The 72,089-nt window shown below is 31.5% G+C and overlaps 3 protein-coding genes across 3 annotated transcripts; 2 read left to right on the top strand and 1 right to left on the bottom strand.

Annotated features, from left to right (window-relative positions):
* The first annotated feature begins 4,675 nt into the window (after positions 1–4,675).
* LOC145556340 (NDR1/HIN1-like protein 13) lies at positions 4,676–5,954 on the top strand. Its single transcript, XM_081617993.1, has one exon. It carries the CDS (start codon positions 4,980–4,982, stop codon positions 5,820–5,822), a length of 843 nt encoding a protein of 280 aa, XP_081474119.1. The 5' UTR covers positions 4,676–4,979; the 3' UTR covers positions 5,823–5,954.
* An 18,121-nt stretch (positions 5,955–24,075) lies between these two features.
* On the top strand, positions 24,076–25,032 carry LOC145555378 (uncharacterized). Its single transcript, XM_081617123.1, has one exon. The coding sequence runs from the start codon at positions 24,076–24,078 to the stop codon at positions 25,030–25,032; it is 957 nt and encodes a 318-aa protein (XP_081473249.1).
* Positions 25,033–45,660: 20,628 nt separating this feature from the next.
* LOC145555377 (LOB domain-containing protein 3-like) lies at positions 45,661–46,703 on the bottom strand. The gene is made up of 2 exons (XM_081617122.1): positions 46,144–46,703; positions 45,661–45,736 (listed from the first exon to the last, which is right to left on the bottom strand). Exons 1-2 carry the CDS (start codon positions 46,701–46,703, stop codon positions 45,661–45,663), a joined length of 636 nt encoding a protein of 211 aa, XP_081473248.1.
* Positions 46,704–72,089: the final 25,386 nt, after the last annotated feature.

Here is a 72,089-nt window from a genome sequence, read left to right as displayed (position 1 = left end):
TTACTATATATGAAGTACTTAAATCCAAATATAACATTATGATAGAAAACAATCATTCTTCATAAAAAATTTACTAGCTACCATAAACCTAAAGATATGATTCACTGTATTATATCAATATTGATTAGCAAATCATAACCTAATAACATAAATATTCCTAAATAAAATATTCACCAACTATATCAATCTTATTAGCAAATCATATCCTACCATAAATATCAGGTATGTATATGATTCACTGAATTATATCAATATTAATGAACAAATCATATCCTAACATAAATAATCTTACAGCTATTATTTTCCTAATATTAGTATGACAAAAATTTCATACAAACATAATTTTTTCAAAAAAAATTACATATCATTTATTTACTTACCCCATTCTGTTTTTAGTTGACATACTTTGACTTTTGACACTATTATATTTACAAAAACTTTAATTAAACCGGCTTTTGTGATTTATATATGTTATTTTATTATTATTATTTTTTGGTTTATAAGCTATAATAAAACATACTTCGTAGTAATATATTTTTATTTCTAATATCGAAAAATATAGTATTGCAGACTTTTATTTAAACTGTCTCAATGGCCGTGCTCGCTTATATAGAAACTTATATATATTATTTCCTACCTGGAGAAATCTTTTCTATAAATCAACTTTTTATAATTTTTACATGTTAATATTAATCGTTAATATTATATGTCCCAAACGTAAGAAAGGGGGAAATACTAGCTAGCACCCTCTTGCAAATCGTAATGGTAGCAAAAGAAAAGGTTATGGTCACTTTTTTACCTTCAAGACAGGACGACAATTCTAAAACATGTTAAAGTAAAATTAATGCATGGGACAAAGAAATATGTAGGTCCAAAAATCTTAACATTTGCGGTATGAGGTAGTACGCACAATCATGGATGACGCATATAATTTTTTGTGGAAATTCATGAACTTAACCACAAAACAAAATAAAATCAACCTTAGCATGGATCATGAACAGACACTACCTCTGATCAGTTTCTGACATTTATATGATCCACACTCGACAGTAGTACATGATGCTACTATATATTTGTATCCCACTCGCTTTGATTTGCATGATTTTATTGTTTTATTAATTATTAGTTCGTTGGTTGATAAAATTAGGTTTGCAAATATAAGTTGCCTAAACAAAATTTTGAATTTCAAAGTTTATGTTTTATTTTCTATTGAAAGTGTTTAATGTATCCTATAATCTAAGGGGCCGTTTGGTTGGGGTTAATAATCAAAGGGAATCGGAATGAACTGATATCATTCCCTTTGTTGTTGTTTGTTTGTCACTTTTTTGATTCTCTTTACCCATTTTTATTTTTGAGTTCACCCATTTTTAGTCTACATTGATTCCCCACCCCCCTAGACTTTCCCATTCCCTTTCCCTAGCCACCATACCCACCACCGTATACTTGCCGGAAGTTGCCCAACCACCTCGCCGCTGACCCAGTCCCATCGCCAGAGCCCGTCGCGCTTCCCCCCACATCTCGCCGGAGACCGCGCACCTCCCCCACCTCTCCCCTCAAAAATACCTCCTCTCCCCGGAAAATCGTCCACCACCCACGCAACAACCCTAGAAACACTATCCCTCCTCCGAAAAACGTCGGCCGACTAGCCCGCTAGGGTTTTGAGGAAATGGGGAAGGTCGGCCGACGTTTTTCGGGAGAGAGATAGTGTTTCTAGGGTTGTTGCGTGGGTGGTGGACAATTTTCCGGGATTTTTGCGTGGGTAGTGGACGATTTTCCGGGGAGGGGAGGGACGGCGAGGGGAGGGGGAGGTGCGCCGAGGGATGAAGATTCCCGTCGAGGTTGTGGCTGGGTGGTGGGGTGGCTCGTGGTGGCTGGAAAAGTGAAGAAAGGGGGTTGTGCGGTGGTGGTGGTGATTCCCTTTGTTTTTTGAAAACAAACAACATACTAGTTGGAAAGGGTTTCATTCCATTCTCCTACATTCCCTTTGTTCATTCCATTCCGATTCCCCTAGGCGAACCAAACGACCCCTAAGTATATAGTTTTAGAATTAGGGTATGTTCTCTTCAGTTTAAGTTCAGTTCAGTTCAATTCAATTCTTAATTTCCTTCTCTCATAAACAATTCATTTTAGTTTAGCTACAATTAGTTCAGTTCAGTACTTAGTCGTCATTTACAAAAGTCATTATCAGTTAGGTAGCTTATATGAGTCTTGATTGTACCTGTTAGTTGATGAGAAGGAGATTTGGATCGAATAACTTACAAGTTCGATCAAGTCACTAAAATTTGTCTTAAACTAATTGGTAGCAGAAGAGTAACTAGCCCCGCCCTAGAATTATATGAGAATTGTGGTTTGTTTCTCTTCATTCCTAAATGCACTACTATTATAGAGCACTTCCACTGATCGACTCACATATGAGTATTAATTACAACAAATTTACTAACAATTTGTTGGAGTTTTCTACTTCTTATGTAAATTACGACTTTTTTTATATACTCTGTAAGTAACCAATATAGAAAACATAATGTAAAGGACGTTTTTAGTAGTCATTGGCTTGGGAGTTGAATTAGTCTACGTCGAAGATGACTGCCCTCATCCACTATGGAGATAGCAATAATCGAACCCACTTACTTAGAGTACACTAAGCTAATTATCTCATTGCCTAAACAAAGCTAAATTAACGTCCTTAATCCATAACTAAAAAAGGTTGTCTTATGTTGTACGCCATTACATTACTATGTAAATGCTAATCTTATGTATTTAAGAAATTAACAATGAGAGCTAAGATTTGTAATTTGGAGTCCAAGAATAGGACGTACACTTTCTAGCTGTAAAATTTAATGGAGTTTCCTCAATTAACACCAATAAGAACAAGTTTGCTCGTGAATTGTGATATATTACCAACCAATGGACCTACTATGCTTAATTTTCTATGCATGCAACTCAAACGTACAAAAATGTAATATAAGTAGGTCAAGATATCATCAAGTATAGTACTTATGTTTGGAAGTACAGTGAATGCCTTTTGAAATATGTTAGCTAGCTAGTGAGTACAACCTTGTAATGGTACATACTCAATCAAGTTTGCATGCATAGAGTGCAATCGTTTGATAGGTCACATTCGATATAGGAAGATCGATAAGCTAGATGATTAGCCTGTCTTGACTTATTTGATCCGCAGTAATAATTGTTAGTATGTTATTATATATGTAATTTATTTTCTAGCTATTAATAAATGTGACGTTGATTTTATTTTTATTTTTTACAAATAACTATTTCGGGAATTAAAGGATAAGCATGAAGTGTTATTTGTCGTTGTTAGCAAACAGACCATTGAGCTATGGAAATGCATCATTGTTAGCAAACGAATGTACTAGAGGAGAAAATTATTGGCATTGACGTTGAGAGTAGAGACGAAAGTGGTGGCGGCATTACGCTAACTAGGAACCAAGGAGCCATCTTGTGGGGTGTACTTTGGTTTGGAAGGTAGAGTGTTTTTTCTTTTTAAAAGAAAATTAATTAATAAAATTATTATGCTTTGGATTTTTTGGAATAATTGACATTTTATGGCTCTAAAATTTTGAATGTATGCGTATTCTCCTAGAAATTGTGATATACACCCGGGTTTACGGTGCATCTAAGGATATTATTTGCTCATTTTGATGATTATGACTCATTTAATTATCAAATGAGCAAACAAATATCTTTGGATGTAGTGGGTTTATTGTACACCCAGGTGTATATAACAACCTCTCTTTTGTATTCTCCGGCTCTCATTCCTCTTTCTTGTGTTTGATTTGAGTTAAAATTACATCCATATATTTTCGGAAAGGAAAGACCCAAAACTAATTCTAAAGAAGAGAGTCAATATAGATCTTGGCTAATTCCTAGGAAACGTAAATATAGTCCATGAATATAGAACAATGATAATTTTATCTTGTTTAATTGTTTTGACTGAAATATCATATTACTTTCGACATATCCTTGTAATTGATGTATTTTCAAAGACAAGTTTGTAAGAAATGAGAAAATTAAACTCTTAAATACCTTATCAAGTGTTAATCAGGATGACCAACAAGAACTTACCTCATAATTATGTATAGTAATCTCAATTTTTCATCTAATATCGAATAGATAATTTATTTTGTAAAGAAGGGTAGATAGTCGGAGGTAATAAAATAGCTCAAATGAGAAGCACACCCAATTGAAAAAAGTCTTGGAGAGTTGGAGATATGGGAATATGGCGAAAACTCGGTAGGTTAAAAGTCAAATTAAACTCATTTTCAAACCCCCTTTTCATATATAAGTGTGTCAAATAATCAATTCTCATCCTCATCATACAAGAAAACTCACTTACTACTACTACTATTACTAAACTTGTAGTAGTAGTTGCTATCCAGCCATGTTGAAAACCCACCCACCAACTAATCTATGCACTACTAAATTAAAATTCAAGCACCTAGTATTATTATAATAATCTATACTTACCCAAATCTCATTAATTATCCCCTCAACCATTTTCCAATGATGAGTGTTTTATAAGCTTAATTATTCTCAAACTATGTTTTTTCACTAGGTCAATTTTCACATTATTAATCCCCTTTTTTTTTTATTTTTTTTTATATCATATAGTTGTTGGTATAAGAAAATAATGTAACACCTATAATTATCAATTTATCATCAAACCTCCCCCCACACCATTTCTTTGTCTCCACACCTCTAATATCATAAAAAACACCCTCTCTCTCTTTCTCTCTCTCCACCCAAAGTTAACATTTTCTAGAGAGAGAAAATTGTTCTAGAGAGAGAAATAAAACTACCCTCATAAGCTAGTAAGTGCAAGGAAGCCAACTTTGGAAGAGATTCCCTACTTCCATTAATCAATCCATTCTCCCCCACTTTCATACACCATTCTTTTCTTCACTTCTCTCTTTTCTTTTCCCTTCCTCTCTATCGAATCGGAACCTCTCACATAATTCAAAATGACTGATAGAGTCTACCCCGCCGCGAAGCCAAACCCGCCACCCGCAGCAATGAACGGAGGTGGCGGGGGAGTCAACGGGACCGCCGCAAACGGAGTTGGACCGGCTAAAACCGGTCAACTCTACAACCCGAACCGCCCTCGCCCAGTCGGCTACCGCCCACCTCAAAACCGCCGGTCAAGACGGTCATGCTCGTGCCGAAAATGCTGCTGCCTTACATTCATATACACACTCATTGCCATATTAACACTCCTATTAATCGCGGCAATCGCCGCGTGCATCTTCTACGTGTTGTACCACCCGAAACATCCAACCTTTTCGGTGTCCACAATCCGAATCTCCAAATTCAATCTCAGCTCGGCCGATCCAACCGGATTCTACCACCTCAACTCCCGCCTCGACTTCACCCTCACCGCCAAAAACCCCAACAAGAAGAAGATCACCTTCGTGTACGACCCCATGTCGGTGGAATTCTCCGGCGCCGGCGTCGACGCCGGCAACGCCACTCTCCCGGCGTTCACCCACGTCAACGGTAACACCACCATACTCAAAGCAACCATCTTAAGCGACCCGACCCGAGATCTAGACTCGGATACGGTTAAACCGCTCAAATCCGATCTAACCAAAAAGAGTGGATTTCCAATAACAGCTGAGTTGAATACAATGGTACAAGTTCAAATGGGAAAAATCAAGACTAAGAAGATTGGAATCAGAGTTATTTGTGATGGGATTAAGGGATTTCAACCGAAAAATGCGACGTCGAAAACACCGACACCTGGAACGACGTCGGATGCTAAATGTAAGGTTGATCTTCGAATTAAGATCTGGAAATTTACTTTTTGATTATTTTTTTAATTTTTTTTTTTTGGGTTGATGATATGACTTTTGTTGTTTGTTTACAGTACTACTACAATTTTTTTTACATATATTTTTATTTTTATATAAATGGGGTTTAAAAGTTTCGATCTTTATAAATCTGGGCTTGTAAACTTTTTTTTTTTTTTTTGTTGATTTGATTTTAGTTCATTTGTTTTCTGCCCAAAATGGGTTGAGGAAATTTGAAAAAAAAAAAAAAGTGAAATTGAGAAAATTTGTGACTAGCAAATTTTTAGAATTATACAGTAATGAAAATTGATTAATAATATAATAGTACTCCGTAGTATAATTCTTTTTTTATTTTATTTTCCGCTTTATGTTGGAGGTGGCAATTTTTTATTTTTATTGTACGACCAGCTGTATACTTGTATTATTTGTTTTTTAGGAAATTTACGCGGTTTGATGTAGTTCTAAAATTAAAAATTCATCAAAAAATAAACATGATATATCGAGAATTAATTTCTATTATACAATCAAGTGTATTTTTAAGGAAATACGTCCTCTTTAATTAATATTGTTTCGAAAATATGAAGTGAGCATAAAAATGTGCGAGGTATACCCGAGTGCAGACGTTATATCCAAAGTGTAGACGTGTAGTAGAGTGGACGTATTGATATGCGGTTGATGTCGCTATATGGTCCAACTGTTTGTTGTAATATTATTACAATGTCACGGTCACAGAATTATTTTTGATAAATACAATTTATGTGGATTTTTGTAGAATGAAAATTCCTTGTATTACGGATCAATTTTCTTATAAATTCGTCAGAGTGAGTTGTTAATTGGTCCAATCGGAAATTAATTAGACTGGTAGTCAACGTTGTTAATTGGCTGATGATGTTGGTGTGAGGATATATTAATTCGTGTAGCAATGATTTTGAACTTGTTTTTGAGTCAACATCATTTGATTGCTGGTATAACTACGAGTTCAATTATACACACAATTAATTCATGCTTCTATTCCATTGAAGTATTGCACCCACAAAATAAAAATAAAGTCAGTTAAGTGGTTAGATAATACGAAGTATGAGAACGGAGTACAAAGTACAGCGTACTCTGTAATTACTTTGTACGAGAAGCATATACATTCAAAATGTACTATATTAATTTACATCAATTAAGTGAAGTGGTATTTTTTTTTAATTATATGCTCAATATATTAATTTGGAGTAATTATTTTAGAATAATGAAGTAATAGTTATGCAAATATATGTGGATAAAAAAAACAACAATAACAATAACATAGGATTGACAAGGACTTTATTGGTGAATAATATTGCTAGTTGAACTGTAGTGGAGCATCAATCTTGAAACGTGTCAGAATTATGCGATTAAGGTATGCAAACAAATCAAATTTGTTTGTTCATAATGTAGATGGACAAACATTAATTCAATTTGTAAATTAACCTAATAACTTGAATATCTTTATATATGACTCGTATTTGGTCCTGTAAGCTCATCCTTTTTCATTTATGTATGACCCGTATGGCTATATTTGGTCTTATAAGCTCTTTTGCATTAATTTATGGTGCTTTATACATGAACCAAGAACGAAGATTTGAAAACTCTTTGATCTTAAATTGATAATAAGACATATTATTGCTCGTAGGTAATACAAACATTATCCTTATTTTCTTTTAACTTTAATAAATAATTTTCGGATGAATCAAGTACACTCTGCAATTCGATTTTACTAATTTCTAATTACACTTTAGATATGATCATCAAATACAAGTACATGACTAACATGAGTAAAAACTTGAAACACAAAAGCTAGGGAATCATTTGTGGTAGGATAGTGGAGAATTAATGATGTAAGATGAAGAGTGATTATCTACTCCATTTCACTAACCATGAATCCATGATGATTAAAAGTAGATTAAAGAAATAATAAAAGGCTACTATAAAGTAATAGTAGTAGTTAGCATAGGGTTCTGAAATCAAAGGGAGCATCATGCAAGTTTGTGATGAGAGAAGGACACGAAATACGGATGTACTATCAATTTTAGTATAATGTTGAAAATTAAATTAAAATAATGAGGTGAACTATACTGGAAGTTTCTTTTCTTTTATAGTCAGAAAAATGATTATGAAAGTGAATGACGTTACCTATAATTTTCAATTTTTCTGGTAAGTACAAATATTGAAGGAGTTATTATACTTCCCAACACTTCAAACTCCCAAGTTTGCTCTAAATGTTATATGTCGGCTGGGTTGTTGGTGTTACGTTTTTGTCGGTGCGCCATTAGAGGGTTCAAATATGACCATTTTGTGTTAGGTTTGGGCTGCCACTTATCTAGTTCGATTCGAGTCACGCGTACGGCTCATTATATTCAGGTAAATGGGTTGAGTATATTCTATTCGTATGATTTGAATCGATCTGACCTATGCTTTGCTCTAATTAATATGAGTATTTTAGAATTTACGAGGCACAATACCCAAAGCCTAATATAACTGGTTATGATACATGAATGAAATCGAATCATTCTATGGTATTTCAAGGTTAGGTGTTGAAAACTCAAGTGATGATAGAGGAGGTTTCTTGGGATCATATAATGTATGTCATACGGAATCACATACAACCACTAGTTGGTCACATAAATGTCAGCTGACCACCATGGGGGTATGTGGGAAGGCCCTCAATCTTTTTCCTATCCTGGTCGTGAAAAGTCGAAAATTGTTCAAATTAATGGTTATCGCACTTTTGGATCAATTTCGTGAAATATTTTCAAAATTAAAAGTGAATAGAATTGGATATCTCCCGGATCATAAAAGTTGGTTTGAAACCATAATGGACCTATCTATAGGTTTATAATGTCCTGAAATTTGATATTTTGGTTCAATTATATAACTATATTTTCAAAATTTATTGCATCGGTAGTCAAAAGCTACCGGAGATAGTTTCAATCATCAATTACATTATACATCCTACTATCCTAGAGTCATATTAATTATTAAGGTGTTGAAAATCCTTCATTGGGTTATAAATCCATTATCACCCATTTATTTACAAAATTTTTGTAAGCAATCATAATTTATTGAATATTCCATAGCCACACTATACTTTCTATACAAAGCAAGTAAGCAACTGCCCTGGCTAGTATGTATCAGACTATCTGTGTATTGACCTCAAAGAAGCTGTAGTCAAACAATCATTAAGTCAAATTTGACTTTTAAATCCAATATTGCACACCATGACACATTAACCAATTTTTATGCCTACAGTTGTTATCACAATTTTCAAAATTATACAAACAGAATCAAATTAAATTAACTGAAACTAAAACCAAGAACAATTTTTAAATGGGTTTAAAAGCCAAAGCATGAAATCAAACAATAAAGACAAAATATCACATCCTTTTCAAAACAATACCTATGTCATTTAAAAGAAAAAAAAATTAATCTCAACAATATTTCCTCCGTCCTAATATACAATCTTCATATATATTTGCATATATATTAAATACTCGTATATATGTATACTTAATATATCTGTATACTCTTATCATAATGTATTAATTGTGTATATTTTGAGACGAAAGCAGTACAATAACGATAATATGAAAGTGTGAATTTCAATTAAATAGTGTACAACCGGATGAAACAAGAATCTATCTCTAGTGTTTAATACCAATATCACAAAGAGATATAAATGAGGTATGAACAAATAACATTTTCTAACAAAAAAAATGGTACGGTGGTTTGGGTGAAAGTGTGAAGAGCAATGAAATTAAATTCAAGTGCACGTGGTTTGGGTGATGTTAATATTTGGTCATATTTTGTTTTGTAAAGTATGGGCAGTTGGAATTTTGTCAGGCTGTTGATTGCTGAGTCTTGAGGATCGATCTCCTTTACGCCGAAAGATGCTGCAAAAGATTTCATATCATTTGTTTGTATTAAATTTACACCATTTTCTTCCTACTTATTTTTACCACGGGATCTTCTATGCCTTGCCTTCGTGTGTCCGCCATCTCTTATTATATGTCTCTCTTATCCTACTCCCCACGCCTTCATTCTTACTCACTCATGTGGTGTGACTCGATATCCGGCATGTAGTGGTCGCAACTTACATGTGGGTTTCTTGGATCCGAAGACCAAATGCTATCAAGGCTTGTTCGGATAAAGATAGCTATTAGCTATGGTAGTAGTGATCAGAGCATTCACCACAATGAGCAAAAAAAAAAAAAAAAAAAAAAAAAAGAGCTACATCAGTGAGCATTTGGAAATTAGCTCATGAGCAAAAAAAAGTATGAATTGTAAACCATAAATGATGTGTTTAAGGTGGGTCAAAAAAGAATGGTGAGGAAATTTCTTTTTTTATCATTGGTGGGATAAAAATAAGACCACCAAAATGCCCACAAGCAAGAGGAGTGAAAGTGGGGGTAGAGATAGAATGAGGAAGTGAAAAAATGCTCATTGTGGTGAATACTCTTAGCTATGAAAATAAATATTAAAAGGACTAATTAGTGGTTTGAATAAGTCAAACCACTAAAAGCTACTCCAAAGCTATTGTTGATTTCGCCTTATAGCTTGTGAGCCTTGTGAGTTCTTGAGAGATCAACATTAGCTTGAACATGAATAATGTAGTACTCGGCTCAGTTCGGCTCCTTACCGTGACATTGCCACATTGGTTAAGGGGCTCTGATCGTTGTTGTTGCCGACATAATCCAGAGGCGAGGACATTTTGGTTGCTTCCGTAGTCTAGGCTGGGCTGATCTCTGTCATTTTAATGAATTTAGATAGCAATTAATAGTGTTATTGATTAATATCAAACATTAGAACACTTTCTTCTAAACAAAGTCTAAAATGAATAATAGAAAATTTTAACAAGACTATTACAAAATTTGGCAATCTTCATACAAAGATTTAACTTTTAAATTAATCATCAGAATAAACCAATAGGCACATGTTGGGCTAAAATATAACAACGAATGAAAAAGCAATTGAAATTATTAGGAGGATACAACCATTAAAATTAATGTAGATTTTTCAAAGTAAATGCATAATGGTTATTTTAATATAATTTTGACTAGTTAATTCTCGTGATGAAAAAAAAAAACTTACATTCAGGTAATTCACTGATTTGATGTTATAAGGCTTAATAGACGAAGCCTTAATTTTGGTTTTCTTCCTAAAATTTGGCGTTTCCTTGAATTGATATACATTGTGGTATAATTTACTCGTGAAAGTAATGAAATTTTATGAATTGAAATCGACAAGGAATAAGAAAATGAGATTTGTGTTTTCAATAAAGAATAAGATTTATCAAATTAAAAATGATAATGGTGAATTGTTAAAAAGAGATTTTAGTATGTTGGAAGAGAGAAGGTAGTATTTGAATAACGAAGGTGGAAGATATTAGTGATTTTATTTCGGAGTGGCCGAGAAATATATGAATTCGTCAATCTTGTTGTAATATGAATTCGTCAAGTTTGATGTAGTATTTATAATGTAAATGAGTGAAGGGACAAAACAGTCATGGACGACTTCAATTATCATTTTTAAGGCATTTTCACATTTACTTAATTTTAGTTTAGTTTAGTTCAGCTCCATCAGTCAGTTCAGTTCAGTTTAGTTCAATTCAGTTCAACTCCAATTAGTTCAGTTCAATTCAGTAAATGTGAGCAGACCCTTAATTGGATTATTCGACCTTTGACATGACATCATATCAAGAATTAACATGACAAAAAAAATTCAAGGCTTCAATCTTATATATTCCTCTTTTATGGTTACTAGATTACCCCATGCAATGCACATATTTTAAATAATTATAATGACAATATAATTATATAAAAAAAATATATAAAATATAATGAATCGATTCACCATGTATTAAAATGAAATACATAAAAATAAAAACATGTGTATTTAAATATTTAATACTTAAAATGTACAAGGAAATTTATTTTATAATTTATATGAAATATAAAGTAAAAGTTATAATTTAGATACAAACCCTATTTGAGAAAGTAATTTTTAAGGGAAGTTTTTTTAATAATACATTGTCAAGTGTTCCCTTAGTTTCACTTTCAGTATCATGTAATGGATTGGTCCATTATTGGTTAATTATTGCCTAGTAAATCATACAAATCTCTTTGATTTGGATCAGATAATACATTTAATCTCTTTGATTTGGATCAGATAATACATTTAATCTCTTTGATTTGGATCAAATAATACGTACAAGTATTCTTTTGGTAATGTAGATTATTGTAGATACATATCACACACTTTTATGATCATGCTCTTTAGTAAATAGGAAATTGGTTATTTCTTGCCATCTATGTAAAGATTTCCTTAGCATTGTCATAAATCAGTAAGATATTGTTACTAAAGTATTAAAATAAAAGTGATAGAGCCCTTTTAATATTTGGGCCTAAACAGACGTACTCAGCCCAAGATGTATGGACTATCAAGCAAACTAATTAGTAATTACCCACCCAAACTCTTGAGGCAAAAGGCCCAAGATGTTTGTTTGCATTTTTTTTTCTATGTATAGCAATATAGAGAACCAAGGCATTGATACAAATGTACGTGAATCACGTGTCTTGAGTATCACCACTCTACCCCTCTTAAAAAAATGAATGTACTAAAGTAAAACATCAAAATGATAGTTTGCAATAACACTACTTGTATGTAAAAGCTACGACCTAGAGAATTCATAAACAAATCTGTAGAAACATATCAGAATTTGCTAATCTTGTACGAGTTTGAATCTTCAGATGAAGTTGAACGTCTTCTCTTTGGCTCTGGTTCACATGATTCAAATACGAATTTGTACTTGAGGTTTTTTTTTTCTTAAATTAAATCTGAATTTATAAAAGTGAATGTACAAGAGAACCTACATTACGTACTAAGATAGGCAATTTGATTGACAACATTTCGAATTAAGATCATAACAGCTTTCCTTGTACTATTATGATCTTAAATTTTTTTTAAAAAAGTGAACAATACATTTTCTTTAGTATGTATAATTTGATCATAACTACTGGAAAAGAACATCTAGGAAGTAGAAATTTGCGCATGAATTTGAAGCATGTAAACATAGGTTGCAATGAAATCATTGTATGAGAATGAATGTACCAATGTTTGTACTCTATGAAGAAATTTGATCATTGGCAACTACAATAATTAAGGTGCATAAGGTTCAATGAGATTGATTATTAGTCAAAATAAAAGCCAATCTTTTGCAAAATAAATAGACTAATACAAACCTTATATAGAGGCATGCATATTTTAATTTTGAACAGAAAAACAATCAGAGTTGTATTTGCAGGAAAGTGGTGCAGCAATAATACTCCCACTCCCACTCACTTTGATGTCATTGCAAATCACTTTGATGCTGCTTTCTTTAATACTAGTTGTCCTTAAATAATTATAGCGACCCTGAGCCTTTAACCCAAAATGTGACACATTTTTATCCCATAAATCACGAGAGATGGAGTCCACAGTCTTGTTCTCAACTCGCGCATCATCCTCATTGATGTTCATATGAAATTTCAATTGGCCTATGCCTTGGCCTTGAACAAAGGGTTCGAGTGTGGTCGAGGAGAGAAACCCGAACCCATCCCCAGAGTGGCGATACTCTAGTGACACAAGCGTAGAGTCAAAATAAAGTAGGTATCCAATAGTGTTGTTAATTGTAAGGGTAACGTAAAAATCAGCTGTTACATGTTTATCAGTATTACTTAGTTTAATGTCTAGAGAATCCACCTCAAACTTTAGAACGGGGCGAACTGATGAGGTGTATTGAGTGAGCGCCACTGCACCCGCCAAAAGAATTATCATTATTTGTGATATTTGGTGACAAATTTTTGGTGGGGACATAAGAATGGTGAGAGAAAAATTCATTGGGTGGCGTGGAAGAAGATGTGTGCTCCTAAAGCTTGTGGTGGCCTTGGGTTTCGTGACTTAGAAGTTGTTTAATGTTGCATTGTTGGGTAAACAGGCATGACGCCTTATTCAACATCTGGAGAGTTTGGTTGCAAAAATTCTCAAGGCAAGATACTTCTCGAATGACTCTTATTTAGATTCGGACATTGGGACGAATCCAAGCTACACATGGCGAGGCATTTGGGGGTAAAGTGGGCGATAAATAGGGACATTCGTTGGAGAGTGGGGGATGGTTTATCTCGCCTAGAGGGAGTGTGGCCGAAGATATGAAGGCATGTGATTTGATTCATCTAACCACCGCTTCGTGGAATGTTGATATGTTAAATGCTTTGTTCCTTCCGTTCGAGAGGGACCGAATTTTGAGCATTCCATTAAGATGTCGTTTGCCGGACGATACGATCTATTGGGAACTTGAGAAGCATGGGGATTATTTGGTACGGTCTACATACCGTGCGATTTTTGGTGATGTTGATGCAGGTGAAATTGCGTCGGCCTCTAGTGGTATGAATGTTTGGGGCAAGCTCTGGCATGCTAATACTCTACCAAAAGTTAAGATTTTCTTTTGGCGTGCTTGTTATGGAGCTCTTCCTACTATGGTGGGGTTAAAGAGGAGGGTGGAGAGCATGAATCCCGTGTGTAGTATATGTGGTGTGGTAGATGAAACAGAGCTTCATTGTCTTCGAGATTGTGTGAAGCGCGGCTGATCTGGGAAGAGAGTGAGATGAACGATAGCTTGGATGGTGTGTTCAGGAACTTTGGGGATATGGCATTGACTAAGTCGGACTGCCTACCAAGTAAGGAGCATGGCCTTTTCATGACTACTTGTTGGGCTATTTGGACAGCACGTAATAAGTGGCTTTTCGAGGGAGAAGCTTGCGATCCTTGTGGCTCTATGAGCTCTGTGCGAAAGCTTATGGCTGAATTGCAAAAAGAGGAAGATGGGGCGTCTAGTGGGAGGTCTGCTGGTCGAAAAAAGTGGCAGGCACCTGTGGGTAGGACGCTTAAAGTTAATGTTGATGCTGGCACTTGGGAGGGCTTGGGATCGAGTATGGGTGATGTTGTTCAACGTGCTGATGGTACGGCTTATGCTGCTATAATAGGTATGGTGGAGGACCGATGGGCGCCTGATGTTGCGGAGCTCTTTGGGTTGAAGTTTGCGATGTAGCTGGGGTATAATGATGTGGTCATGGAGAGGGATTGCCTTGGATTGATTAATGCAATTAAGTCACGAGAGAGAGGGAGTAGTTCTTTTCACCTTGTTTTAGATAATATCTATCATGTTAGTAGTTTTGTTGCTTCTATTAGTTGGAGTTTTGTGAGGAGGGAGGGTAATAAGGTAGCCCATTAGCTTGCTCATTGTATGCCTTGGGCTATAAGTGAACGGGTTTGGTTTTCGAACTTTCCCGATTGTATTGCTTCTTTGCTAAATTCTGACCTCCCGAGTAATGATAATTAGTTGCCTCTTTGGGGCTTCCTTTCAAAAAAAAAAAAAAAAAAAAAAAAAAAGGATAATGCTATACATAGCCCTAAGGGCTATATATAAGCATTAAATACACTCTTGAAAATTGTATAAAATTAGGAATTCATTACAAAACACATGCGCAAATCAGTGTAATTAGTGTTTATATTTTCATGATTGCCTAACTTTTTACGATTTTCTAATGTAAATTTAATGCTTATATATAGCCCTAAGGGCTATGTATAGCATTTTCCATAAAAAAGGGTAATGCTATATATTTCATACCCAGACTTCAGACTCTATCACATCAGCTTTCCACTAACTTTAAAATACTTTTATATTATTCAGATTCATACAAGACTTTCTCCAAATTTACACATTATGTCATTATCCCAAGACTCACTGCAAACTCACTTAATCCTCTTCAAAATATATATATATATTTTTTTGTAAAATATCTTTTATTATTTTTATTAAAATTATTGTAAACTTTTGGCTGGTGAGGTGGCTAATTTTCATTGGCATTGCAAAGTCTTGACATGGGTTTGGATTTTTCAAACTCCATGTAAGACTCACATGAATCTTAGATGAGTTTATTGCGAGAGCCTCGAGTAACACTCATATTGAGACTTTTCTCAAAACTTGCGATAAACTTACCCTAAGTATAGGATTATCCTCTAATAAAAAATGGGTGTGTTTTGAATGTGGCTTACCACACAGTGTGACCATATTAGTTTATAGGGGTAATTTTTAATTATATGTATGGTAACCTCATTTATATATATATATATATATATATATATATATATATATATATATATATATATATATATATATATATATATATATATATATAGGGGAGGGATCCGGTAAGAACTCCTCCTTATATATGAACCCTTTCTTATGTAAGAACACTACCTTATGTTCTAAACTTTTTCCTATGTTCTAAATTTTTTTTTGCTTATGTTCTAAAGTTTTTCCTATACTTAAAAATTTTTCTACTTATGTTCCAAATTTTTTCCAATGTTCTAAATTATTTTTTAGATTATGTTTTAAATTTGTTCCTATGTTCTAAATTATTTTTTCAGCTTATGTTCTAAATTGTTTTTCTTATGTTCTAACTTTTTTGTTTGCTTATGTTCTAAATTTTTGCTATCTTCTAAATTATTTTTCTTATGTTCTAAAATTTTCTGCTTATTTTCTAAATTTTTTCTGCTTATGTTCTAAAATTTTACCTATGTTCTAAATTTTTTTTATGTTCTAAATTTCTTTTATATGTTCTAAAAACGAATTTCTCAAAATAAAAAATTGCCATTACTAATGGATCATTTTAGATTGTTAGATTAAAAGTAATAAAGGGTTGAGATTGGTTCTTATATAAGATTGGGTTCTTATATAGAGTAGGGTTCTTACATGAGCCTTCCCCTCTCTCTCTCTCTCTCTCTATATATATATATATATATATATATATATATATATATATATAATAATAATAATAATAATAACCTCAGTTTTTCGTAAGAGTAACCTCTTGTTGTAGGTCCACAAAAGTAATTCAAATTCATTATATGAGTGAAGTCAAGTAATTTAGAAATGAGTAACCATATTCGTTCATTCGAGTAATCTTTATTTGTTTGTTTAAAAAATAAAAGAAAAATTCTACTTATTTAAGAGAGTAACCCCTTTTCTCATTTAAGTAACCTACATACGTTATGGTAACCTCATATGTCAATAGGAGGGTTAGTCCCTTAACCTTATAAAGTGTTTGACTCTCTCTTCTTAAACTAATATGGGACACTTACATGTGGTGATACTTGGGAGGTCTATTTTTCAATAGGTTGTTTCAAACTTTGAATAATCTAATGTGATGGTATCCCCTCACATTAGATTATATTACATTACATGTTGAATATATTATTACCCGTAGTTTTCGTGTTTGAAAATATTACATGTTGAATAATTTTCTCGGTATTGGAATTTATTTTGATGATAAAGAATTTAATTTGTACTCCACCGATAAAACAGAGGGAGTAGTAAAAATTGGTATAATATTAACAAAAAACTACGATAAATATCTAATCCGTACAATATGAAATAAACAAAATTTAATTTATACAATATAAAAAACTAAAAGTATTTTAATATGGAGTAATACTTATTACTACGTAGCTGCAATATATAAACCACTACATACTACACTATCAATACAAATACGAGAATCTAAAACTCTCTCTTTTACCTCACTCTTGATCATATCAATTGTTGGACAATGTATTGATTCAAATAATATTTTTTTATGTATTTTTTTCCAATATTACGATTGAATAATATTTACATTAAAATTGTATAAAAATTATTCATGAATTAACAAATTACGTGAATACATATACAATTGAATAATAGTATTAAAAATAAAAATAAATCGGTCAAATGTTATTACTGACATTGTTCATGAGCCGGTAATTTTTGACGTTTTAATTTTATTATTATTTTTATTTTTGATTTTATTATATATTCTAAATCCGAATGATTTATTTATTTACTAATTTATTTTTTTGCAGGCCGATCTGACTAAGAGAGTTGTTGGTGGTCTTTGTGCATTCTTCTTCGTTGTGTGCTTCTTTAACTTGAAGTTATGCAGAGGGTTTTTTTAGTTATTTTTTGTCATTTATGTAAAATCAGTCAAAATTTTCCCTAAACTGTAGTTTATGCAATTCTCCCTACACCCCCTCCAAAACTACGACGTTTTTCCTTCGTTATGTTTTGCATGTTTTTTTTCCTTCTTTACTACGGACTACTAATTTGCAGAGTAGTATAAATTGCTTCATTTTCTCTCCTTTTTTTAAGTGATTTTATTTTCTCTCTCCTATATTTTTTCTATTGTCTTTCAATATTCTCTCTTCTTCCTTGAGTTTCTGGCTTAATTGTTGTTGTTTTTTTTTTGTTTTTTATATCAAGATTGTGAGTAATTCATAATTTTAATGACAATTTAATCAATTGATTTTGTTTTTTGATTTTTAATTATGATGATACTCTGTTTTTCTATTGCAATCGTTCTATTTTGATTTCATAGTTTTCATTGTAATGATTTTAAATTGATGATCCTTATTACTTAAATTCAATTAATTCAACAAGCAAACTACAAATCTAATAGAAGCAATAGCAAGCAAATAGCACATGAATAGTTTAGAGAATATAAACCAAAATACCTTAATTTTGTTTGGGATTTGCACAAATATTTTCACGATGATGATTTTTAATTTCTAATGTTGCAGTGTGGTGGCGTTGGCAACGACGGCAATTATTGTGGCTGAAGTTGCATAGACAAAACATTTACATATCAAAGGATTGATGAGGAGGAGATTTGGAGATGAGTAAAGCTCCAACCACCATGCATATATATTATATATATGTTCATCTTGTGACCTTGAAAATGAACCTATGTAGCTTTGTAAATGTACAAATAACACATGTCTCTTAAAATGATCTTATTCATTATAAATCTATAAGTACCTTTTATACGATGAAAGTATATTTATTACAATGCATGCATATAAAGTATTCATCCAAAAAAAAAAAAAAAAAAAAAAGAATGATAGTAGACTATCTAGAGCATATACTATCGTGTTTTTGGATTTATATAATAAGAGATATGGCAACATTACCATTGGCGATTCCAGTATGGGTTCAGCGGGTTCAGCTGAACCCATACTGGACTTCTGAAAATTCTACAAAGTCTGAAAAATAAAAAGGATATAATACCAATTAATGCGGTGTTATTTCTGATTAAGGTTTTGTTGGATCAGTGGTTAAAGGCACGCGTGAAAGACTTGCTTTTTACACAATTGACGCAGGATCAAACCTTCTCCCTGACCATTTTTTTATAAAATATCTTGTTGCATTTGCTACCTGGCTGATGAGTTGGCCAGTAAACCAAATTCATTTCAAGGGAATTGAGTTTACTTGTCATTTATTATTATTATTTATTACTTTGTAAATTGTAATTTCCCTATATAACTCCATTCACATAAATATTTTAGCGAGTCTTATTCACTTGTTTACTTAGTCATTTATGATTCATTGGATTATATATAATATTAGTTGCAAATTTGCATGAATGACAAGCTGTTGCCTCGAATTATAGTTGTAACTTGTAATTGGTCACTAATTGTTTTGTTTAATTTTATTTGATCTGCTTCATTTTTGTCAATGTATAAATCTAATATAACCATTAGTATATTTAATTTAATTCGAAATAAGTAAAAATTATAACTAATAGATATTGTGATAAGACTTATTAAGACGAGGTTTTTTTTAAAAAAAAAGACTTATTAAAACGATTTAAACAAAAACCTACGTGGCTATGCTTTAACTTACATATAAATCACAAAAGGTGATCAAAGGTGAATGTGATTAGTGAAAAAGTTAAATATGTGAAATAAGAAACAACAAAGGAAGTACATTATTTTACGCTCGAAAACTCCGAACCCATAACAAAGAATTCCTAGAATCGCCACTGAACATTACATCAAAGAAACTAGCTAGGCGGTCATTGTGCTACATATTAAAACACTACTCTTTATAATAGCGTGCTTGTTGAGTGATTGGTCATATCATATGACCACTTATTAAAAAAAAAAAGAGATGAATATTATAATTTATAAAAGTTCATATGATTTTATAGAGATGAACATTTATCTCTTTTAGAAAATGAGCATATTGATTTATCTAAATGAACATTTATAAATGTAATGATCATGTATTAGAATGAAAATGAACCTTTTTCAATATAAATATATACATAGATAAAAGTGAGAATAATGTTAAAATCGCCATAAAGTATTGATACATGATTATTTATATATATGAATAATCATGTCTTAATATAATATATGATTATTCATTTTGTAAATAATCATGTATTAATATAACACATGATTATTCATTTTATCAATATGTGAATAATAATTAAGTATCTTTGCAATGATGAGTATTGATTAGAATGAAATGATCATGTATTGGAATGTCAATGAGCATTTATATGAAATTATACATGAATAAAAGTAGGAGAATTTTGAAATAGCCGTGTAGTGCCATTTTAGGACACCCTAAACTCTTAACGGTTAGTTTATATAGGTTCTACTTCACCGACTTTCCATATAAGTGATTTAATATACAGAAGAATTTTCCTTATAGTATTCAACCTTGCTCCCATAAATAATGTTCAATTCAGTACATATATATATATATATATATATATATATATATATATATATATATATATATATATATATATATATATATATATATATATATATATATATATATATATATATATATATATATATATATATATATAATATAGTTTTCTTGAACATCAATTACTTTGTCAAACAAACAAGAATAAATCTTTGTATACATGTATCTTCTTCTTTATTTTTTTTTAATTTTTTTTATATTGTCAAACAAACAAGAATAAATCTTTGTATACATGTATCTTCTTCTTTATTTTTTTTTTTTTTATATATTATTTAAAAACCCTCCTTTTTTTATCTATACTATTTGATCTTTCTTTATGTATCCAAATGAAAATGATTACCTATTGATACAAAAATGAAGATATAATTTTTTTGTTACGAATTGGGTTTTGAACATCTTTTCCTAAGATTTGATACAACATTCTTGGGGTCTATGATTTACGATAAATTTTCACTACTACAAAAAAGGCCTTAGAGAACTGTTAGAATATGCTTTATAGATCGCCTCAGGGGCGTTCTTCTGCTAAGCAATGTATAAAGTATAGAGAACGGGTCGTTTAGGCGTTTTGTAAGAAAATGAATGTATCAATGTTTGAACTCTATGAAGAAGAAAAACAAACGGATGAAATAGCCAATAATAATTAAGCTGCATAAGGTTAAATTAGACACTACAAGAAATTTGATCATTGGCAACTACAATAATTAAGGTGCAAAAGGTTCAATGAGATCGATTATTAGTCAAAATAACAAAATAAAAGCCAATCTTTTGCAAAATAAATAGACTAATACAAACCTTATATAGAAGCATGCATATTTTTATTTTGAACGTAAAAACAATCAGAGTTGCATTTGCAGGAAAGTGGTGCAGCAATCATACTCCCATTCCCACTCTCGGATAAAAACATAAGATTGATGTCATTGCAAATCACTTTGATGCTGCATTCTTCAATACCAGCTTCTATCAAATAATTATAGCGACCCTGAGCTATTAACCCAAAGTGTAACACATTTTTATCCCATAAATCACGAGAGATGGAGTCCACAGTCTTGTTCTCAACTCGCGCATCATCCTCATTGATGTTCATATGAAATTTCAATTGGCCTATGCCTTGGCCTTGAACAAAGGGTTCGAGTGTGGTCGAGGAGAGAAACCCGAACCTATCCCCAGAGTGGCGATACTCTAGTGACACAAGCGTAGAGTCAAAATAAAGTAGGTATCCAATAGTGTTGTTAAATGTAAGGTTAACGTCAAAATCAACTGTTACGCGTTTATCAACATTACTTAATTTCATGTCTAGAGAATCCACCTCAAACTTTAGAACGGGGAGAGGTGAGTCGGAGACAATAATGAACGCCACTGCACCCGCCACAATAATTATGTATACAAACACACTAAACCATCCACATTTGTTGTTTCTGCAATGGTCACAAATGCCCCAAAACCATCTCATCGATGGCCAACCAAATGCTGAATAATCTTCTTCGCCTTTGTTTCTTTCGAGTAATTTTACCAAATTCATCATCCTAATTGTAAGAGTTCAACAAACAATTAATTAATTAAACACCCACAAAATAATTAATCAAGGAAACACGAAAATACAAAACCAAAATATTTAATTCAATGAAATTATGAATCAAAAATTAAAAAACTTGAAGCCTTGCTGATATATGAGGATTCGAATATCCAATTTAGGATATCAATTTCTAATATTTGAATAATTGTTCTCCGTAGTTGATATTAAAATAACCCTAAAGTTGAACAACAAATCAATAATCCAACATTGTCTAAAAAATAAAATTCAATAATCCAACGAACAATCTATATGTTACCTGAAACGGTGACACTCTGGACACTCGTGTGGCGGTGTGGGTGCGCGTCAGCGTGGGGTTGGCGGTGATTCACAAACAAAATGAGAGTTTTGGAGAATTTGATAGAGGAGGAAAGAGAAAATTTAATAGCTTTTTTTTTTTTTTTAAAAAAAAAAAAATCTTATAAGTAAATAAAAAAGGGTAATGCTATAGATTATCATAATAAGGTGAAAGAAAAATGCTCCCTTGAAAGAAAGGGGTTTTTCTCTCTACTAGGTAGGGTTTGGGGGGCGACTGGGGGTTGTTTCTGTGGCTTTTTTGGGCGTTTTCCGATCATGGCTGATGATATTATTGCTCGATATGCGAATCTTAATCTTGAAGAAGAGGGTGGGGGAGTAGTAGACCTTGGTGCTGTGAATTCTCAACCCTTCACCGATAAATTTCACCTTATGCTGATTGGAAGATTGGTGACTGAAAGACCGTATAATGTCGAAGCCTTCAAAAACACTATGACGAAAGTTTGGGCGTTATTAGGAAAAATTGATTATTAGGGTGCATGGACCGAATCTTTATGCCTTTCAATTCTTCCATTGGAGGAATAAGGAGAAGGTGTTGAAGGGGAGCCCATGGTGTTTTGATATTATGCTTATTGTTCTTAAGGAAGTGGAAGGAGACGAACAACCTGAACAATTTTCTTTGCTGCATTCTCTCTTTTAGGTTCGTATAAAGCACTTGCCTTTCAATTGTCGTTCGAATGAGGATGTAACCGAATTAGTGATGAATTGGGGAGATGTAATGGAGATAGAAGAGGATGTCCTTGGGTTGGATCGTTTCCGCCGTGTTAGGGTTATGATTAATGTGACGAAGCCTCTTTGAAGGTTTCAGAAAATTAGAGATAAGAGTGGAAAGGAAGTTTTTGTGGAATTTGCTTATGAAAGACTTCCGTTTTTCTGCTTTGCGTGCGGAGTGATTGGTCACTTAGGGCGAGATTGTTGTATGGTGTCGGAGGAAAGCAAGAAATCAAAATTGGGGTGGGGGAGTTGGTTGAAAGCTTCTCCTAGGAAGGGAAGGGCTCGAGACAAGAAGAGATTGATGCTGTATTATCTTCTCACAAGCAACTTTTTGTAACTAAGGAGGTGGAGACTCCTCTGATTGAGAAGGAGGAGGAAGAAGAGGCTATTATTCTTCATAATAACCATGGTAAAGATACGAATGAGGAGGGGGATACTGAATGTGTTGGTGATCATAGTGCGACTGGGAAGAAGGGTGGGGTGGTAGTGAAGGAGTGGTCAATAGCTGATGGAGAGCAGCAGCTTTTGAGTGGGACTGGTGGTGAAGTGGAGGGGGATACTCTGTTATGGCAGAGTGAGAGTGGGGGGAAGGGAAGCCTTTCTTCTGTTCTGGTCAGTGCTGATTCGGGTAAGGTAGGGAGTGGGGTGGTGCGTCCTAGTGGGAGAGAAGGAGGGGAAACTGAGCTATGAGGGGGTGACATAAGGAGGATAAGAAAATTTGTGAGGAAAAAAGGGTCGGGTGAGGTACCGATGGATGTTGAGGAGCATAGAGTGTTGGGGAAAAGGGACAGAAAAGAGGAGGAAATAAATTTGGAGAGTGTGTGTTCGAAGAAGATGATGGTTGATGTTACTAATTTTTCTGGATTGCGGGAGGCGGAGACTGTCGATGAACAGTCCCGCCAAGCTCAATGAGTATTTTAAGTATTAACTGTAGGGGGTTGGGCAATACCCCTGCAGTTAATAATCTCCGGAACTTAGTACGGAGTGAGGCCCCGTCTCTAGTTTTCTTAATGGAGACGAAACTGAGTAGTGGAGAAATGACTAAAATTCGTGCCAAATTTGCGGGTTATGATGGTTTAGCAGTTGATAGTTGTGGAAGTTCGGGTGGTGTTGGCTTGTTGTGGGCGAAGGATATTGAGATTGAGCTTCGTTCGATGTCTATTCACCATATTGATGTGTTTGTGAAGAAATGGTTGGGGAATGCCCCTTGGCATTTCACTGGCTTTTATGGGTGGCCCGAGGTGCATAACAGACATTTGTCTTGGGATTTGTTGACGAGTCTTGCTATGGAGTGTAGTATGGCTTGGATGTGTATGGGAGATTTTAATGAAATTTCGCATGAATCGGAGAAGAAGGGTAGTCGTGATCGTGCACTTTGGCAAATGGAAAATTTTCGAGATGCGGTTGATAGGAGTAATCTTTTTGATTTGCCTTTCTCGGGATACGAGTTTACTTATGATAATGGCCAATGGGGGGAGGACAACATTCAATGTCATCTTGATCGAGCCCTTGTTTTGCAAAGTTGGAGGGATTTGTTCCCGAGTGCGATGCTCATTCATCTTGAGCGTGAGTGGAGTGATCATGCTCCATTGAAATTAGTTCTTGGTCTTGATGGCAGTGAGGTGCGTAGGAAGAGCAGGTTGTTTCGGTTCGAACAGGGGTGGACGGAGAATGCGGGGTGTGAGGGCATGGTTGATCATGCTTGGGCTGTTGGAGGCTTGATGGAGAGTAAATTGGCTTCTTGTGCTATGGAATTAGCAGCTTGGAGTGACAAGGAGTTTGGCCACATTTTTAAAGAGATAAGAAAGAGGAGAAAAAGACTTGGTGTTTTGAATAAAGGAGGAAGGTCAGAGAGCCGTGTGAAGGAGAGAAGGAAGGTGGTGAAGGAGATTACTAATTTGCTTCACCATGAGGAGTTATATTGGAAGCAGAGATCTAGAGCTTTGTGGCTAGAATCAAGGGACTGAAATTCGAATTATTTCCACCGGAAAACGTCCCACCGAAAGCAAAAAAATAAAATATCATGTTTGATAGCTGATGATGGCGTGGTTCATAAGGAGGAAGAGGACATTGAGAGAGTGGCTGTGAGTTATTTTCGAAATTTGTTCAATTCTTCATATCCGGAAAATTTTGAAGCTGCTTTGGCAGGGATCGAGAGGAGGGTCACGGATGAGATGAACAATATTTTGAGTGCAAATTATACAGTTGATGAAGTGCTTGGCGCTCTTAAGAAAATGCATCCGCTGAAGGCTCCGGGGCCAGATGGTATGTGTCCCTTATTTTCAGACTTATTGGCATATTGTGGGCCCTGCTGTGTCTAATCTGGTTCTTGGTATTTTAAATGGTGATCATATTCCGGAGTCTATAAATAAATCCTTTATTGTTCTGATTCCGAAGAAACAAGCTCCGGACAAAATGGTTGATTTTAGACCAATTAGTTTGTGTAATGTGGTGTACAAACTGATTACCAAAATTCTTGCTAATCGTCTGAAAGTTTTTTTGTCGGAGATTACCTCGATTAATCAGAGTGCTTTTACCCCGGGAAGGCTCATTACTGATAATATTTTGGTGGCTTTTGAAGTTTTCCATCATATGAAAAATTCTAGTAGTTTGGAGGGTTTTATGGCTCTAAAACTTGATATGGCTAAAGCTTATGACAGAATAGAGTGGGATTTTCTGAGAGCGGTTATGACAAAATTGGGACTAGCAGATTGTTGGGTTGATCGTGTTATGCATTGTGTTTCGACGGTCTCTTTTTCTATCTTGATAAATGGAGCACCTTCAGGGGAGTTTATTCCTACTAAGGGTATTCGGCAAGGTGATCCATTATCCCCGTATCTGTTTATCTTATGTGCTGAGGCTTTGTCGGGTTTGCTAAATAGAGAAGTGGAGGGAGGGAGACTGACAGGTGTTAGAGTGGCTCAAGGGGCGCCTTCGATCTCTCATTTACTTTTTGCAGATGATAGCATTATTTTTTCGAAGGCAAAGGAGGAAGAGGTTGATACTATAGGTGAGGTCCTTCGGGTTTATGAGGAAGCTTCGGGCCAAATGGTTAACTTAGGGAAAACGACGGTCTCTTTTAGTAAGGGGGTTGATGTTACTAGAAGGGGAGTGTTGGGGGTGAATGTGGTAGATATTCATAATAAATATTTGGGGCTCCCTACGGTTATTGGTAGGTCAAAGAAGGTGTTGACGAAGGGTATTCGAGAAAAGATTTGGAAAAGACTACAAGGGTGGAAGGGGGGATTTCTTTCTAAAGCGGGTCGGAAGGTGTTGATTAAGGCAGTGGCCCAATCTATCCCAACCTATGCGATGAGTGTGTTTAAATTCCCGTCTTCTTTTTGTGACGAATTGCGATATTTGGTGGCAAATTTTTGGTGGGGGCATAAGAATGGTGAGAGAAAAATTCATTGGGTGGCGTGGAAGAAGATGTGTGCTCCTAAAGCTTGTGGTGGCCTTGGGTTTCGTGATTTGAAGTTGTTTAATGTTGCATTGTTGGGTAAACAGGCATGGCGCCTCATTCAACATCCGGAGAGTTTGGTTGCAAAAATTCTCAAGGCAAGATACTTCCCGAATGGCTCTTATTTAGATTCGGACATTGGGACGAATCCAAGCTACACATGGCGAGGCATTTGGGGGTAAAGTGGGTGATAAATAGGGGCATTCTTTGGAGAGTGGGGGATGTTTTATCTATCCTGATATAGAACAAGCCGTGGATACCTAGAACACAATCGAGAATGGTTATCTCGCCTAGAGGGAGTGTGGCCGAAGATATGAAGGCATGTGATTTGATTCATCTAACCACCGCTTCGTGGAATGTCGATATGTTAAATGCTTTGTTCCTTCCGTTCAAGAGGGACCGAATTTTGAGCATTCCATTAAGATGCCGTTTTCCGGACGATACGATCTGTTGGGAACTTGAGAAGCATGGGGATTATTTGGTACGGTCTACATACCGTGCGATTTTTGGTGATGTTGATGCAGGTGAAATTGCGTCGGCCTCTAGTGGTATGAATGTTTGGGGCAAGCTCTAGCATGCTAATACTCTACCAAAAGTTAAGATTTTCTTTTGGCGTGCTTGTTATGGAGCTCTTCCTACTATGGTAGGGTTAAAGAGGAGGGTGGAGAGCATGAATCCCGTGTGTAGTATATGTGGTGTGGTAGATGAAACAGAGCTTCATTGTCTTCGAGATTGTGTGATAGATATCTTGGATGGTGTGTTCACGAACTTTGGGGATGGCATTGACTAAGCCGGACTGCCTACCAAGTAAGTAGCATGGCCTTTTCATGACTACTTGTTGGGCTATTTGGACAGCACGTAATAAGTGGCTTTTCGAGGGAGAAGCTTGCGATCCTTGTGGCTCTATGAGCTATGTGCGAAAGCTTATGGCTGAATTGCAAAAAGAGGAAGATGGGGCGTCTAGTGGGAGGTCTGCTGGTCGAAAAAAGTGGCAGGCACCCGTGGGTAAGACGCTTAAAGTTAATGTTGATGCTGGCACTTGGGAGGGCTTGGGATCGAGTATGGGTGATGTTGTTCAACGTGCTGATGGTACGGCTTATACTGCTATAATAGGTATGGTGGAGGACCGATGGGCGCCTGATGTTGCGGAGGCCAAAGCTATGATCTTTGGGTTGAAGTTTGCGATGTAGCTGGGGTATAATGATGTGGTCATGGAGAGTGATTGCCTTGGATTGATTAATGCAATTAAGTTACGAGAGAGAGGGAGTAGTTCTTTTCACCTTGTTTGAGATGATATCTATCATGTTAGTAGTTTTGTTGCTTCTATTAGTTGGAGTTTTGTGAGGAGGGAGGGTAATAAGGTAGACCATTAGCTTGCTCATTGTATGCCTTGGGCTATAAGTGAACGGGTTTGGTTTTCGAACTTTCCCGATTGTATTGCTTATTTGCTAAATTTTGACCTCCCGAGTAATGATAATTAGTTGCCTCTTTGGGGCTTCCTTTTAAAAAAAAAAAAAAAAAAAGGATAATGCTATACATAGCCCTAAGGGCTATATATAAGCATTAAATACACTCTTGAAAATTGTATAAAATTAGGAATTCATTACAAAAACATGCGCAAATCAGTGTAATTAGTGTTTATATTTTCATGATTTCCTAACTTTTTACGATTTTCTAGTGTAAATTTAATGCTTATATATATCCCTAAGGGCTATGTATAGCATTTTCCATAAAAAAAGGGTAATGCTATATATTTCATACCCAGACTTCAGACTCTATCACATCAGCTTTCCACTAACTTTAAAATACTTTTATATTATTCAGATTCATACAAGACTTTCTCCAAATTTATGCATTATGTCATTATCCCAAGACTCACTGCAAACTCACTTAATCCTCTTCAATATATATATATATATATATATATATATATATATATATATATATATATATATATATATATTGTAAAATATCTTTTATTATTTATATTAAAATTATTGTAAACTTTTGGTTGGTTAGGTGGCTAATTTTCATTGGCCTTGCAAAGTCTTGACATGGGTTTGGATTTTTCAAACTCCATGTAAGACTCACATGAATCTTAGATGAGTTTATTGCAAGAATCTTGAGTAACACTCATGTTGAGACTTTTCTCAAAACTTGCTATAAACTTACCCTAAGTATAGGATTATCCTCTAAAAAAAATGGGTGAGTATTGAATGTGGCTGACCACACAATGTGACCATATTAGTTTATAGGGGTAATCTTTAATTATATGTATGGTAACCTCATATATATATATTATAATATATATATATAAAATATATACCTTACAAAAGTAATTCAGATTCATTATATGAGTGAAGTCAAGTAATTTAGAAATGAGTAATCATATTTGTTCATTCGAGTAACCTTTATTCGTTTGTTTAAAAAATAAAAGAATAATTCTACTAATCTAAGAGAGTAACCCCTTTTCTCATTTAAGTAACCTACATACGTTATGGTAACCCCATATGACAATAGGAGAGTTGGTCCCTTAATCTAATAAAGTGTTTGACTCTCTCTTCTTAAACTAATGTGGGACACTTACTTGTTGTAATACTTAGGAGGTCTATTTTTCAATTGGTTGTTTCAAACTTTGAATAATCTAATGTGATGGTATCCCCTCACATTAGATTATATTACATTACATGTTGAATATATTACCCGTGGTTTTCGTGTTTGAAAATATTACATGTTGAATAATTTTCTCGGTATTAGAATTTATTTTGACGATAAAGAATTTAATTTGTACTCCCACCGATAAAATAGAGGGAGTACAATAAAAAATCTATTCCGTATAATATGAAAATAAAGAAAATTTAATCCGTACAATATAAAAAATTAAAAGTATTTTAATATTGAGTAATACTTATTAATACGTAGCTGCAATATATAAACCACTACATTACTACACTATTAATACAAATACGAGAATCTAAAATTCTATCTTCTATCTCACTCTTGATCATATCAATTGTTGGACAGTGTATTGATTCAAATAATATTTTTTATATACTTTTTTCCAATATTACAACTGAATAATATTTACATTAAAATTGTTTAAAAATTATTCATAAATTAACAAATTACGTGAATACATATACTATTGAATAATAGTATTAAAAATAAAAATAAACCGGTTAAATGTTATTGAAGCAATGTTTGCATTAATACATAATATTATAAGGAAATAAATTAAATATTTGCTCTGAAAATAAGTTATGTTATGTGGTTTTATCTACCTTTGTATTTAAATTGATAAGTAGATTTTTAATTAATTTTCGTATCATTATTCTTTTTTTCCCAATATTTATTAGCATAATGATCTCAATCTATCCATAATATTATATTAGACAACTGATTATTATTTCAGACACTTCAATTAATTAATCTTGTAATATATAAATACATACTAACTCTCGATCTATTGTTTTTATCAAATTAAGTAGTGCAATTATGTCAAAATAAATGATTACAACGTAAGAAATAATGTTTAAAAAAAATCAATTTTACTATTCAACAATAACAAAAAATTTAAGTTGGCATGTTAAAATCAAATAATTAAGGGTTAAAATCAAATAATATAGGGTTAAAAAATAACAAATGCAATAATAAAATAATTATAAGTTACTAATAAATATAGCATTTTGCCAAACTATATAAATAAAAAATTTATAGTATTATATGATTATAAAATATTTATAATAAAACATAAATTTTTTTATGCTTTGTTTAATTCTTGTAAAGACATTTTAATTGATATCCTTACTAATAGACTAGTATGATATCATTTCAAAAAATAAAATAATTATATAAAACCAAATATTATTAATGTAAGGACTAACGATTTAAGTATTTAAAAATTACTTCAACCACCATATATCAACAACAAAACTTAAATTAAAGGGCTAAAATCAAGCAGTGAAGATAAGGGTTTAAATTAAATAGTGGAGAGATACATTATTCAGGGATAGAGGCCGAGAGTATTGTTGTTAATTTGATGTTAAAATAATACATCACATTTAAATTTCAATGTGTTTTATTTACCTGATTTTTTTGCACATATTTGAATTTAAGTGATGAACTTATTTGAATTTATTAAAATTCATTTTAGTTGTCATTTGTACTCTGGTTATCCTAATTATCAAACCTTATTTTACTTGAATTTAATTTATTTGAACTTAATTGAAATTATTAGACTTGAAATATGTGAAAATAAGGTGAACAAAACATGCCCTTAGAGTTTGTTCTCTTTACCTATGTGTATCTAAATTGAATTTATAAAACCTTGTTGAACTTTAATTCAGACTCGATTGAACTTATTAGATATTATTCAACTTATTTAAACTTTTGGACTTAATTCATTGGACCTTATCATAACTTTTAGAGTTGATTGGAAATTATTATATGTTGTAATTATCTTTTGGAGAGTTATTTTCATTACGTATACACCTATTTATGTCTTAGAATAATCGACAAGTTCAAACTTTACGCACGTGCCGATATGTTAATTTGACCCTATTTTTAAATTATGAAATTTACATAAAAAAATTTTACCAACAAACTTTATATTATATTCATACCTATCTAAAAACATATTTTATGTCTTTGTTAAAAAAAAAATACATATGTTAGTTTTTAATTATGTTACTAAACAAAATATAATCAAAGTTAATATGTGAATAGTGAAAAAAAGTCAAGTGTGTCAATTATTCTGAGACGGATGGAGTGCAAAATGAATATTGTAATACTAAATCAAACAGCTATGTAGTATAATGGTACCATTAATATAATATATATATAATATATTTTTTTTAAAAAATAGTTTTGATATAATTACATTAGACATGATTAATATTGAACTTATTGGAACCTATTAGACCCTGTTGAACATATTGGACTTTATTAAATTGAACATAACTTATCCGAACTTTTAATATTTAAATTTTTCTTATTAGGTGTAGAGAACTTGACCTTAATCAAGTAAAACTTACCAACATAGTGCATAATATCATTTTTCCTCAATATCTTCAATAAAACAATTTTGGTAAATCATAAATTATGACACACGGATATAATCTTTTAGTAAGGCTCTATCCTCTTTACCTTATTTTTGCTGAAATGAAATTATTTAAAATACAATGGGTTATTTTTCCCGAACTTTGAAATTATTTTTACTAATTGTCAATAAAATTATTCTTTAAAATTATGATTTTAATTGAACTGAAACTTATTTTTATTGAACTGAACTTAATTTATTTTTATTATTAAATTGAAGTTAATTTATTTTTGCTAAATTGCACTTAACTTATTTTTGATAAATTGAACTTAATTTATTTTTACTGAACTATATGCTTTAACATGTATAGAATATGACTTAAATCAATAATAAATTACGGCATCAATTAACTATTACTAAACAAAATATTGCTGACATTATTGACTCCTAAATTATCATACGTGTCATTCTCACATTAAAAATTTTTCCTTTCATTTCTATCTGTCATGTCATCAATTATTAATTTTGTTTAATCTACAGTTTCTACACTATATAATTTTCAAACAAAAAATAATTGTCACTTATATATATATATGTATAATGCATGATAATAATATTATTTAAATCGTGCAACGCACAAGTCTAATCTAGTATAACTATAATTGTTATAAGAAAATCACAAATAGGTTTTTGTTTTTGAAAACCGAACTTTTTTCTCCTAAAATAGCGGAGAACTCGCAAAACAATTAGGAAATTGAAAAACTAAAGAGAATGGAAACAATTATAAAGAACTTGTATGATTTAATTATATTTGTTTTGTAGCCGGTCGTAGAGGTCCGGGAGGGCGTAGAGGTCCGCGATGGCCTAAAGGTATGAGCGGTCTTTGAGATCCGACCGATCCTAAGGGTTCGACCGGGGCTGAGGGTCCACTCGGTCCTCCAAGTTTAATCGGTTCACTCGGTTAGCCTGATCCGTCCACTCCGCCCGTCACACCTGATTCGATGGAGCTGGAGATACAAGGGTAGATTTTTTGATATGTTAAATATTCAATAAATCAATCTCTTTAATTGGTTGATAAGTAGTGACGAATCTTATATTTAATTTTATAAGTGGGTTTTATAACATAAAAAAAATTATATAGAAATTACTCATAAATTAACAAATTACATGAAGCTATAAATATAAATTACATGAAACTATAACTATAAATTTTCAAATTAACTATAACCTAAGAAAATCTCTAAATCCATATGCACTTTTTAAAAGTTTATGTAATTTGTGGCCTTTAAATTTATATATTGTTGAGTATAATGTGGCAAACCTTAATTTTTTATGGCTTAAATTAAAATCCTAAATTTAATTGACGAAATAAGTAAACCCCTAATCCAATTCGAGGTACAAAACTTAAAAATTAAGATCCCAAATTGAATTGAAGCCCTAAACCCTAATTGAATCCCTAACTATGTTAATTAAAGTAAATTAAAAACTTTAAACAATTAATTAAACAAAGAATTAAAACAATAGCTTTAATCATTACTCGGTTTGGTGAGAAATTGGGTTGAATTGCTCAAATTATTTTTTCTGTTGGATATTTTGAATGAGTTTGGAGGAAAAATAGTTGAAGAGGGGAGAATTGAGTGGAAAACCGTGGGAGTAGGCTCCACAAATGACTCAATTGACAGAAACCGTTTATGGGTAGTGCTAGACAAACTTTTAATATCTTACGAGTAGTTCTAAATAATATTTTAAAAAATGGGTAGTTATTCACAAAATATTCTTTCTTTAATGTAGTTTTACACAAAATTTCCTTCTTTAAAAGTAAAAACTCATTTTAGCTATCACAACATTATAAAGGATCTATATAAAATAAATTAATATTCATTCAAAATTGAATATCTGATCTAATCAAATTTGACACACAAATGCACTATTTTAATCCTAAATAAATTAATATATATTACTCATTTTGTGTCTGAGTGGTACCTAAGTTTTTGATTGGATTTTAGGATTTTTTTTTTCCTTGAAGGCGAAATCTTAGATAATTAATATATTATAATTTAGTTTTTTTGACGTGTGATACATTTGATATATGTAGACAAGATACTTCCTCCGTTTTTAATAGTTGCAACAATTGACTTTTACACTGTTCATGTGCTCTATTTGACTAGCTTTAACGATTTATAGCTAAACAAAAATATAGTCATGTGGTATCTTGATAGATTGTCTCAATTTATATCATTTTAATATCTAATGCTTATAATTTTTAAATATTCACAATTAAAGATATTGACGATTAAAATAATTTAATATATCGGCAATCGTGAAAAAAAAAGTGTTGCTAGTATAAAAAAAACAAAGAAAGCATGTATATTATAGAAATATACATGCTAGTACTTTTATTTATTGAAAAAACAAAAAACAAATAGATAATCAAATAATTTACTTACAAAACATTAGACAAGATTTAATCACACCAAGCAATTCTGATCTCTTACTAAAACAGTTGCAATTTGCATCATCAATTAATCAAAATACATAGACTAAGACCATGTTCGTTTGAGCTTCTAAGTAGAGTAGATTTCAGCAAATCAGATGAGGGCAGAGCTGAGTAGAGCTGAACATCTCAAGAGAACAGAGCCTAATAATACCATAAGCACTGAATCTGGACCAATTCTTATTGTCTTGAATCGCTTGCCATTTAAATGGGCAACGGGAAGTCCCCCAAGCCCAAGGAATTCAAAACCGATTTCCATTAGGGGGTTTAAATCGCTGCTTGCCATTTACTTTTTTCTATTAGTGTACCGTGTACGTACTGTTGGAGTTTTAGATATTCCCCATAGTTAAACACTCCAAGTCTAGGTACATTTGCTTTAAAAGATCAAAACTCAGGTTGATTGACTTAATTAATATCACATATCAATTAGTTGACTTATATTAATCACCATTTCTTTACTCATGGGCGGACCCATGAAGGAACAAGGGGGACCATTGTCCCCCCATTTTCGGAAAAAAAAAAAACAGAGGAAAAAAAAATTTAGGAAAAAAATTAAAACTGGAAAAATAGTTATATAAAATTGAGTGTAAGAATAAACTAGAAGTTTGCCTTAGCTAAGTTGGTAGTGGGCTTTAAACAATTTGTCAAGGGGCCCAATTTCAGGTTTATCTAGATCAGGGTTAAGTTGTTTTTTGGAGGTAGTAAAAATAAAAAAATTCCTTTATTTTAATCAAACCACTCGACTACTCCGTTATTCCTATTTCCCAACCACGAGGCACGAACCACCACCCACGCGGCCACGAGTCACAGACTGCAGCGGGCATCTTCGGCAAATATTTGCTAAGAAATTAACATCACAAGATAATATGGCATTCAAATCCCCCCTATAACATCACTCCTTTTTTTGGGGGGGGGGGGGGGCGTTTTATTTCAACCTTACCACTCGACTACTCCCTTATTTCTATTTCCCAACCAAACCCAAATTACTTGTATTGTGTACCCATTTTTTTTTTTAAAATTAAATAGGTTGTTGTTAGTTGATTTATCGAAATTGTCCCCCATTGTCAAATTTCTAGGTCCGCCACTGTCTTTACTAACTTATTGATACTCTACATAGTTGGAAGCTAGGCTTTATATATAATAACCGTGAGAGGGTTGCTTCTTTGGGATGAGTGCTCAACTATAAGTTGATTCTCCTCCAGTTCATGAGGACACACAAAAAAGATATATACTTATCTTCTTGCCTTCAAAAAAGTTACACAAAAATATATTCTCTAGTTTTGGGCATTGAAAAGTGGAAAATTTCCTGTTTATCATATTGAGAAACGAAATTTGTTTTTCATGGGGCATTATCGTAAATAAATCAATAACTAATCTATTCATAGTACACCGGAGAGTTAGAATCGTGTATCCTTGGAGGTCGGTTGCTATGAGTCCGCGTGACAAATTTGACTTTAAGGTAGTGATTTATTGTCATGCAACAACATTTTCAGATAAGTCGTTTAGTTATTTTAATTGTCATTAGTCATATTTCCTACACGTACGCACCCAAGTAACCATATTGTTGCCCTTACCCGGCTATCCTTACCAAAAACGATATTGATTTTTCCCAATGTAGAGCAACAGTAGATGATGAAGAAATTAAAAGAAATTGCAGAAAACAACAATGGAGAAATGAGAATTGAAAGAATAAAAAGAAGGGAAGAAAATGCAGAGGAGAGAGGATTGTAGAGGAAGGAAGTGACAAGGGAGTTGAAATATGGTGGTTCACAAATCAAGAGCACAAGTAAATCATAAAAAAAATTGAAAAAAATGTAGTATAACAGACTTCATAAAACGCTTGAGTCATCCAAGTAAAGTGCTTTGGCCTAATTTTGTGTAAAAGGCTAGGGGTACATTAAGTGTACAAGATTCCTTTTGTACACCACCAATCAAAAAACGTCAACTCAGCAATGTAATTATGGAAACAAAAAAAAGAAGAGGGAAAGGGAAAAAAAGAAGAGGGAAAGGAGAGCGGCAAAATTTTCAGGTTTAGCTCCATTGTGAGGAAGGTGGGCAGCAAAATTTTCAATGGGCGGCAACAATTAATGCTTCCATTAATGAATAATACACCATTAATTTTCCAATTAAGCATCAAAATTTCCCATCTTCTCCCCCAAAATTTCATCTTTTCCCCCAAAAATTCCTTGGTGAAGAACACATCCAATTTGAATAAGGGAACGAATTATGAAGAAATTATTCAAGTGTGGATATCAATTTCGGAAATCAGTTACAAGTATTCGCAGGTAATCTTGTTTGTTGTTGAATAATTTCATTTAAATTTCCTAATTTGACGCTTTGATAATTTAGGGTTTTCATTGTTTAATTTAGAAGAAATTGATTTTGGGTAAAGATTAGAAATTTTATAACAATTGATTTGAAAGGGAAAATCGTTTAGATTAATAGATTACTTTGTATGTTGCTTTGGTTTTGTGTATTTTATAATTGTTTCATGTTAAATGTTATTTAACTGAAGGAGTATTTCTGGGTTCCATTGTAATGGAAGCAATTATTAAATGGAATCGAGGTTTATTTGTTGTCAATAATTGTGTAGGATCTGTTTTTTATACATAGGATCATTTTGTCAATATTAAATTAAAATATTATTTTATAATATCTTTTTTTATTTTGTAGAATCTGAGATAAAATACAGTAGTATATTTGATATTGTGGCAGTGAAATGGAAAGTGAAAACTTGTCCCCTCGTTTGAAGATTGATCTTAATGAAGTGATAAACGATGTGATTAGCTCTGTGAGATGCATAATCAAACGATGTAACAGAAGAAGAAGCAACAATGACATTCGATCTGAATGAAGAAGTTGAGGTTCATAACATTGGTAATGAAGAGGTTGAGGTTAATTAACAATTTAAATGAAAATGGTTCTCATAATCGGTCAAACGGAGAAGAAAAAGCCAGTCGTGCTCCGGTTGTGGGTATGTAATTTGCAAGCGATGAAGAATTTATAAGGTTTTGCCATAATATTTATATTGATCCTGTTAATACCATTTTGATGTTGTTTAAATTTGGAAAGATGTTGTATTATGGAATTTGATTCTCAGAAATACGGAATTTGTTTTGTAGTGGGATACTCATAATTTCATATTTAAAGAAATCAAACCTCGAATTGTTTTATTGATGATTGGTAACATTAGTATGTATGTAAAAGTACTAATTTTTATTAGGACATTACTATTTATGGCTAATAGATGAATGAATAATAAAATGCAAACAAAAATAATAATAATTGGTACGTTGAATTTAAATCAATCATGACTCAAATTGTTTTATTAATAATTAGTATCATTAGTATTTAAAGTCTAATTTAAACTGGGATACATAGCATTTATGGCTATTATGTGAATGAAAACTAAAAATAAAACCAAAAAAAAAAAAAAAAAAAAATTGGTGTAGTTTGGATTCGAACACGGATCACTTATGTATAATAGGAAAACATCCACCAACTACACCAAGGGGTATCAACACATATGTTATTGTATTATTTATTTATTTATTTGTGCTATTTATATTTATGTCAAATATATTGTATGATTCTATTAAAGACAATATGATTCCTTAAATGTTAATAGGACGCTTAGCTTATTAATATATTATGATGATTACTGTTGCATATAAATGTTCTTAGGGTTGGGTTAAGGGTTTAGGGATAAAATTTTATTGGGCTATAAATGTTAGGATAATGGTATTGTATGTTGTTGTTTAATTTAATTAAATTATGTGTTTCAACAAGAATATGTGTTAGTAAAAAGTTTTGTACAATACTTGTTACGTTATGTGCATCACTTTCTAAATGGATTAGTTAACAGATGTATCAGTTGCTTTTATAGATTGTAATGATTTCTTCTATTTGATATGTTAATTCTAGTCTATTTCTTCTATTGTTAGTTATGATTCTATAAAACCAAAAATGATTACTTAACATTCAAAATTTTACTTAAAGTAAAATGAGGGAAGATGTTCGCTAAACTCCCATTCAATGAACTCTTAATGGTGGTAAAATTTCATGTGGCACTGACATTTAGCTTTGGAAATTGTAATTAGGAGAGAAAAAGTAATTTCCCTTTTCACCATTAGCGCATACCTAAAGTTTCTTCATCTCCTTCAATATAATAAAATTTGATAAATTCGTTCATCTACTGATACTAAAAATATTCAGTGAATACTTTTATTAGTAACTTGATACTAAGAAATATAATTAAAAAACAAGTCTATGGCACCACTTGACTCTACATCTTGTTTCATTCAATATCGAGTACATGCAATAAAAATATAAATAAAATGAATGTATTGAATATTTGATTTCATGACCATTATATTTTATACGACTAACAATGCAAAATTTATTATATTGTTATTTTTAAAACTAATATACTTGACTAGTATAAATATTTATTAATTCTTATTATAAGTAATATTAAAATAAGTCACGGTGGATTAAAAGTAAACTAAGAATAGCTGAAATAAAATTGGAAATTATACCTGTTTAGGGTAATTTTACCCCGCTATGTGGCCCAATTAGAGGGTGACACGTGCGGGTTAGTCCAAACTGGACCAATCCCTGCTTGACACGTGGCATTCCATAGAAATGGGAGAAAAGGCGGCCTTCATGGCCCAAATCCCGAGAAAGCCGCAATGCGGCGCAACCCACCAATGATTAGGGCTCGATGACCTAATCAGGGGCACAATTCCCGAGAACCCTATAAATAGGGAGATTCCCTTCATTTGGATATAATAAATAGGGAGATTCCCTTCATTTGGATATAATGAGTTTTAGGTCTAATAAGTTCAGATCATATATAATAAGGTCCAATAAGTTAAATAAGGTCTAATAAGTTACATTAAGTTAAATAAGGTCTAAAAACTTTCAATAAGTTCTAATCAAGTCTAATAATAAGGTCTAATTAGAAGGGGTGTCCATTCGGTTTTTGGTTTGAATTTAGCCCAAATCCAATCCGATCCGAAATAAATTTTGATTTTCAATTATAAAATCAAACCTGATTGGAATTCCTCACCAAATCCACTCTGATTCAAACCGATTTAAAATTCGGTTATTTGGAATCGATACAAGAGTGCAAATTAACATACGTTACAAATATTTTGGGCCTAATGTGAGAATAAAATTAAAAAACAATAATAAAAAGTTAATTCTTAAAAGTATAGTTGTACACGATTAATAGAAGTACTGAAAACGTAGGTAGATTACATGATAAATAGTAATAATTATAATCATAGTTTAGCATGATTATATTAACAATACTTATTCATAAACTAACGGTTTCATATTTAATTTATTTCGTTTTGTTTTTTTTGGATTCAAACAAGGTCAATCCAATCCAATTCGAATGTCCGAATTTTCAAAAATTTCAATCCGATCCAATTCGATTTAAAGTTCGGATCCGATCCGAATTAATAATTCAGTTTTGATTTGATTAAATTTCGAATTTTATTCCGAATGATGGATACCCGTACTAATAAGGTCCAATAAGGAACAATAAGTTCAAATAAGTTTAGTAAGGTCTGATAAGTTCAATAAGGTATAATAAGTTTGATAAGGTGTTACAAAGTTCCAATAAGTTTCATGACTTTGAATTACGGTGTAAGTTTTGATTTTACAAATACAGATATGATTCCTTTAAAATTGATATTAATTATTTTAGAGTTTTTAAATACCAAAATGATACTTAAAATGAAAATTTATTAAAAATAAAAGATCAAACGTGTTTCTTTATACCTCCACAAGATTCGAACACAGGACGACTATCCATGCATAGTCATTCAAGGGGTTTGTTTATTACTAGACTATGGGATATCAACACATACATTGGATGAAAATAAATTAATTTTTATAGTGTATCTATTAGACTAAATTTCTCGGCTTATTATTTTGTTCTATTTTCTAGAATAAAATTATGCCCATAATTGATTGGACACATTATACAAATAATTTACATGCAAAACATTTAAAATTCTATTTTCTAGAAAAAAAAAATATGCCCAAAAAGAATTGATTGGACACATTATACAAATATTTTACATGCAAAACATTTAAAATAAAAAAAGTTATTTGATTTTTTTTTTCACTTCGAATATGGTGTATGTTTTGACTTTATATATATACAAATACGATTCCTTTAAAATTATATTGATAACAATTAGTTATGATTTTTTAAATACAAAAATGATTCTTAAAATGAAATTTTTTAAAAAATAAAAAGCAAAATGTGTTTCTTTTGTACCTCCACAAGATTCGAACACAAGATGACTATCCATCATAACTCAAGGGGTTTGTTTATTAGACCATTGGAAAATATTTTATTTTAGAAAAAAATAGTTATTAAAGATTAGTTATACATCTAAAAGTATATCTTTGTTCCCTTCAAAGAAATAAAAAAAAATTATGTTTTGTTAACAACAAGGTGTTCTCCATCTTTGTACTTCAACTTAGGATAATATACAAGCCTCCCACCATGCCAGATTGTACACCTTATGGAATTTGAACATGCCATTCTGATCTTTAAAATGCATGTACTAAAAATGGATCTAAGAAAGAGAAAAAAAATGTGTAAAAGGGAAAAAAGGGCAAAGTGGATTGGGAGGTGATGGCGGTTGGAAGTCTGGTCCACATATTCCACAACACATACCATTAGTTTTATTAATTCATTTCAAACTATAGTGTGTACTAGCATTTTAAACATGTTGTACGGAGATCTCATAGTGACACGTTTATCAAACAAGATTTTATTAAAAGAAGAATAATGATTCTTTAAAATAAAAAATGTTTTTAGGGGACAAAAAAAAGATGATTTTATCATGGTCGCAAGGTTCGAACACTGAATGCATTTGAATAATACAACATTTTGATAATATCAACACCATAGGACTAGGGGGGTATCAGCACATTCACTGGATTACATATTAATATGTATTATTAGTTGAATAATTTCTCTTTTTATGTTTATCAAAGTAGTGAAAATTTTAACTTATTAACATACTTTTTGTTTTAAATAAAATAGTTTTTTTTTTTTAAATACTAATAAAATAGTTATTAAATATAAATAATTTATATCTAAACGTATAACCTTTTTTCCTTCACTAACATCAAATAATTAAAAACTAAATAAAAGATATACGTATAACATTGTTTCATTCACTAACTTTTATGTTATTTTGATATTTTAAAATTAGATATGATTCTGTAAAGTTAAAAATAATTAAAAACCAGAAAAAAATACAATTTATGCCGTCAAATCGTTTTCTTGGAGTCGATTCAAATTCCGGATCGTTTGTTTTGGGCGAATTGTAAAACATAATCTTTAACCAATTTTGCAGCTAATAATTCTAAATCTGTTTTTGTTTTTCACACCTTCACCATACTTTCATTCAAATTAGTTTATTCTTCAAATATATAATCACTACAATTCATTTTAATAATTGTAAGTCACACCACGACGGGCCGGAATATACATGAACATTACAAAAAATTCACCGACGCCGATAGGTTGTTCACCGGCAACACATTCACCCACGCGTTTGCATTTTAACCAACACCTTATCGCACCGCCATCAATCTGTTTCACGCTGAAATTCAGAAAATCAGATTTGTATATTGTTCTTCATTTGTTATTTACACAGATACATTAGAGGGGAAACATTAGGAGAGAGAAATTAGAAAAAACGACATATGCATCCCATAAGAATCCTAAAAATTGAAATGTTAAGTTAAATCAAAAATTTTATTTACATTTTATTCATTGTTCTTCATTCGTTATTTACATAGATACATTAGAGGGGAAACATTAGGAGAGAGAAAAAAAATGAGGTCAAAAAATTTGATTTTTTTTTGGGGATTATATACTACATTAATTTGGGTAGGTGAAAGGATAGATAAATTTGAAATTCAAAAGTTGAAATTTAAAAAACAAGTTTGAAATTCAAATGAAAATGAAGGTGGCCCACTAAAAAGGAATATTCCCAATCAACCAATAGGAAACTTGTGTACAAGATTCCTTTTGTACACTAAGTGTACCTTAAATTGCTCCCTAATTTTGTGGTTAGTTACATATAAAAGTTTGTGATAATTAATAGAGGTAGAATAACAACATTTTTTTAAGAAAGTAATTTATTGGGAAATTTTTTACTATGTAATAATATGTTGATAAGTGTTTCCTTGGTTTCTCTTTTATTAGTATGGACTATCTATGGAGTATGTAATGTTTGCATTTTATTTACATCAACAGAAAGATAGTTTGGATAACGCTCACCAATATGGCAATTTTAATTCTATATGTCGATTTCTTAATGTGGTCACAAGTACAATGATATTTTTTTTTTAATTTTTTTTTTCTCTTAATATCAAGATTATGTGAGCAACATTATACTGTAAATAGTTATATACTTTTACTATGATACATTGTAACATTCTTGAATGTCAAGATCTAAATCCTGGTTAATTATTTGTACTTCCTCCGTTTCTTTTTAATTGTTACATTTTTCTATTTTGGAAATTGCTAATTAGTTACAATACTTTCCAATTTTACACAATTCTTTCTCTCTATCTCTCTCCTACTCAAATGGATCTCTCTTATTTTTCTCTTTATCTCTCAGCTCTAAAGAAATAATTGTCTAGGTGACCATGAAATTAAAATTGTACTCCATAGCAACAGAAAAAACGAATGAAGTATATACTATTTATTTTAGAAAGTAACATGTAATATAATTTACATAACATAGCTTAGTGGTTAGCACTTAAGCGTTTAAACTTGAGGTTATAGGCTCAAATTTAATACAAAAATCCATCTCACCACTACTCGATTATATTGCATCAATTAAGTAGTTCATTACGGATTTTATTGAATACATATAAACAATAACTTGGATGTATAATCATATCCTAGATCAATGCACTTGGAAAAATACATTCATTATTGATTTTCACATCTAACAATCACAATATCAAAAGTTTCAACTTCTTTATTTTTGTAATGATATTTGTAATTTCTTTGCTATGCATGTTCTAAGTTTAGCAATTTAAGGAACCAAAATAAAAATGACACAAATATGATTTAATCACGGGTCTTGTGTATATTGCTACTTTATATATCCCTCTAAAAATGAAAATTTTACAGTAGTCATTTGAAATATGACTACCAAAATGTTTTCATGATTATAAAGTTTATAATTGATATTTTTTCTAGATATTTAATTATTTTACTTAATTTTAGGTGTAAAATAGTATTATCAACATTTTTTAAATTTATCAAATTTTTAGTAACATTTATGTAATTTTTATTCTTATTTTATAGTTTTTCGAAAAAAAATTATTGGCAAATTTTTATATGTGGCTGGCCACATGGTGTGGCCAGTCCGTTTCATATAACGGACTCCGTTATACCAAACGGGTCCGTTATTTTAAATTAAAAAAAAAAACGTGTCTTTTTTTATATTTTATTTTATTACATTAAAAGGTTCTTCTTTTCCAAAGTTTTCTCATTTTCTCTGTTTCCATTTTCTCTCTCCTCAAACTATTCTTCTTCCATTTTCTCTCTCCTCAAATTCTTTTCCTCGAATTCTCTCTCCTCTAAATTGTTCTTTTCGTTGATAATGTCTAAAATCAAGATAATCTTCCCCAAGGGAAAGAAAGGATCGACATATACGCTGAACTCTCCTAATTCTGATATAAATCAAACCCTAATTTTAGTAATTTTTCGATTTTCCTGTCATCCATGCTCTGCAATTTGAACAAGCATCGTGAGATTGTTTTTGGTGGTGTGAAAGAATTCGTGAGTAGAAATCAAGCAATTTATGAAGAATTACTAGAGAATGAAAAGAAAAAAAAAAAGGCAGATGAAATGGAGGTTATTGCTAAGAAGATGCTGGAGGAGCTTGCTAATGTAGAAGATACAACAATAGTTACTTTTTTTTTATTATGTAGGGATTACTTTTAAAAATTACAGTGTACTTGTTTTAGGGGTTACTCGTTGGTTTTATAGGGAGGGGTTACTTGTTGATTTTACAAGGTGTTATTTGTAAAGTTTTAGGGGGTTATTACTTGTTACTCGTAGTTTATTAGGAGTTACTTGTTAGTTTTACAGAATTTGTTGTTAAGTTAGAGGGGTTACTTGTTAATTTTTGTTAAGTTTCAGGTGTTACTTGTTAGTTTTATAGGGGTTACTTGTTATTTTTATGAGTTACTTGTTAATTTTTGCTAGGGTTACTTGTTTATTTTAGTGGTTATTTGTTAGTTTAACAGGGGTTACTTGTTTATTTTCGGGGTTACTTGTTAATTTTTGTTAGGGTTACTTGTTAATTTTATAGGGGTTACTTGTTAATTTTTGTTAGGGTTACTTGTTTATTTTAGGGGTTACTTGTTTATTTTTGTTAGGGTTACTTGTTTATTTTAGAGGTTACTTGTTAATTTTTGTTAGGGTTACTTGTTTATTTTAGGGGTTACTTGTTAGTTTAACAGGGGTCGTTACTTGTTAATTTTATAGGGGTTACTTGTTAATTTTTGTTAGGGTTACTTGTTTATTTTAGGGGTTACTTGTTAATTTTTGTTAGGGTTACTTGTTTATTTTAGGGGTTACTTGTTAATTTTTGTTATGGTTACTTGTTTACTTTAGGGGTTACTTGTTAGTTTAATAGGGGTTACTTGTTAATTTTTGTTAGGGTTACTTGTTTATTTTAGGGATTACTTGTTAGTTTAACAGGGGTTACTTGTTAATTTTACAGGGGTTAGTTATTAGTTTTACAGGGGTTACATGTTAATTTTACAAGGGTTAGTTACTTGTTAATTTCTTCAATTTCATTGTATCTGTTTTCATCTTCCAGATCCAATACCTGATTAATGGTTTGGATTTCAAGATTCATCAAAGAATCTTCAATTTTTTCGATCTCTAATGATTCTTGTGAATCAGGTAATTTTTCGAATTCTTCTGCCATTGTTATTCTTTAATTTCTGGAAGAAAAATTGTGTGAGGTTTCGGTCAATTTTCGTATTTGTTCTTCGTAAATGAGTTGTTATGGGTTTTAAGGTTTAGAAATTTGCGCGTGTTTTGTAAAGCCATTTTGTTCAGCGCTTGTTTCCTAATCCCGTTATACGCGCGTCGTTCTCCGTTATTTTGCTGACTTGGAAGCAGGCCACACGGTGTGGCCTGCTGCACCAAAAAGGCGCCGAAAATTATTATATATTGGATTAAAATTTTCAATAAATATGTATGCATAGTAGATATAATAAGACTAATTGTGACTATTTTATAAGGTAAAAAAATAAACCAATCATATTGTATACTATTAAAATAATATGATAGTCATTTTTCAAACGACTACTGTAAAATCATCCTCTAAAAAATGAATATACTAACAACATACTATTTTAATCATGCGAAAGAAGTATGAAGAAAAGTAAAACATCGAAAACTATAGTTTGCAATAACACTTAGCTACTTGTAAAAGCTACCTAGAGATATTATCAACAAATTAAATTTATAGAAACATAAACATTCTCCTCAAGTCAAGCTATCAGAATTTGCTAATCTTGGAAAATCTTCAGATGAATCGTCTTCTCTTTGGCTCCGGTTCGAAGTCGAGTAGGTCGCCCATCTCATCTGAAGAAATTTGACCACTGCAACATGATTCATATATGAGTTAGTACTTTAGGTTTTTTTCGTAAATTAAATCTGAATTATCAAATTAATGAACGTACAAAGTAAAAAAAAAAAAAATAATAATAGATGCATTAAAACGTTACAACTTACAAGTAATTAAGAAGAGAACCTATTATTACGTATTTGAATATACAATTTGATTAACAACAGATGGAATTAAGACTATTATGATCTTAAAATTAAAAAGAAGTCAACTATACACATGTTCGTTCTTTGATATGTATAATTTGATCCAAGCATAAATACTCAAAAGAATTCTTTAAACACTAATTAAAGAAAAATTATCTACCCCAAAAAAATTTCAAAAAAATTTCAAAAAAAAAAAAAAAAAGCCAAAAATAAGATTAGGGCAAACAATAAAAACCTGGAATAGTGAACCGGTCTTGGTAAAGGTAAGACGTTTAACAAAGCTTGTGAAGCTTGAACTACATCACCAGTAAGAAAAGGCGGTCGCGAAGTAGCCTTATTAATAGGAGGGTCTCCACGGCAGGCAGCGAGCTTAGCACGAACATCATAAAGTTGGTCGTAGTAGAGGGCGAGATTGCCGAGCAAAGTATCAATCATACGTTTGCAACCACCAACAGGGTCTCGAGCACGGGCGTCAGCAGTGTAGGTTATAGCATTGATAGCGTCGTAATGGTACTTAGATTCGACGCTTTTTAAAGTGTCGATAATGCGTTCACGGCCAAAAAGATTGAGAGCGTTGATGGCTTGCTCCTGTTTTTCGATGTCGAAATATGGCGCTAGTAAAAGGCAGTCCGCGCTTGCGTCGCAGTTTTCGCCGAGGATTTTACATATTGTGCAAGAATTGTCGTCGGAGAAAGTATAAGAAGTTGTATTTGCGACGCTTGATTGTGTTGTAATTGGATGAGCGTCGTTAATTTGCGACGTTGTAGTAAAGTGGTTAAAGTTGTTGGTGGTCATTATGGTTTTCGCGGTGGATGAATAGAAGAAGAGAGAATAAAATACAAATTGAGAATGGAGTATAATTTAATGAATTGAAATTATGGGTTCTTATTTATAAAAGAAATGGGTTTTTATTTCAAAGGAACCCAATTGGTTTTTATTTGGGTTTTTTATTCAAGAATTGGATTCCAAGATTTGAATCTCGAAAAGATTAAAAAAAAAAAAAAAAAAAAAAAATTCTTTTTGTTGTTCTTGGATTTCGGGCTTCAATATATATACGTAGTCATCATTTGTTGTTGGATATAACAAGATAAACTATATACGTATGGCTTAAATTAAGGACCTAGCTAGCTAGAACTCTAGAAGCCAAATGAATTTTGCATGTGTTATTGATTAAAGATGGAGCTCGATCTTGAAATTTCTCCTAGCTAGACGACAAAGTTAATTATTGTTTTTTTTTTTTAAAAAAAAAAGAAAGTTAATTATTGGGTAAGATAGCTCATTGATAATAGGTTTAGGACTAAGATTAAAAGACTTATGGACAGAGTTGTATTAAGTAGGGTTGATATATAGCCAAAATATTTTCCAAGTTAATAAAAAATTATACAAATAATCTTGTATCCATATATACTTAATAATAATTTTGTATTCATATATATACTTAATAATAATTTTGTATTCATATATATACTTAATAATCGATAGTTAGTTGATTGGCCCGTCCATTATTGATTGACTCGTTATTATTGACCCATGATCCGCGTTGGCCCTATAAAATATGAACCTCTTTGACCCGATTTACACCAATCCCTGACCCGACTCGACTCAATTCGCCCAATAATTAGGTCTACTCCTTGTTGCTAGATTATTGCATTTTTCATCGTAATTACTCAAAGGCCCATTGAATTGTTAGGACTGTGATGCCCTTCCTAATTATGTCAATTGTAAGCAATAATAATGAGGAAATAAATGCAAGAAACAATAGAGTGACAATATATTATATGAACAAACCATCATGAGAATTTGGAGAAAAACCATAACACTTAGGACTTTCATTGATGTTTACATATGATGTGACACGATGACTTACAAGGTATTTTAATCTGAACATCACATTTGTTTAACCTTATCACCCAAGGCAACCTTCTCGTGTTTACCCTAACACTCACAACTTTCTCATATTTTCTCTATATTCCTACAATTACATGAACATCATTTTTCTTTCCTTATTTCCAAAAATCATACAGTGTATAACACTACATACTTGGAAAGAATTATTCTGGTGACATTAAGGAGCGAAATTGGGTCTTCATTGTTGCCCTTCTACTCCAAAGGTGATGATGAAGGTGATTCAGGGTTGCCTCATAGGCTAAGGCTAGGTTGATCTGCTCATAATGAATTCAAAAAACAATTAATAAATATTGTTAAAAACGTAAAACATCAGAAATGTTTCTTCTTAACAAAGTTAATACAGATAAAATAAATTTTTAACAAAATTATTCCAAAATTTTACCATATCCTTACTCAAATTAGCTTTTCAAATAAATAAGAAATAAATAACTCGGCCCAATCTAATATATATACATAAAGGGGAGTTTTTTCCCGAGTTTTTAGAGAGCCACGTAAGATCTAATTTTCTCAGCGCGCCATGTAGGATTATAAATCTTAGTAGTAGCCAATTAAATAAGAGATTATTAATTTCTTTTAGAATTAAATAATTTAAATGTCATGTAAGCAAAATTGGTGAATGAGATTTTTAAGTTTAAATTAATCTTTTAGAATTAAATAATTTAAATGCCATGTAAGCAAAATTGGCGAATGAGATTTTTAAGTTTAAATTAATTAAATATTATATATTATCTTTTAATATTAGGAATTTTATCTAAATATATAACAAATTTTAGGCTCATAAAAAAAAAAAATAAATAAAAAAAAAAAAAAAATTAAACAAACCGCACGGGCTTCATCTAGTGTTAGCACATTTTGGGGCTAAAATAACTATGAGTGAAAAAGCAATTGAAATTATTAGGAGAATATGATAGGGCTAAAGTAAGTTAATATATAATTATATATAGATCTTTCAAAGTAAATAAAAAATTAATTTAAAATAATTTTGGACTATCCAAATTAACTTTCATGCAAATTAAAAATAAAAATTATACTTACATTCAGGTAATTCACTGATTTGATGATGTAAGGCTTAATAGATTAGCCTTAATTTTGGTTTTCTTCCGAAAATAAGGTCTTTTCGTGAATTGGTGTACATTGTGGAGTACTGTACAAAGTGAAAATAATGAAATTTTAAGAAATGAAATCGACAAGGAATTAGAAAATGGGATTTACAACGTGTTTAAAAGATTAGGACGGAACTATAAGAATGATATTGGAGAATGATCAAAATAGGACTTTTAGTATTGGAATAGAGAATGGGGATAGTGTTAATGATTTAAGTTGGAGTGGCCGAAACATATACGAGTTTGTCAATTTTGATATAGTATTTATAATGTACGAGTAAGTAATAAAACAATCAGACTTGAATCAAATTGGATTGATCTTCTAACAGACATATATAAAATATTACTGTGGCAACAAAAAAAAAAAAAATCATGGTTATTTCCAATTTCATCCACCTATTATTAATTATTTTACGGTCAATAATTGGCCCTCCCTTATGAGGGTGTGATAAACGTGGGTCTAGGCCGCACCCGCAAATCAAAAGAGAGAGTTCACTTCACAAGATCAAATGAGGTTCCATCCCATAACCATATAGCAATAAGAAGAGTAGCCCCTTAGACTTATAAAGTGTTTAACTCTCTCTTCTTCAATCAATGTGGGACACTTACATGTGGTGACACTTGAGAGATTTATTCTTCAACACTCCCCCTCACATGTAAGGTCCCTTATAAACTTTGTCTCATGTGATTTTTCAGGCTAGAGTGCTTCTTCACTCCCCCCTCACATGGACCTACTTTGGCCCAGTGAATTTTAGCCATTTAAGGTCCCATATCGTGGGCTTGGCTCTGATACCATATTAAACGTGGGTTTGGGCCGCAGCCGCAAATCAAGAGAGAGAGTTCACTTCATAAGATCAAAAGAGGTTTCATCCCAAAATCATATGGCAATAGGAGGTGTAGCCCCTTAGCCTTATAAAGTGTTTCTCTCTCTTTTCTTCAACCAATGTGGAACACTTACATAAGGTGACACTTGATAGGTTTATTCTTCAACAGGGTGACTGTTACACCCAAATTAAAATTTTGCCGACTTTGACATTTTAGAGAAGTTTGTCAAAGGATGTTAAAAAATGTAACACTAATAATGACCCTCAACCTATAATCAAGGTGGGTTTTTTTTTTTTTTTTTGTGTGTGTGTGTGTTTTTAGAGAGCTATACAGTCGAGTGATGAAAATCGATCCCAGTATCATCTGAAAGCGGGAGGGGAGCCCTAACCACTTGAGCTATCCCTCACTCTCACCTAATTAAGTTTTTGATTGTTCAATTATTGATTAATCATATTATTGTCTAATAAATTCAACAAATCTTTTTGATTTGGATCAAATAATTAATTATATACATTTGATTTGGTTAAATGTAGATTATTGTAGGTAAGTATCAAACAATTTAGGACATTTGAAATTGGTTATTTCTTGCATTGTATCTACGATATCCTTATCATTTTGTCATAAAACAGTGTAGATATTGGTTTGATTTGGATCAAATAATTATGTATATTTAATTTGGTTAAATGTAGATTAATTATTTTACATAAGTATCAAACACTTTAGGACATAAATCATGCACGCACTTTAGGACATTTGAAATTGGTTATTTCTTGCTTTCTATCTAAGATAATATATCCTTAGCATTTTTGTCATAAACCAGTGTAGATTTGTATCTGTTTGATTTGGATGAAATAATTATATAAATTTAATTTGGTTAAATGTAGATTAAGGCCCTGTTTACTTTACCTTAAAAAAATAATATTAAGTAAAAATACCTTCAGTTCAGTAAAAATAAGTTCAGTTTAGTAAAATTAATTTCAGTTCTATTCAATAAAATTTAATTTTTTAAAAGATGAATAATAATAGAAAATCAGAAAAATAATTTCACTTTAGCAAAAAAAACAATATCAGTTCAGTAAAATTAATTTTAGTTTAGCAAATATAATTTTGTTTCAATAAAAATAATTTCAGTTCATCAAAAATAAGGTGGAGTAAACGAGGCCTAATTATTATAGATAAATATCAAACACTTTATGACATAAATCATGCACTTTAGGACATTTGATATTGGTTATTTCTTGCCTTCTATCTAAGATATCCTTAGCATTTTTGTCATAAATCAGTGTAGATATTGTATCTATTTGATTTGGATGAAATAATTATATACATTGAATTTGGTTAAATGTAGATTAATTATTGTAGATAAGTATCAAACACTTTAGGACATAAATCATGCACTTTAGGACATTTGAAATTGGTTATTTCTTGCCTTCTATCTAAGATATCCATAGCATTTTGTCATTAATAAGTGTAGATATTATATCTGTTTGATTTGGATGAAATAATTATATACATCTAATTTGGTTAAATGTAGATTAATTATTGTAGATAAGTATCAAATACTTTAGGACATAAATCATGCGATTTAGGACATTTGAAATTGGTTATTTTTTGCCTTCTATCTAAGATATCCTTAGCATTTTTGTCATAAATCAATGTAGATATTGTATCTGTTTGATTTGGATGAAATAGTTATATGCATTTAATTTGATTATATGTAAATTAATTATTTTTGATAAGTATCAAACACTTAAGGACATAAATCATGACATTTGAAATTGGTTATTTCTTGCCTTTTATGTAAGATATTCAGAGCATTTTGTCATAAATCAGTGTAGATATTGTATCTATTTGATTTGGATGAAATAATTATATACATTTAATTTGTTTAAATGTAGATTAATTATTGTAGATAAGTATCTAACACTTTAGGACATAAATCATGCACTTTAAGACATTTGAAATTGGTTATTTCTTGCCTTCTATCTTAGATATCCTTAGCATTTTTGTTATAAATTAGTGTAGATATTGTTCTAGAATATTAAAATTAAAGTGATCATTAATAGCTGAGGTCGAGCCCAGTACATATTTCAAAGGTCACTACCAAAATGAACATTTACTATAACAAAAATGAATATATTCTAACTAAAATGTATTTTACAATAGTTTTGTATTTCTCAATGATTAAATGTTCATTTTCATGCAGTATGATGTTCATTCTTATAAAAAAAATGTTCATTTTATGTCGTATGATGTTCATTCTTTATAAATAAATGTTTATTTTCTTTTTAATTTAATGCCTGAATACATACTACTACCTTCGTCAAATGTTATGTGCAACTTTGGAATATTTTATATCTCACAAATAATACCCCAAAGTTGCACAGTACATAACATTTAACGGAGGTAGTATAAAGACAAATATGACTAATCTAATCATTATAATTTTTTGTAAGATAAAATTTATTAATAGAAAAAATAATAATTTTTGTAATATAAAGGGTAACTTTAAGTACTTTTAACATAAACTAGCCTTCTAGTCCGTGCAATGCATGGGTTGTTTATAGGTATACAATGTAAATAACTATTTTTTTAATATATGTATATTGGAAAATGAATAAATTATAAAGGAGAAGAAGAGGTGAAAATTAAATTTAATTTTAGAAGAAATTAAGTTGGCGGAAATAAAGTGAACTAAACAACATTCATACATGTATTGAATTAAAGCTTTTTTTTTTTTTAATATGAGAAAGGGGATTAAAAAAAAAGAAAGATTAAATGAGGTGACATGTGGCATTGATGAAAAATGAAATTTACATGTGGCATTATAGGGATGATGGTTTGTGTTTTTAAATACTAATAATAAAGTATAGAAATATAGATATAGATATAGATATAGATATAGATACATAATCTAATATATCATATAACTAATATATAAAGCTAAACTTTTAGCCAGGTGACGAGACAGCGACACTTGGCGTTCCAACTTTTTGCCAAGTGTCGTGCCACGTAGGATAGAGTTATATAAAATTCAATTTGTAGGATAAAAAAGTTAGTTTAGAATTTTATTTTCAATCAACTTTGGATATAATTTTAGGATAAAATTGTTAATTTAGAGTTTTATTTTTGATAAAGTACCAATATTTCATATGTACAAATTGAATTATAATTTTTTTTTTTGAATCAGAATTATAATTTTATTCAAAAAATATTTAGATTATAACTCTCATAAATTATCATATAAATTTATTTTTTGTATCATTATATTTTTTAGAGCGAAGGAATTAGTTCAAAATGTACCACATCCATGGGTTATAATATATTCTAATCAATTAAAATAATATACTTCACAATCTAATACAATTTTATTATTGTGTGTAGACCTGTTAATCAGGTCGGGTTACGAGTCATTTCAGACAGGGTCAAGAAATGTTTTTCACCAATATTATTATTATTAGTCATTACATGTCTACAAGTTTAAATCGTTACAAAAATACGTCAATTGCTAACTAATTTTCACCAAGATACTTGTGCGCATTTTATTTATGTCAACAGAAAGCTATTGAATTATGCTCACCGCAAGTCGTTATTTTTTATTTTTATTTTTTTGGAATAAATTCCACAAGTCGTTTGTTAATAAGATCATAACTTCATAAGTACAATACGGTTTTTTTTTTTTTTTTTTTTTTTTTTTTTTTTTTTTTTTTTTTTTTTGGAAAAACGGTGTTTTTTTTGTGTATTACTTATTTATCTATTAAATGGATGAATTTTGAATGGCTACAATAAAATTGTGGCCATTGTATTAGATTTAATCACAACCGTTTATCTCTTCTGACTAATGTGAATCGTTTATAAAATTGACTATTGATTTTATTTTTGAAAAATATTGACAAAAAAAAATTATAAATCTCCCATGTTCAAACCCAGTATCATTCGGTTTCCAATTTTTTCACAGATTAGTTTTTTTTTTGGTCCGTCACAAAAAAAAATGTAAGATTTTTAATTATTTATTTTTATTAACGTTTCTAAAAAATAAAATCAAAGGTCAATTTTATCAACGGTTCACATTAGTCAAAAGAAATGAACGATTGTGATTTGATCAAATACAATGGCCACAATTTTATTGTGGCCATTTTAATATTACTTATATGCAGCCCGCAGCCCTAAGGGCTGCATATAAGAAGCTAAAAATGAAAAGAAAATACAATATATAAACATTTATTACACCGATTTACTCGTGAATTGTTGATAAATTCCCAACTTAATACTTAAATGGAAAGTATATTAAATGCTTATAATATAGCATTACCCTTTTTTTTAGGCAAGTTTTCTTAATATTACTAAATAAGTCACAACACTGCTACAAAATTGGGAAAAAGGACCGCTAATAAAAGATCCGTCATCCCAGCCAACAGGTTTGTTTGATATAACAGATCTAATATAAGAGATAACGGATCTCTAATATGCACCGGGACCCACCAATTTAATTATTTTTAAAAAATTGAGAGATAAGAGACCCCTTATCAGAGATAACGGGTTTCTACCTTTTTTTTGAAAAAAAAAAATATTACTCATCCAAGCCTTTTTCTTCCTCTACCTAGTTATCTCTTCTCTCTTCCCTTTGTCTCTTTGATTTCTTATTATTAACGCCTCCCCCCATTTCTCTCTCTCTCTCTCTCTCATCATCTCCATTCCTCATCATCACCCCCACAATCGTCTTCTTTAAATCTTCACCTCCTTTAATTATCTCAAAAACCTTAAATGAAATATTTGATTATCTCAAAAACCTTAAATGAAATATTTGATTTTTAAATCTTCACCACTTTTATATATCAGCGGGGGTTTACTACTGGCGACGGTGGTGAACTGTGCTATTAACACTGAAGCAAAAAAGCTTTTCGTCATATCAGTGAAGGTTAAAATAAAAAGGGTAAGACTAATCTTCGTTCATACCAAGGTTGCCTGATGTTATAGTTAGGCAACATAAGCCTTTGCACCGAATGAATGGTTCTTTCAGGGTTTTTTTTTTTTCCTTTTGTTCAATCTTTTTTTGTATTTTTTCTGGTTCCATCTTGTTTTTTGAGTAATGAATTGGCTATATTTTTTTCTTGTTTTTTGAATAGTGAAATTACTTTTTTTTTTCTTTTTTACTTTTGTTCAATCTCTCGGATTGAATTTTTCTATTATTATCTAAATTTGGTAAAATTGTTTGACACATGAAGGGTCATTAGGATTGGACAAAAGCGGGACTTAATTTGATAGAGTTGTGTAAGTGATTATTCATTTTAATTTTCTCCTTTTTTAAATTAATAATGGTTCTCACTATTTTGTGATTCTTGTCAATTTGTATTCAGGTTGTAGTGAAATACATGGACTCGAGTGTCAAAAGAACTTAGAGATGACAATGTTGATGACTTTGGTTATATCAAGATTTGAGTACTATAATTTTGTCAATCTGCCTAAAGATCATCGTCATTTATACTTGTAAAATTTTATTTCATATAGTTTTTACTTATAAATTTATACATCAATTAGTTTTAGTTGTAAATTTCAAGTAGTTTGTTTTTTAAAAATTTTGTATGGATAACACATTGGTTGATTTAAGTATGTAAAGAACACATTGGTTGATTTTAGTACGAAAAGAACACATTGGTTGTTTTGATGTATTTACATTTCCGCCAATTTTAATAGAGCGCAAAATTTCAACTTTTGAATTTCAAATTTCAAAAACGAAACTAAAAATAAATCAAATTATTATTATTTTTTTAAAAAAAATATCAAACAGACCACCTATCTTTAATATGAGGTCTGTTTTTATTTAGCAAAGAGACCCCATTTCTTTAGTGACGGGTCTCACCTATACTTTAAACAAACCCCATTACTGCAATAACAGGTCTCTTTGCCTATTTAATTGTACTTTAAATAATCAACATGACAGATCCCATTTCCTAAATAACGGGTATGTTCTTTCTTTAAAACAGACCACCCCATTTGGACGGATCTCTTTATCAAACAGACCTCTGAGACAGAGACCCGTCCTAGGGTGATCTGTAAGATATATTTTGACGGGTTTGTTTGCTTATTTTTGTAGTAGTGCAAGATTTCATTTTTTACAAAAAAAAAACATCTTCATTATTGGAGCAACGTTATACTTATACTATGATACATGCATGAATGTCAAGATCAATTTCTAGTAAATTTTTTATATTTCCTATTAATTATAGAATAATAACATGTAATTTTAAGTAGTTTATAAAGAATTTTATGGAATATGTGTATAAAGTTCGGCATGCATCAATATCAAAGATTACCATTTCTCATCTAACCCTTGTTAGTTGTTACATATATAGTACAATTAGACTTCATTATTAGTCTTCTCATCTAACATCAATATCAAAGATTACCATTTCTCTGTTTCTTTACCCTGTATAGCAATATAAGGAACCAAAACAAAAATGACGCAAATGTGATTTAATCGCCCGCGGGTCCTGAGTACCATTGCTATTTGCTACTTTATACTAAATTACTAACAACATACTATTTAAAACATGTGAAAAGAAAAAGAATGAAGAAAAGTATTAACATTGAAATAATAGTTTGCAATAACATATCATCAACAAATTTGTAGAAACACTCTCTTCAAGTCAAACCATCCGAGAATTTGTTAATCTTGTGGAATATTTTTTTTTTTTTTTTTTGGTACTCCTACGAGGAGTTCCTACAGCCTTTGGTAAGTGGACAAATCTCCCGGCGGGAGTTTGAATGGGTACCTCGATGTGCAGCATTCCTCCTAGTTGGGATTTTTTCCATACCCAAGGCTCGAACCCAAGACCTTGGTTAAGGAGTAAGAGGTCCTTAACCACTCACGCCAACCCCAGTAGGTACTACATACATACATTGTAACATTGATACATATCCATTTTATATTTTTATAGGCAATTCGATTAACAAATTTCAAATTAAGATTTTAACGGCTTTAATTATAGTATTATGATCTTCAAATTAAAAAGAATTGAAGTCAACTATAAGGAAATGTTCATTGGTACGTATAATTTGATCAAAGCATAATTACTGAAAACGAAGATCAACAATTCAACAAATTTGCACAAAAATATATACTCATAAAGTCATAAATAAGAACTCCTTAAATTCTAATTAAACAAAATTATACCTACCCTAAATAATTTTATTTTTTTTAAAAAAAAAAAAAAAATTAGGGCAAAAAATGGAAACCTGGGATAGTGAACGGTATTGACAAGGTAAGATTTTTAACAAAGCTTGTGAAGCTTGAGCTGGATCACCAATAAGAAAAGGCGGTCGCAAAGTAGCCTTATTAATAGGAGGGTCTCCACGGCAGGCTGCGAGCTTGGCGTGAACATCATCAATTTGGTCGTAGTGCGGGCGAGGTTGGCTAGCAATGAATCAATCACACGTTTGCAACCACCAACAGGGTCTAGAGCATGGACGTTGGCGGTGTAGGTTATAGCAGTGATAGCGTCGTTATGGTACGTGGGATCGACGTATTGGAAAGTTTGGATGAGACGTTGACGAATATAAACGACAGAGTCTTTATTGGATAGGATTGATATATCATACATGGCCAAAATGATTGTCCAATTTAATAGGTAAAGAAAACACTACTCGTAGAGTTGCAGTAGATATAATGTAAAAGAAATTATTACTCAAAGCCGTCCATTGATTTACCCTGACCCGACTCGACCCACCCAATAACTAGGTCTACTCTGTAGATTGAATTTTTCATTCTAATTTTTACTCAAAGGCCGCCCATTGATTTGTTAGGATTGTGAGACCCTAATTATGTCAATTGTAAGCAACAATAATGAGGAAATAAACGCAAGAAACAATAGAGTGACAAATATATATTCTATGAACAAAACATTATGAGAATTTGGAGAAAAACCATAAAACCATTCTAGGACTTTCATTGACGTGTACATATGAATATATGATGTGACACGATGATCACATACAAGGTATTTTGATCTGAATGTCACATTATTTGATCCCTCAAAAGTGATCCCCCAAAAGTTTCAACCCGTCTTGTGTGTGGCTAGCCACACCGTGTGACCACTTATAAAAGAACAAAGTAATCCCTGTAATATTGACTGAGTAACCCCTATATCACTAACCGAGTAACTCTATAATACTAACGAAGTAACCCTTTTCACACTGACGAAGTAACTCCCTTAACACTGATCAAGTAACCCCTGTCACACGGTTTGGCCAACTACATATAAGACTTTGTGCAAAAGCTTTAATTATTTTAACCTTATCACCCAAGGCAACCGACCCTAACCACCTTCTCATGTTTACCCTAAACACTCATAATTATCTCAAATTTTCTCCTTTCTAACCTACAATTTTTCGCAAATATCAATCATATACATAATTTTTATTTCCTTATTACAATTAATCATACAGTGTATAACACTGCATACTTGCCTACTTGGATAACCATGGAAAGGATTATTCTGATGACATTCGGGAGCGAAATTGGGTCGTCATCGTTGGCCTTCTACACCGGAGACGACTCAGACGATGAAATATGGGTCGACTCCTTTAGGTTGAGGTTGAGGCTGGGTTGATCTGATCATAATGAATTTAAAAAACAATTAATAGTGTTGATAAAATAGAACATTAGAAATTTTTTTCTATACAATGTCTAATATAAAATAAATAACAAATTTAGCAAATTTATTCCAAAATTTTACCATATTCTTACATAAATTAGTATTTCAAATAAATCAGAAAAAAATAATGTTAGCACATTTTGGGGCTAAAATAACTATGAATAAAAAAGCAATTGATATTACTACGAGAATATGGCAATGCAAAAGTTAGTAGAGATTTTTCAAAAATAAAAGAAGATTAATATTAATATAATTTTGGACTATCTAAGTTAACTTTAATGCAAAAGATTAAAATTATACTTACATTCAGGTAATTCACTAATTTGATGTTGTAAAGCTTGATAGATTAAACCTTAATTTTGGTTTTCTTCCAAAAATAAGGCTTATTTGGGAATTGGTGTACATTGTGGAGTACCTTACAAAGTGAAAATAATGAAATCTATGAAATAAAATTGACAAGGAATAAGAAAATGGGATTTACGACGTGTTTTAAAGAATAGGAACTATAAGAATAAGAATGATATCGGAGAATGGTCAAAATAGAGGACTTTTAGTATTGGATTAGAGAAAGGGGAAAATGTAAGTGATTTAAGTCAGAGTGGCTGAGACATAGAATTTGTCAATTTTGATGTACTAGTATATATAATGTACAAGATAAAACAATCATGGGACTTGAATCAGATTGGATTGGTCTTTTAACATGACATCAAATATTAATGTGAAAAAAAAAATCATGGTTATTTCCACTTTCATTCACCTATTATTTAGGTACTATTATTTTTCTGTCAATAAATGGTCCTCTCTTATGAGGGAAATTATTGCACTTTACACCCAAATTAAAAGTTTGTTGACTTTCGTTGACTTGGACCATTTTAGAGAAGTTTGAGAAGGGATTTTAAAAAATATAAAACCAATAATGACCCTCAAGCCTCAACCTACAATTAAAGGCTCATTTGGCATTGCTGTGGTTTTTTGGTTTTTTGTTTTTCAAATTCATATGATACATGTCATAAAATGAATAAAAAATTATTCAAACTTATTAAAAACATGATAATTTTGAAAACTGACAACAGAAAAGTAGAAACACTTTTTTCTTGTTAATTTCCTGTTTTTGGTTTTTTGTTTTCAAAAATACAAAAAATGAAAACCAAAAACATTGCCAAACAAGCCCTAAGTTTTTTATTGTTCAATGTTAGGAAGGTAGGAAAATATATTATTGTGATATATATCCACAGATCATATGATATTTTCCTAAAATTCAATTATTGAATAATTGAATTGTATTATTGTCTAATAAATCATACAAATCTTTTTGATTTGGATAAAATAAATATATACATTTAATTTGGTTAAATATGTAGATTATATTGTAGATAAGTATCAAACACTTTAGGACATAATCATGCACTTTAGGACATTTAAAACTGGTTATTTCTTGCCTTCTATCTGAGATATGGAGATATCCTTAGCATTTTGTCATTAATCAGTGTAGATATTATACTAGAATATTAAAATAAAAGTGTTAGAGTGACGTACTCAGCCCAAGATGCATGGACTATCATGTAAGCTAATTATCCACCCAAACTCCTGAGGCAAAAGGCCCAACCGCCCAATAAAGGCGAAGTGAAGTCCAAGTAGCATTGCATGTACTGCCTCCGATCCAAATTACTCGCAACTTTGGTATATTTTACATCTCACAAATAATACCTCAAAATTGCGAGTAATTTGGACCGGAGGTTGTATAATGTATTGCCAATCCTTAGTGAGCCTCATTATTTTCATTTTATTATTCTCTTCAATAATAATTAATTTGATATACAACCTCCATTAATTATTATATAATGAGTACAATTTTTGAATGTTTTATATCTTATAAATAATACCCAAACATTACGCATAATAAATAACCCAAGGTAGAATATATTTCTTAATAATTATATTTGTATATATATGATTATTATGCGAGTCTTATGGTCCGTTCTTTTGTGTAGCTTTATTGGACTTTATTTTTGCTAAGCTAACTGCAAGTACTAACATCTTATTGACATGTAACTTTCTTTCACACTATTCATATATTAACTTTTTCAATAAATTTTTTTTATTAACATAATAACAATATTTTTATCATAAAACATGTTGTTAGATAAGTGTTGATATAAAGTTTCATAAAACAACTTTATTTTAAAATTTTCATTGGTATTTTTTTACTTCAAACTAGTGCATCGGCATGCATGCAAAGTTTGATTTTATCAATAGTTTTGGGACACAATGAGTCATAATTTAATTAATCCACTACAATATCAACATAACTAATTTCTTACCATCTGAAACTAGGGCATGAAAAACGAATAAAAGTACTAAGTCATTGTGCTATAACTAACACTACATAATTATAAAAGCTATCTGGAGAATCAACAATCAAATTCATTCTTCAAGTCAGGACATCAGATGAATCTTCGTCTACTTCTTGGCTGGGGTCGGATTTGGATTTGGTCATCTATCCACTCCATTGTAAGATCCTGGCTCAAGTCCGATGTCAATTTGGTTATGCACACTATCATAAGAAATTTGGCAACTGTAACATGGTTAAAATGTGAAGTGTAACTATACTAGAGGTGTTTTTGTTTCTTAAACAATATCTAAATGATTGAAGTGTTGTTAGTGTACGCACAAAAATCACATAATATTAACTAATGCACTAGCCAATATGATTGACAACATAAAGGTAGACCTGGCAAATGGGTCATTCGGGTCGGGTATGGGTCGGGTCATTTCGGGTCGGGTCAAGTTCGGGTCAAAAGATTATCGGGTCAAGTTCGGGTCGGGTTGGGTCATTTCGAGTTTCAGGTTGATTTCGGGTCGACTGATAATCGGGTCGGGTCGGGTATCAGGTCAACACTTTGGGTCGAGTTCGGGTCAGGTCAGTTTGGGTCGGGTCAGGTCAATTTTTGGGTCCAATTTCCGGGTCAACTTCGGGTCGGGTCAACTTCTAGTCGAGTCATATTCGGGTGATTCATTGGGTTAAATTCAACTCTGTATATATATATATATATATATATATATATATATATATATATATATATATATATATATATATATATATATATTTATTTATTTATTGACGAAAAACTCACTATATTTATTAAGGTTATTTTTTCATGGATTATAGTAATTGTTTGACTTTTATTAACCCTTTTTTTTTTTGTGTGTGTGTGTGTGTTTTTAGAACTTTAGACTGAGAATCACTTTCAGGATCTCCTGAAACTAAGAGGGATGCTTTAACTAATTGAGTTATACCTCACTTTCTTATTGATCTTAGTTTTAATATGTACTCTTATTATCATTGTCATTGTTGTAATAATTTCTTTGAATTGTTCTTATACTCCCTCCGTCCCAAATTACTCTTAACGATTTGACATTTTGCACTATTCACACATCTCACTTTGACCATCTTTTTTAGGTATTATAGGAAAGTCAATGTAGTAATGTAAGATGTTGTTGGGTCTATTTTAATGTATAGTTTCCTAATATAAACTTTTATAACTTATATAATTATTTTCTAAAAGAAGTTAAAGGTCGGGTCATTTTCGGGTCTCGGGTCAACTTCGGGTCGGGTCGTTTTGGGTCCCGGGTCAACTTTGGGTCGGGTCATCTCGGGTCGGGTCATTTCGGGTTGGGTCATTTCGGGTTTCGGGTCAAGGTCGGGTCAGTTCCATTTCGGGTCGGGTATGGGTCGGGTCGGGTTAATTCGGGTTTTGGGTCAATTTCGGGTCACTGGTTTCGGGTCGATTTCGGATCATGGGTCGGATCGTTCGGGTCGGTTCATCGGGTCTGGGTCAAGATTGCCAGGTCTACATAAAGGTAATCCTATTAATATTATGAAAAAACTCCATTATAAAGAATGATCGGAATCATCTTATTAAGAATGTATGTGCACAAAAATACTTATTATAAGAATTATTTAGACTTTTAATTAAAGAAAATTATATAAGCCTTATAAATTCAATAAAAAAAAATAAAATAAAGCGGAAATAGAAACCTGGAATTAAGATCAACCGGCTATGGAAAGGGTAAGAAGTCTATTAACATTTGTGAAGCTTGAGCTTGATCACCAACACGATAAGATGGCGGCGGATCAACCATAGCTTGAGCTTGTCCAATTTCAATTTGGTCATCCCCTCCACCATAAGGAATATGGTCACTGCAACATGATTAAAATGTGAATTATAACTATATTAGATATGTTTTTTTGTTTTTTTTTTTTTTCCTTTTTTATAATTTTTTTGGTTAAATTAATTCTGAATTATCAAATTGGAGGAACAATTTTTAAAATTCCACAAATTACTTTAATCGTTACAAGTAATTAACAATTCAATAGCTAGAACCACATTACGTATTAGAATAAATACTAATATCCAATTTATATTTTAAGATCTTTTTAAAAAGGTTAGTTTAAGATGTTGAATTTATAATAATAGAGATGTGAGAGGGGATAAAAATAACGTAAACTAACGGGTATTCAATTAATTGAATATAATTAATTTATTTTCATTGTGTCAAAAATTAATTTATTTTTATTTATGAATGTATCTTTATTAAAAAAAAATAATTAATTGAATAGATTTTTTTTTTTTTTTTTTTTTGAAGAATAGAAATTACATAACAAGCTATATAGTGCATAACTAAGCTAAAAATAAGGAACATGATCCCATGATCATCAATCTATCTTGCGGTCATGCCTCATATTACCCATGCCACTACTCTTATTTACGACTCCACTAACAAGTTGGAGCGAATATTCAACATAATAGCCAAATTAATATTTATTTTTCTTAAAAAAAAAAAAAAAAACAAAAAAACAAAGAAGTTCACTTTAGAGAATGTCCATAAACATCTAAGAGCTAATTTGCACAAAAATACTCAAAGAATTTTTTAGACTATACCACTACAAGTAAATTACTCCGTAATTCATTAAATAAGCCTTATAAATTCATAAAAAGAACAAAATAAAATCAAAGGAAATGATACAAACCTTAAAAAATCAAGAACAATTGGCTCTAGCAAGTCGAATGAAGATGATGAGTCTTCGTCTAACCCTAGCGAAGCTTGAATATGATCATCACCAACAATATACGGTGTCGGATTAACCGGATTAATGGGGGTTCCATATTTAAGAAATTTAATGTACGAGAGCAAGTAGTGAACCTCGCGAAGTTGGTTGTGGTAGAAGGCGATATTTCTGCGCAAAGTAAGAATTGTAGGTATGCAACCACCAACGAGGTCTCGAAGACGAGCTTCAGCATTGAAGGCTATAACTTTGATAGCGACGTCATGTTGTGTAGAATGTATGTCTTTTAAAATATCTGTGATGTAATCATAACTAAAAACTTTGAGAATGTTGGTTGCTTCTTGCTCCTTTTCGGCGGGGAAATATGGCGCGAAAAGGCAGTTTGCGTCGCATATAAGTCCTTGGATTTGGCATACGGCGCAATCACGTCTTTGTGCGACGGTTTTGGGGGTGTTCATCATGAATTTTGTGGTGGATGAAAGGGAGGAGATTGAGGGAGAATTTTTCGGTGAGAATGTAGGTTTAATTAATAATGGAATCTCAAGTAGAGGGGTTTTTAAGGTTTATTTATTTTTTATTTTTTTTAGTTTTTTTTTTTTGGGATAAATATGGACAGTAGTTTTATGTCCGACTTTTTGGAATTAATGTAAAATCTTTTTTGACAATTAAATATTATCTTAATGATGGCATACTCTAAAAAAAATATTTTAATAAATAAAAAGCGTACTCATTCCGTATTTTATTGAAAATGGTATAGTGCACCCGGGTGCACCATGCGCATGGTGCACCCGGAAAGAACATTAGGCATATTTTAAAGAACATGGGAAAAAAAAAAAGAACATGCTAGTGTTTGAAAAAGAACATACATGTGTTTGACAAAAGAACATGTTTGTGTTTGACAAGAACGTGACATTACAAAGAACATAAAGTCTGTACAAAAAGAACATGTTATTTTTCATGGTTACTTGGGTGGTTGAACGTGTTTGAAAAAGAACATTATATTTGACAAAAAAGAACATGTTCGTGTTTGACAAAGATATAGGTGATCATTGGGCAGACCGGGGCAAGGTTAAAAAATCAGCTCACTTCTCAAGTCGGGCCAAGTTTTGGGCTGAAGTTTTTGTGCCCAAACCTGCCCAATATGGTCCGGCCGTGCGGACTTTTCGGGTTGAGTAAAAAAAATCAACTAAAATGCATAAAAACGCAATCCCAAACTCGCCCAAAAATTAAATTTACGGGCTGGGTCCGACCCGATTTGGGGGCAAAAAAATTCTGCCCAAAACCCGTCCAAAATCAAGTCGGGTCAGTCTAACTTTGATCACCTCTAGCCAAAGAACATAAAGGCTTTACAAAAAGAACATGATAATACAGTAAAGAACATGTTCTTTTTTCTAGTTACTCGGGTGATTTTTTTTTTTTAAAAAATGTACATACATTAAAGAACATATTGTATAATATAAAGAACATATATTTCAAACTCAAAGAACATAATAATCAAATTTAAAGAACATGTTATGCTCATGTTCCTTATAAATATCTATAATGTTCTTTTTTTTCGCCCATGTTCTTTTAAATATACCTAATGTTCTTTCCGGGTGCACCATGCGCATGGTGCATCCGGGTGCACCAACCATACATTATTTTATTTCTTACTATGGGTCTATTCACATTTACTTAATTTCAGTTCAGTTCAGCTCCAATCAGTTCAACTTCAATCAATTCAGATCAGTTCATTTCAGCTCAATTCAGTAAATGTGAACATACCTATATTTCTCCATGTCTCCATGTGCGGAGTTTTTGAATAAATAAGAAAAAAATTATTAAAATATGAAGGATGTGAAGTTAATGAAAAATAAATATGATAGTTGGGAGGTGAAAAATAAAATATGAAATGTCTAAGTGTTGTTATTTTGTAGTCAGGATAATTGTTTAGCTTATACCAAGTATATGATATACAATAACAATATCATATGATTATAAGATTCTATATTATTTGTAATTCTATCATGTATTTTTATTCACCATTTTTAAACTCAAATTATATGCAGGTTATTAATTTTTAGACCTACGCAATGCCCTAGGTAGTTGTATATGAACAATTGTAGATCAATTTCAACTCTTATACGTATTCCACACTTCCACTGAATTATTTAATAGTACTATATCTAATAAAATAAATAGGAAATTGATTTAAGGAATGCAAAATTGGTTTTACAAATTCTAGCTACTTTCCATTATTCTTGATTAATTTAAAATTTAAGGTGTGTTTTCTTTTAACAGGTCCGGTCGGTCAACAAATTGTTATACTAAGATATCAAATTTTAAAATTAAACAAATGTTATTTACGCAGTTAGCTTAAAATAAGTCAACCTTTTATTTAACAAATTACAAAGGCCCTGTTTGGTAGTAAGCTTATTGGGAGTATATTAGCTTATTTGACTAACTTTAGCTGATTGACTAGTCAAACAAGCTAATACAAGTTTTGGTAGTAAGCTTATTGAAAGAGCTTATTCCACTAAATAAGCTCTTTTTGAAAAAGCTCATTTTAGGAGCTTTTTCAATTAGCTTATTCATTAATTATTGTGAAATGACACTTATAACCTCATTTAATTTAAAATCCTATCTAAACTACCTACCCCACAATTAGCTTATTGGTCATTTCACATACTCAATCACCTTTAATCTATCAGCTATTTACCAAACACTTTTATATAATCAGTTAATACAATAAGTTAGTCAAATCAGTTAATAAAATCAGCTAGTCAAAATCAGGTAACTCAATCAGCTTCAGCTTTCAGCTTTCAGCTTTCTCCCAAACAGGGCCAAAGTATTTTAAGTTCTTTTATTAGGTAAAATGACCTACAACCTGTCAACAAGTCATCTTAATTCTCTTTTCTCAAAAATTTTCCGCCCTTATCCAACTACCACTTGACTAACCACCAACTAGCCACCTTCACCCCTTAGCCACCCAATCCACTAGGCAACCCCTACTTAGAAATTTAGCGGTCAAGGAACGGAAAGTTAAGGGCAATGAGTTTAATTTGGCCAGTGGTTAGGGAGGGAGGGAGGGAAAAAAATAAGTTGGCATTCAAGGAGGGGGCGTGTTTGCTTGAATTTAGGGAAGGGGAAGAAAGGGGTCATGGTAGGGTAAAGGAAGGAAAGAGAGAAATTGAAGAGGGGGTTTGGTCGGTATTTAATTTAGGGAAGGGGGGAGTTTGGTCGCAGGGGATGGGTGCTTGGCGGCTAGGACGGAAGAGGGAGAAAGGGGTTGTGGTGAGGGTTAATTAGCATAGTAGGGGTGGTATATATGTGCATGTGGTTGGTTGGCCAGTGGGCAAGGGGGTGGTCTGGCCAACATATAAAGGATGTGGGGATTGTTATGCGCTGGGGGAGGGCTATTTAAATATTTAAAAATAACGAATAATATCATGACACGTGTCATAATTAACCTAAACAATTAGTAGCCCTCAAAATCAACTGATTATTCATTATGAGAAAAAAAAAACCCCTAAAAAAGTTAACTTGCTCTCATTTTATTAAAAAGTTGCTTATTTTGAGCTAATCGCGTGAATGTTTGTTGTTGTTGTTGTTGTTATGTAGATTACTGTACTGTAGATAAGAATCAAACACTTTTGGACATAAATTCTGCATTATAGGACATTGACGTTTTTTTTTTAATCAAAGAAATCGGTTAGGTCTTGCCTTATGCTGTATGTGTAATCTCTTTAGCATTTTGTCATAAATTAGTGTAAATATTGGACGTATGTACTAGAATATTAAATTAAAATCAAAGTATAAAAACCATATGAATAAAATTTAGGCCTCTAATACATAATGCATGGACTATAAGGATACTTATTACATTAATTCCAAGATGCATGCAGAATAGATGATAGAAACTACGTATTTAATCCACTGCAAGGTCTAAAACATATATACGCCAAATGCCAATAGCACTACAATCTAAAGTACTAACATAGTAGTTAATCCACAACAACATGGGCATTATTACTGATTATTTCTTATAATCCGAAACTAGGGTGTGAAAAACGAACTAAAGCATTGAAATGATAGTTTGCAATAACACTACGTACGTACATACTTGTAAAAGCTACCTAGAGAATTATCAACAAATTGGTAGAAATTTAACATTTTCTTCAACTCAGGCAGTCATACTTTGCTAGTCTTGTAGAATCTTCAGCTGAATCGTCTTCTCTTTGGCTCCGGTTCTTGTTCGATTTGGTCATCCACTCCATCATTAGATGCTGGCTCAAGTCCGATTGCGATTTGGTCATCCACATCAGTAGGTGTTGGCTCAAGTCCAATGTCGATTTGGTTATCCACCCCATCATAAGGAATTTGGCCACTGCAGCATGGTTAAAATGTGAATTATATAACTATGCTAGAGTTCTTTTTTTTTTCTTCTTAAATTGAACTGAATTATTGTACAAAATTCTCATAAAATTATTACAACTTTACAATTAACTAATATATATGCATATAGCTAGTATTGTGTTGATAATCCATTACAACTAAAAGAATAAAGAAGTCCGATCCATGATAATTAATGTCGTCCAAACATACATCTAATTAGAATGTACATAAAAAATACTAGTAAGAATTATATAACCTAGTTAGTATTATTATTTTATAATCTTATTTTATAATCTTAATTTGTTGGTAATCCATTACAACTAAAAGAATAAGAAGTCCACTATAAATAATGTCCAAATATCTAATTAGAATGTGCATAAAATACTTTTAAGAATTATTTTGACTTTAATCGATAAAATTATATAAGCCTTATAAATTCATTAAAAAAAATTAAAGCGAATAATTGAAACGAACCTCATGAGATCAAGCTGTGGCACGGGTAAGAAGTGTAAGAACTCTTGTGGAGCTTGAGCTTGATTATCGCCAACACGATAAGGCGGCGGATCAACTGTAGCTTGAGGTTGTCCGATCTCAATTTCGTTTCTTACTTCACCATTAGTAATTTGATCACTGCAACATGATTAAAATGTGAATTAACATGTAATTCGCAATTGGACGTACAAAAATCCCACATGTTACATTAAAAGTGATTAACAATTCAATAGCTAGAACCACATTACGTATTAGTAGTATATATAAATACATGCATATCCAATTTAATTTTAAGATCTATGTTTAAAAAGTTAGTTTAATAGCCAATTTTATTATTGACAACTTTTGGAATTAATACTGTTTTCACTCGTACTATTGTAATCTTTAATTTGTTGGTGAACCAATAATCAAAATTAAAAAGAACAAAGAAGTTCACTATAAATTAAAGAATGTCCGTAAACATGTTAGAGTTTGCACAGAAATATCATAATATTTCATTCATTAGACTATACTTAAAGAAAATTATTACATAAGCCTTATTATTCATTATTAAAAAAATTCAAAGGAAATTATAGAAGCCTTAAAAAATCAAGAACTTTCACGTCAAAAAAAATAAAATAAAAATAAAATCAAGAACTGGCTCGTCTGGCTGTAGCAATTGCAACAAGGTGGGTAGATTAAACGTGCAAATTTTATTGATTTTATAAGCCTTATAAATTCATTTAAAAAAAAAAAAAAAAAAAAAAACCAAAGCGAATTATTGAAACGAACCTGAGATCAAGCTGTGGCACGGGTAAGAAGTCTGTCAACACTTGTGGAGCATGAGCTTGACCTTGAGCTTGATTATCACTAACACGATAAGGCGGCGGATCAACTGTAGGTTGAGCTTGTCCGATCTCAATTTCGTTATTTACTTCACCATTAGGAATTTGATCACTGAACATGATTAAAATGTGAATTAACATGTAGTTAATTAACAATTGGACGTACAAAAATAACACAAAAAAACACTAACGTTACAAGTAATTAACAATTCAATAGCTAGAACCCCATCCTATTTACATTTTAAGATCTATTTTAAAAAATTTAATCGATAACTTTTGGAATTAATACTATTTATATTCGTACTATTGTAATCTTTAATTTGTTGGTGAATTAGTGAATCAATAATCAAATAAAGAATTCATTAAACAATACTTCAAGAAAATTAATAAATAAGGCTTATGACTTATGAAATCATTAATAAAATAACAAAAATTCAAAGGAAATGATAGAAACCTTAAAAGTTGAAGAAATGGGTCGTCTGGCTGAAGCAATTGTGAAGATTGAGCAAGATCATCACCAACAAGAAAAGGCGTCGGATATTCACCCGGATTAAGCTTAATGTACGAGAGCATGTTGGTAACAACATGAAGTTGGTCGGAGTAGAAGGCTAGGACTCCGGCCAAATTTTCAAGAGCACGTACGCAACCGCCAACGGGGTCTCGAACACGAGCGTCAGCACTGAAGGTTATAGATGTGATGTAGTCGGTATGGAGCTTAGAATTGAGGGTTTTAAGGGTTTCGTTGACTTTACCATACCCAAAAACTTTGAGTATTTTCGAAGCTTGCTTCTCCTTCTCCTTTCCGTTTCCGCCGTCCCGGGGGAAATGTGGCTTGAGAAGGCATTTACCGTCGCATCTCCTACGACGGAGTGTGCAAAAGGCGCAAGAACTTCTTCGAACGACCATGGTTTTTGCGGTGGATCAAAGGGAGAAAATGATCAAGTTGGTTTAGTATGTTATGAAATGTCAAGTAGAATTATGGGTTTTTTAAGAGGTATATGTTAATATATATATTATATATATAGTACATGATTTGGGTTTTTGTTCGATCAAGAATCAAGAAATGGGTTTCAAGAAATGATTCTGTTTTAACAATGTGATTTTTTTTATTTGTTCTTGGATTTTGATGAGGTAAATTAAACGTGGGTATTTCAATAGTTATATAGTGTATGTTGTTTGATACTCTATATACTGTATTTCAATTTAACTCTCGCATATTTCTAGCTTTTGTAACAAAACAAAGCAACTATAATAATCCATTGTAAACCATAACAATAAACATACAAAAGCAACAAAATATTTCAGACTCGACTTGAGTGTGGCCCTTTTTTTTATTTATTTTTTATTTTTTTATTACTAAGAGTAAAAAATAAAAATAAAATAATATAGTAATATATGGTATGAGAAGTTTTAAGTGAATTTAGGGATAAAGATGTAAATCATATATAGTCTTAAGAAGTCTGGACATAATTATAAATTAAAAAAATAACTTAATAACTAATGTGGCAATGGATAATAGTCTTAACACAAGACTGCACAAATCTTGCTCTTAATTGCGTAGGCTCAATGTTTTTACAAATAATTGAATACAAGAACTTTCAATAACACTTTGACTTTCAAAATTCAAATAATTAGCAAATTTTTAATAATTTCTCAAAAAAAACCATGAAAATATTTCTTGTTATATTTTAATTAAAAATTTCTTAAATATAGTTAATAATTGAATGCAAAACTAGTTACTAAGCCGGCTAATTAATTTAGCGTCGATGGCCCAAAATATATATTACTTATGTCTTTTATTAGGTGCAATAAAAGAATTATTTTTGGCATATAAAATATTCATTTGTACCACATAATAAAAAGCGAATATAGTATGTGTAGTCGTGTAGAACGAATCAAGACAACCTAGCTAGAATCAAATACATACTACCATAAGTCATCAACTCATAATTCTATGTTTACCAAACAATTATCACAATATATTTTTATAGTCAAGTAAAAGGAATTGAACTGACGATCTTAAACAACAATTGTAAACACTTTAACCACTAAACCACCTCTTTTTCTTTTTTTGACGAGGAACCACCTCTTTTTCGTTCTTTATTATTAATTATATTGCACACAAATTGATATTTTCTTAAAAAGTGTGGGTGGGGAGAGGGTTGTCCCCCCTTATTTATCTTGATTTGCTGTAATACTTGCCAGTGTCCTTATACTGTTTCTCTTCCTCTTCCTCTTCCTCGTGCTCATCCAAAGATGAAGACATTTTAGTTTATCTGTTTATTTAAATGAATTAATAAGAAATCATTAGTATTGTTGAAATCAAACAATAGAAAATTTATTCTAAAAATTCAATTTTTTTTTATAAAAAAAAATAAATCTTTATGCCAAAAATTGACCATCTTGCATAAACTTAACTTTTCAATTAAATTAGAAAAAACCAATGCAAGCAAATTTTAGGGCTAAAATAAATATCAATGAAAATTCAATTGAAATTATTACGAGCATATGACCAATAAACATAGTATTATTAATTTTTCAAAGCAAATACTTAATGGTTAATTTAATATAATTTTGGATCATCCAAGTTTACTTTCATAGAAAATGTAGAAATTATACTTACATTCAGGTAATTCACTGATTTGATGTTGTAAGGTTTGATAGATTGAGCCTTAAATTTTGTTTTCTTTCAAAAGTGGCCTTTGTGAATCGGTAAACTGACAAGTGAAAATTATGAAAGTTTGTAAATTGAGAACGCGGAGAATAAGAATATATGGGATACACATATTCAATGAAGAATATGATCTATCAAGAATGATATTGGAGAATGATGAAAAGAGATTTTAGTATTGGACTAAAGAAGGGGAAAATGTTAGTGATTTCGCTAGAGTGACAGAGACATATAAATTTGTCATTTTGATGTAGTATTTATA

The sequence above is a fragment of the Chenopodium album genome, chromosome 8 (genome assembly GCF_948465745.1).
Source record: "Chenopodium album chromosome 8, dcCheAlbu1.1, whole genome shotgun sequence".
NCBI classification, from domain to species: Eukaryota; Viridiplantae; Streptophyta; class Magnoliopsida; order Caryophyllales; family Amaranthaceae; genus Chenopodium; species Chenopodium album.
This window is presented reverse-complemented; position numbering and strand designations above follow the sequence as displayed.

Coding starts and splice junctions, on each gene's coding strand:
- LOC145556340 (XM_081617993.1), top strand. CDS start 4,980: ATGACTGATAGAGTCTACCCCGCCGCGAAGCCAAACCCGCCACCCGCA.
- LOC145555378 (XM_081617123.1), top strand. CDS start 24,076: ATGGAGACGAAACTGAGTAGTGGAGAAATGACTAAAATTCGTGCCAAA.
- LOC145555377 (XM_081617122.1), bottom strand. CDS start 46,703: ATGACCACCAACAACTTTAACCACTTTACTACAACGTCGCAAATTAAC. Junction 45,737..46,143: donor AGACCGGTTCACTATTCCAG/GTTTTTATTGTT, acceptor ATCATGTTGCAG/TGGTCAAATTTCTTCAGATG.